At 41.5% G+C, this 60,948-nt stretch overlaps 4 protein-coding genes across 6 annotated transcripts in view; 2 read left to right on the top strand and 2 right to left on the bottom strand.

Moving 5' to 3' along the window:
* Window positions 1–545: 545 nt before the first annotated feature.
* arhgap25 (Rho GTPase activating protein 25) lies at window positions 546–12,212 on the top strand. The gene is made up of 11 exons (XM_048243539.1): window positions 546–931; window positions 3,146–3,339; window positions 3,878–3,959; window positions 4,070–4,183; window positions 5,248–5,452; window positions 8,650–8,782; window positions 9,383–9,456; window positions 9,608–9,729; window positions 9,919–10,073; window positions 10,473–11,050; window positions 11,631–12,212. The coding sequence occupies exons 1-11, from the start codon at window positions 868–870 to the stop codon at window positions 11,824–11,826; spliced, it is 1,917 nt and encodes a 638-aa protein (XP_048099496.1). The 5' UTR covers window positions 546–867; the 3' UTR covers window positions 11,827–12,212.
* Window positions 12,213–14,308: 2,096 nt separating this feature from the next.
* bmp10 (bone morphogenetic protein 10) lies at window positions 14,309–18,676 on the top strand. The gene is made up of 2 exons (XM_048243666.1): window positions 14,309–15,179; window positions 16,222–18,676. The coding sequence occupies exons 1-2, from the start codon at window positions 14,774–14,776 to the stop codon at window positions 17,370–17,372; spliced, it is 1,557 nt and encodes a 518-aa protein (XP_048099623.1). The 5' UTR covers window positions 14,309–14,773; the 3' UTR covers window positions 17,373–18,676.
* A 14,834-nt stretch (window positions 18,677–33,510) lies between these two features.
* ch25hl3 (cholesterol 25-hydroxylase like 3) lies at window positions 33,511–42,833 on the bottom strand. Its single transcript, XM_048243928.1, has 2 exons — window positions 42,233–42,833; window positions 33,511–34,378 (listed from the first exon to the last, which is right to left on the bottom strand). The coding sequence occupies exons 1-2, from the start codon at window positions 42,826–42,828 to the stop codon at window positions 33,928–33,930; spliced, it is 1,047 nt and encodes a 348-aa protein (XP_048099885.1). The 5' UTR covers window positions 42,829–42,833; the 3' UTR covers window positions 33,511–33,927.
* Window positions 42,834–47,673: 4,840 nt separating this feature from the next.
* The window catches only part of erlin2 (ER lipid raft associated 2), a 22,766-nt gene continuing 9,491 nt past the window's right edge, over window positions 47,674–60,948 (bottom strand). For all 3 annotated transcript variants that reach the window (XM_048243931.1, XM_048243932.1, XM_048243930.1), the window contains 5 exons: window positions 52,759–52,817; window positions 50,560–50,651; window positions 50,204–50,293; window positions 49,781–49,860; window positions 47,674–49,397 (listed from right to left, as the gene is read on the bottom strand). In XM_048243931.1, the coding sequence (XP_048099888.1) occupies window positions 49,221–49,397; window positions 49,781–49,860; window positions 50,204–50,293; window positions 50,560–50,651; window positions 52,759–52,817 (498 nt within the window). In that variant the 3' untranslated portion in view covers window positions 47,674–49,220. The remainder of the gene's footprint in view (window positions 49,398–49,780; window positions 49,861–50,203; window positions 50,294–50,559; window positions 50,652–52,758; window positions 52,818–60,948) is intronic.

Genomic DNA, 60,948 nt, shown 5'->3' with positions numbered 1-60,948 from the left:
AGTCGTTATTTGCCATTAAAAGGAAAGCTAAATATGTTTCTATGGCCATGTCATTTTTTCTTCCTCTTTCTCTATAGACTCTATTGACTTCCTTTTTCCCCCTGTTTGACAGGGCTTCTCTTTCTAATCTTGATGAAAAAGGCCTCATGATGTTGGTTCTGTGTAAATCTGATCTTCATGTAAAGATACTGTCTGGCACATGGGGAGACAAGTCTCAAAAAGCCTGTCCCTCTGACCCTCTAAAATGTTGTATGGTCATTTGCAGTAGCGCTGGCAGGGTTGAAGGTTTTTTGCTGAGTCTTTACCCCTGTGTTGAAATTCTGTGGCTGTACAGTTTGCAGCATCTCATTTCCATGTAGAGAAATGTGAAAGGGCGCCCTGAACGTCAGTCACTTCCTCGTTTTGAAAGACCGAATTACCGGGGGGGTGTTTGATTATATCATGACACCAGTGCACTTACAGAGTTTATACATGTTTATTGCTTCATGTCTGTAATCCTTGCCTGTTAAAGAGGCACTGTGTGAACTTCAGTGTTGTGTACAGCATGATAAATGAGTCAGACACAGTGAAGGCTCTTTCGAAAACAGACATCAGAGGAGTGGAGGTGCAAGAGAGAACATGTTTGAAAGAGTGAAAAAAAAGAATGATCAGTAAAGGAAGAAGGAAGTGCGGTACAGAGCGAGTGAGCGCGCAACAGAGAGAGAGAGAGACAGCACTTGGTGTGTCACTGGCTGGAAAGAACGAAAGAACATGCACATGCGAGTGCAACTGAGTGTGAGTGACTGTGTGTGTGTGTATGTGGGTTCTGTGAGCATGTGTGTTTGTGTGTGTGTGCAGTCGAGAGACTGACCTCTCCCATGAAGAAGAATGTCTCTCAAGCTGCCTCGAAACTGGGACTTCAGCACTCTCCGGGCTGAAACAGCAAAGATGGGTAAGGGCCATCGCTCAGGGCTATGTTTTGTACTGCCAGAGGAATTCGGCCTGCTGAGCCTATCCAAGGGGCCGGATTATTTGCAGTGTGTGTGTCTGTCTGTATCTGTGTGTGATTTTAAGTCAGAGTGTGTGTTGGCACTTTTTAAAAGACTGCCCAGCCTCCTGTGTGTATGGTTTTCAGCAGTGGCTTGTGGTGGCCAATGTATTTATACTCACTGGAGGAAACTTTTAACAGGTCTTTCTGGTCATTGTCACAGGACATTGGTCACAGGACAAGTACTGATACATTTCAATATGCAGAAGCTAGGTAACAGCTGTTGCAGACCTGTTCAGTAAAGTTTCAGAGTGAGCACCATATTTACTACAAAAATGTCCCACTTGTCCAGACGTGTACCTTAACTTGGCATTATAGAACTTATTCAGATCACAAAGTATTAGAGAGGGATTTCACTTTTGCACAATTTGCATTTTTACCAAGCTTCAACTTGCTACAGAGATCACTACAAACCCTAGAGATGTGGCATGTTGCTATGCAGCAGATAATGATAGGTAATGTTAAATATAATAGTAATTGAATCAATCATTCTATTACCTCTGATCAATAATGATGGGATACTATATGGATTAAACACTACATTGAGGTCTTAGATTGAGGGTGTGTATTGTTGGCACAGAGTGCCTGGCTTCCTCTGTCAAAGTCAACTGTGACTGTCGACAGGAAGCTGACGAAATTCTGTTGAAAAACAAGGGACAATATGATTTTTAAAAATGGGCATGAGAAAAAGTGTCATTGCTGACACTCAGTCAGTCTACTGTATGCGTGGCACTAAGATGATACAGCGGGTTAGGAAAGAACAAGATGGTGGTGGCTCCTGGAAACAGTCTTTCAGCCTGTTGAAAGGTTGTCAAAGGCCATGTGTAAGGTCAAGAACAAAAGCAGGATATACAAGACTAAAATAAGTGCTTACAGATTATGATGGATAATGTTAGGCTGCAAACACTTGAATTTTAATCCAGTTAAAATTGTATTATAGGCTTAAATGTTGTTCATGAATTGTGTATAGCTAACAAATGAGATTATGTATTTTCCAGATATCCCAGAGATCTTATATCCTTTTGTGGAAGTGTTGGTGTTCTATTATTTGGCTTGCTACGTAGTCTTGCTTAAATCTTCAACTTTTTAATAATAATAAAAAAATCTTATTCTTTAATTTGTTCCCTTGAATCTTCTCACTCCAGAGTGAGCGAGGGTTCTTCAAAGCTCTATGATGGTTAATGGGGTGCGATTGGGTGCGGTCGGGTACACCACTGTTCACACGAAGCCTCTTCTGAAAGCATCAAATGTTTGAATGCACCAGGGGAAGAGGGCCCTGAAAATAGACCAAAGCGAGCAGATTTTTGGTGGGGAACGTACAGGGCGATATCTCTCCCTCTTGCAAAGGCAGATGATGCAGCAGTTTCCTGTTTACACGAGTCTGGGGCTCCTTGTCGCTGGCCTCTCATCTACAGACAGCAGGTCACACACTGAGCTGACCGCCAACAGCCGAGCAAACACGGTCACTTCCAGTCCCACCTCACTGGCTACCACCCAACACATAGTGCGATCTGGCTTGCATTCTTACATTGACTTGGTCATCTACACTCAATTGTCTGTCCCTAATCCCAAACAGTATGACACTTTGTGTCAGTGTGTGTGTGTGTGTGTGTGTGTGTGTGTGTGTGTCTGTGTGGCTTTGTGTGTGGCCCAATACTAGGCCTTGGTCTCTATACAGTTCCACAGCAAATAATTCATTCATCTGTAATTTCTTTACTCAGGTTTAGTTTTACCAGAAAATACACCTGCACTTACACACACACACATCAGATGTATAGTAAAATTTCCCTTAGATCAGATCTACAACAACCAAAATGGTCAGCACAATAGCAATGAGGTCACTTTGCTCATGCTCCCTCAAAGCAAAGCAAAGCACAGTGAAACTCGCTCTCAATGCTGCAGGAAGCGCCTGAGGTGAAAAAGTGGGTAGTTACTTCCTGCCAAGCTAATACGTTTGCATTTGTCTACTATATGTGCTGTTGAATATTTATTTTCAGACACAACTCTGATTTGCACAAAGACACACTTGAGACTGTAAAACTTATTGTTGTGGATAGAGATCTCCAGAGCTTTCAACATGATATGGCACAGTTTTCACGCACCTGTTCTTTTCATCAGCACGATCTAAGAGTATCATGCCTGGGGAGGGTAGTCCTAAGTCGTTTAAGAGGTCACTGGAGAAGCCCGTGAAGACCGGATGGCTGAAGAAGCAGAGGTCCATCGTCAAGAACTGGCAGCTGCGCTACTTTGTCCTCAGGGGCAATATCCTGACCTACTATAAGGACGACCGGGAGGGTAGCAGTCCGGTAAGGGTGAGTAAGATGGTCAGTAGACAAGTGATGTTGTGTATGTAGCCTATAGTCTACTGTTAGTCTGCAAATGAGAATGGAGTTAAGCATTTGCTAGACATTAATTTAATTCAATTCCACCCAAGTACAAGTATTTGATTAGATCTTTGTCCAGTCCAGATATGCTGATGATACATGGGGCAACTTTTTTGAGCAATGTTGCTGGGCAATTACCCTTATTATTGTGATTCTGGTATGTTCCCATTGATATTGGGCAACCATTTCTTTCTGGAGAACTTAAATTATCAGTAGACAAATCATTATGGTCATCCAATCATAATACTGGTTATGTGGTTGCCCAGCAACATTGCTCAAAAAGTTGCCCTATGTAGGCATAGACAGTAAAAGATATGTATGTATCTAGTATGTAGTATGTAGTATGTAAGTAGGCCATGGATCCATAAAAGTAACCTTTATGGATTTATGGAGTGCTAATTTGAAAACATTTTTGAAATTATTTATGTTAGGTGCTAACATAAATAACTCAATATGATTTTCACAGGGAACCATCTCATTGTGGTCCAGTCAAGTTAATGAGCTTCCTTCAAATGGCGATGAAAAGTTCTTGTTTGAGATTATCCCACGTAAGGCCTCTATTTCCATCTCACTGTATGAAAATAGAATTGGACAATGTCCCAGGAAGACCAATGGACTTCAGTTTTTTTAGACTGGCTGACTGTTTTTGTTCCCACAGCGAGTTGTGGAGATCGCGAGCGCGACCCTTATGTTCTCAAGGCCCGTTCTCAGGCCGAGATGGATGAATGGGTGCGGAGCATCCGAAGGGTAATTGGAGCACCATCCGGTGGAGGTAAAGGCCTTCATTCCAGGAGGATGACATACAGTAAAGTTAGCATGCATATACATTATGCAATCACAAAATTGAGTAATAATATGGGGGTTGGCCTACTGTCTTTTGAGGATTTGAAAAGGCCATGCTGGCCATGCTGCTATACAGCAGTTTTGAGCAACATATCCCATAGCAAAAGTATTTCATTCTGCAGGTAATTGTAATGTTGGTATTATGTTTAATTTCCTTAATAAGTAAATTGATGTAGTGTATGTCACTACTTGAGCTAGGCCTACTCCTTAGAATGGCAGATTCTTGCTGCCTTTCTGAAGCAGATCAGCTATAAAGCAATGTTGGAACCACTAGGATGACACAGACACACACACACACACACACACACACACACACACACACACACACACACACACACACACACACACACACACACACACACACACACAGAGTAGTCTTTGTCACAATCATACAGTAGAACTTTGCTGAAAGAATCAGTTCTTTCTGAGCAGCATTGCTTTCATGTGATAATGTGTCATGCACACTCTGCTGTATACTGTATAAAAACATTGATCAGTGTCACCTACAGTAGATGCACTTCACACTTTCTTACGGTGTTATTAGTATTAGTATTAGTATTAGTATTATCAAGCAGTCAAGCTAACAAGTGCCATGGGCCTCTCAGCCAAAGCCGTCCGTCAATGTTTATGACTGCACATAGGTATTGTGTTCATTTTTCCTCTTTGTAATAAAAACCATAAGGTGAACAGAAAGTTTCCTGATGATAGTGTTAACTACGCCGTTGAATTTGTTGCCTTAATTAGCAACTATAGTGAAAAGGAACTTGCTCTGTGGCTGTTTGTGGTCAAAATGGCAGGTTCTGCAGCAAGACAGATATGCAACAGAGATGTATTGCAGATAGTATAATCTACGGGCAGCAAAGTCAAAATAAGACTAATATGCAAGTCATTTAGGTTTTGATGAAATGCACACAGTCAAGATGCATAAATGCTTTAGTTGAAAATGCCATTATATCTCTTGTTCCTCATATTCCTTCCTCTCTATCTTGTCAGTATTTGGCAAAAGCCTTGGGGATATCATGGTCTATGAGAAGAAGTTTGGACAGAGGGTGGTGCCCATTCTAGTGGAGAAGTGTGCCGATTTCATCCGGGAGCATGGGCTGAATGAGGAGGGCATCTTTCGCCTTCCTGGTCAAGAGAACCAGGTGAAGCAGTTCAGAGACGCCTTTGATGCTGGAGAGAGACCCTCTTTTCCCAGGTGACTACATAATAATTTGTTCCTCTCGGTTGCCAACAACGGTTCATGAGGTTTCAGCTGTGGTTTTATCAGGCATTAGCAGTTGCTACTAAATTGAGGTTAGTGGGTATTGATGTGGATTAAATAAAGTATATACACTAGCACTATTAGCCAAGGTTAACCAGACAAACCTGTTAGCAAATTTGAATTTGCTCTGCATGTCTATCTGGAAAGGAGCCCATTGAAGCCAGTGAGTAAGCTCCTGGCAAAATAGCATTGTCAACATACTAAGAAAATAAAGTTCACTTTCTCACCAGCTTCAGCTGAATAAGGTGCTCATAAGGCAGCCTAATGATTAACATTACTAATTAATCTTCAGTGCAATTGGTTTAAGATTAGATTAGATTAGATTCAACTTTACTGTCATTGTGCAGAGTACAAAGACAACGAAATGCAGTTTGCATCTAACCAGAAGTGCAAAAAAAGCAGAAACGTGCAATGTGATATACAAAGTATAGACAGGTGGTGCATAGACAGGACAATAAATATACTGCAGTGTAGACAGTAGTATACAGTTGATTTACAGAAGGTGGTTTAGAGTAGTATAAATTAAATATAAATGTGTGCAGTGTATTAGCAGTTACCTTAAGAGCAGAATAAATATGGCTATGCAATATGAACAATGTATGAACAACATGTACAGATATGTGCAATGTAGTAGCAGTAACATTATAATAGTAGTAATAATATAGATATATGCAGTGTATTAACAGAATATAAAATAAGAAAACAGAATAAATGTGGATATTCAGTATCAAAAATAAAGACAGATATGTACAGAATGTACAGCTATGTGCAGTGTGGTAACAGTACCATTGTAGTGCAGAAAGAGTAACATTACAAGAGTAGTAAGGATAATGTGTGCAGGATGAATAGTATGAAGAGCAGTAGAAAATGGCTATATGTAAGTGTAATTACAGTACATTTGTAAATAAATAGACACCTCAACAGGCACGGGCAAGGGCAAGGGCGGTGGGGGGCTTAGTTGGATGGTTGTCACCGGGGTGCAGAGCTAGAGTTCAGTAAGGTGACAGCCGCAGGACTGAAGCTTCCTCTGAACCTGCTGGTTCGGGTGCGGAGAGACCTGTAACACCTCCCGGAGGGGAGTGGAGTGAACAGTCTGTGATTGGGGTGAAACAGTCTTTGATGATGCTGTGCGCCTTACGCAAGCATCGCTTGCCCTGGATGGCCTCGATGGAGGGGAGTGAGGAACCGATGATGCGTTGGGCAGTTTTCACCACCCTCTGCAGTGCTTTTTGGTCGTAGGCAGAGCAGTTGCCATACCAAACTGTGACACAGTTGGTAAGGATGCTCTCGATTGTGCAGTGGTAGAAGTTCACCAGGATCTTAAGGTAGAAGGTATTCCCCAAATAGTAACCCACTCATTTGATATGAATATGATGGTCCACAATATGGACTAGGTGTTTATGCAACATATGATAAGAAAGATAAACACGCCTGAGTGTATCAGTAACAGGTTATTTTGGGAAAGATATACTCTTGTGTAAAATTCATCTTACTGTATGACACCACACCTAACCTTAGTATCTATTTTTGTTTAGTCAGAAAGTTAATTGTTTTGTCAAAATGTTTATGTTTATTAAGTTAATTCTTTCCTTTGTTTTAGAAACCATAAAATCTGAGCGCTACTCTCAGATTTAGATTTAGCTCAGGCCAATACCAGGGTGACTGAAAGACAATGTAAAGCAACATAGGAACAACCTACATTTATGCGTGACCACATCCTCTGCTGTTTCCTTTAGATACTGCAAACTGCTGGCTGATAAAAACTACTTTAAAAAAAAAAAAAAAGCAGTGGTACTCTGTATTGAATTATGTACAGTGTATGCAAAAATGTGGACAGTCCTGTGGCAATGACAGATTAAAGAGACACCAGGCAAGCCTGATGCTTTTTCTCTACGAAACTCCCCCTCGCTTGGTCTGAAGCTCTTTTCCTTTTCTTTGCATCTTCCGTCAAGGGTTTTCGCTGCTTCTTCACCGGCTCTGCCATTATACACATGTTTGCAACAATCACTAGCGTTTCGTTAGCCTGCATCTGTGCTGTAAACTGATCCTGCTTCGGTCGGCGGGTACGATACACTGAACTTGCAAGCGGGATATTCTTCCTACAGGCAGTAGGGGCGGGCGAGAGAGTCTTCATTCGCCCTGTAATGAGTCATTTAACCATATACCGACTTACGAAGATGAGTAATTAACACGAAAACGTTGCCTGGTGTCCCTTTAAGTTGATTAGATCGAACACCCTGCTTTCCCTCTTGCTGGTGGTTGGGTGCGTTTTCATATATGTTGCAGGATCCAAAAATGAGGAAACATCTGTTTGTAACCCTTGCTGCAAAAGAAACAGGTTCCAAGCCCTTGCTGCAAAAGAAACAGGTTCCAAACCCTTGTTGCAAAAAAAACAGGTTCCAAACCCTTGCTGCAAAAGAGTTGCAGATGTTCTGGCCACTTGGCCTCCCTCACTCTGCTGCAAAAGAAAAAAGACAATAAAAGACAACAAAATAACTTGGAGTATGACCTTCTTTTTGTGATTCTAAGTAAATAAAACTCCAGCAAAGAAACAACAACACTTTATCTAAATTTTAATGCTGTTGCTTTCTAAAGCTTTGAACTTAAAGATATCACAGATTGCAAATGACTTTTGTGAGCAAAGACTCTCTATTGTTGGTTTCTGAATATCTGGCATGTATAAAATGTGTGTATTGCATGTGCATCATGGTTAAGACTTATCAAAGGATTTTTAATCATGCTTTCACATTGGAGACTGCAGGGCATTTCAATGCTACGGTTTGCTTTTCTTGATGTACTTTGTTGTGTATTTTCAAGTATACTTTGAATTGTTGTCCTATTGAAGAGACCAACATCTTGTATATGTCAGTTTCTGGACTTGCATTTTCTGGATTTGCATCTAAGGATTTGCTGATGTAGAGGAGCCAATTCTTCCCTTTATTCATATGGTATTTTCTGTGCCAGAAAGGATCATCTTGCTGCAGGGGCCACATATATTTGTTTTCATAACAAAAAGCAACATGAACAAAACAGAGGTTTAGCCCTTGAGGCCCAAGCTTTTGCATAAAGCTGTGCATATGTGTATCATGAATATCTCACAAAAACCTCTTGAAATGTTTTGGTGCTTGCAGTGACACCGATGTCCACACGGTGGGGTCCTTACTCAAGCTGTACTTGCGGGAGCTCCCACAGCCGGTGGTGCCCTGGAGCCAGTACCAAGACTTTCTGGACTGCAGCAGCCAGGTGGACGCCAGCACCGGTCTGGTAAGCCATCCTGAGCATTCCAGTGTCATTCAGATTTGGCAAGTGGTGGCAAAGGGTTTGAGTCGCCTACTGTAAAACATTGCAATGCTTCAGAATCTGCTCTGTGGAACACTAAGATGATAGATTACCAAAGACAAGTGTAGGCCTACATGGTTTGTGCTACTAAACAGTGAGTCAGACTTTATCCATTTTCCCGCATCTTACCGTTGATAATTTGGAACAGATTTCCTCACACCATGGCACAGCTCTGTGGCCTACTGGTGCTCATCAGAGTCTTAAAACCCCAACAGTCTGAGTCAGCCCAAGTGTCTGAGCCAGTCGTTGATTATCGTGATTTACTGGGCCCAGTAAATACAGTGGGTACAGAAATACCGATGGGACTAATATTTTAGCGTGGGACTGACTAAGGCTAGTCATGAAAAACTAAACATATCCATCAAATCAAGAGGGGATTGCTGGTGCAGACTTATGAACTTCTGTTCCAAGAGGTGTTTGAACTTTGTGTGTTTCATTTGGTTTGTTTGTTCTATTCATGATCATGGCTCAGTTTCTATCATTGATTTATTTATTTTTGTTTGTTTGGTTTGGCACATGATACAGGGTAAAGAGTGTTTGGAGAAACAGATAGCTCTCCTTCCAAGAGTAAACTACAATCTCCTCAGTTATATTTGCAGGTAAGACCAATTTAAACATGTATATTATTCCGTTTTTTTTGGTCTGTCTAGTCTTGTTGTATTTTTGGTCAGAGCTGTGTTCAGAACCAACATTATACTGTATATATTTGTAAGAAATTGTCAGTTGAACACATCTGTTGCTGTTGTACAGGTTTCTCCATGAGGTTGGACAGAATTCCAAGGTGAACAAGATGAGTGTGGAGAATTTGGCCACAGTCATTGGTGTTAACCTATTCAAACCACAAATGGAGGATGCCATCAGTATGATGAAAGGTGGGTGTATCTGTCTGTATCTATCTGTGTGTATGTCTTGTATAACTTTGCCTTCAGTCCAGTCATCTTCTCTGTCAGGCAATTATGTTTTCTAATCCCTCTTCTCTGTGACTTGGCTCAGTATGTGATGGCTTGAATTATGCTTTCACCCCTGCTGACTGGAGAAGTTCTTTCGGTTTTGTTCCGCAGGGACCCCTCAGATCCAGAAGGTCATGACGGTGATGATCCGACACCATGCGATGCTCTTTCCCCCATCCAAGGATGCCAGCTCCTCCCCTTCCCCAACCAAAAGAAAAAGTAAAAAGTCCAGTGGAACATGCTTCGTGGGCTGGGAATCGGCTGAGGTAATAACAACCATCCTCAGTTGGGTTTTGTGTCACTGTTTTAGGCACGCAAGGATTATTCCATGATTGCCTAAGAACACATGTTACTCATTATACAAACTATGTGACAATAAAATGGTCATTAAAAAAGTAAATAGACTTTTATTGCGAAATGATTGGGAAACTAAGAAGACATATTCTTTTGTATTTGTCACAGAGTGGTCTGTTATAACTGTATAGTGGTAGAAGACAGTTATATAGCTGTATTAGTGAAAAATATTACAATGTATGAAGCCCTAAATGGTCCAGAATTCTGTAGTGTATTTGTGTAGACGTTAATGCCTCTGGATGTCAGAATATGTATTTGATCCTCACTGAGTAAGTCACACTTCAGTAATGTAACGTTACTGTCCATTCCAGCAAGCAGACAACTCGTCTTTGTCAGAGTCTCCTGAAGAGGAAGATGTGGAGGCTGACCGAAACGATGGCTGGGGACCGGAGGACCAGTCTGGCATCGGTCCCACGTCCCCCACGTCCCCCACCTCAGACGACTGGGGGGGACAAAGCCCCCGTAAACGCACCCAGACGCTCCCCAACCTGATGAAAGGCGCGGCGTCGGTCCGCATGGCCCGCGATGACGCCACGTTCAGGTGGAGTCGCATCCAGGAGAGTTGTGACGAGCGCGACGAGAAAACACTGTCCGAGGACATCTTCAAGATCCTGGACCTCCAGGGGGTGTCCCAGTTCACATCGCCGCAGGAAAAGGAGGAGGAAGAGGATGCAGCAGAGGACCTCACTGCCAAGGACATCGAAGGTTCCCCAAAGACAACCAACGTCTCTGCATCCAACGTGACGCCCACATCCAAGGCCCAGTCGGCGCGGCTGGGTGATTTATATCCTGTCAAAGAGGAGCCAGTAGGATCAGCCACAGCCTCTCCACATCACGCTCCAGACACCCAAGGAGAAGGCACTGGAACCCCTCACAACACCATTAGCAGGTTTGTGCCATGCCAGCAAAAGCACCAAGTGTCAAAAGTCCAAAGCTAGATTGTTACATTTCCATGGTATTTAAAATGACATACCATTGGTGAATTCCTTTTGGTAATATTTGATGGGGGTCACTCACAAAGAGCCATTTCATTCTAAGTCATGCTCTTGGCCAATGCTTTGTTGAAAATACAGGAAATACGAAGCCCTCAGGGTTTGGATCTGGTCAAAGAATAGCAATCCCTTATCTGCTTTGTCAAATGTCAATTCTAAAATAGTTTCAATAGTTCCCGAAAACAGCAGTTACTTGTTCACTAGGTTTTTTTTTTAATCACAGTGGACAATAGTCACATTGGCTCTGTTTTTGTCCCTCTTGCTTGCACTTTTTATGTCTTATGTGTGTCTTTGTGTTTTGGACATGTGTATCCATACATACACATGCATGAATTAATGTGTGTTACTGTATGCTTGCATGTTTGTGTGCACTATATGCACCATGTGTGCTGGTGCATGTCCATGTTGGTGCAAATCTGTGTGTGTGTGTGTGTGTGTGTGTGTGTGTGTGTGTTTGTGTGTGTGTGTGTATGGCAGCTTGCAGCAACAGAACAAAGAGCTGCTGGCCAAGGTGGCAGAACTGCAGTCGGCGCTGGACGCTGAGAAGCGGTGCGTCACCGCTCTGGAGATCCGCCTGCGCAACGCCGAGCGCAGCCGCGACGAGGCCCAGAGACGCAACCGGGAGCTGGACGAGGAGATCAAGGCCTTCCTCGCTCCAAGTGGCCCTCCGTAAAGCTGCCCATCCAGAGACACTGATAACAAATCATAATTTAATAGTCATGGATGCCGACAGGCCATTTGCCGGTGGCCAGTTGAGGGCTTTGGGTGTCCATATGGCCAGATGGAAGACACGTCCAGTAGAACACAGCACACGTCACACTCAGGGAATCCGTTCGTTATAAAGGTACTTACAGCTCTGAGCTGTAGTCTCCATTTCAAAGGTCCTGCTAAAGCCAACACTGTGATGTGTACTGAGAGAGGTGTACCCCCCTCACACACTCACAAATGTTGCCATGTCCTGTCATTTCACAATAAGAATGTTTTTTTTGTACAGGATTGCATTGTTTGACTAAATATTGGTACTGCACATGGATATAATAAATGTGATATATCAGATAATATTGTATTTTGGACATTCCAAGTCTTTTTAACTTCATCTCTACATGTGGGGAGATTCATTTGAGACTGTGTGATTCCTTGTAGTCCTGTGTTGTTGAGAGTAAGATGTGGTGTTGCCTGGATGTGTGGGATGTTCCAGGGCACCTAAGCCCATCAGGCTGAATGATGGCTTAGGGACATGGGGGAGTCTGAGCGCTGGTAATGGATGAGAGCTGACAAGCTGTGCCTTAAGGTGTTGAAGTAATGGTAGGAATGTCTGGTCAGAACGGAGTCTGGTTGTCAGAGTGTGTGTGTGTGCGCATGTGTGTGTGTGTGTGTGTGCATGTGTTTGCGTGTGTGTGTGTGTGTGTGTGTGTGTGTATGTGTGTGCATGTGTGTATTCTCTGAGTTTCAAGCAGCTTGAGTAGATCCCATGGGAAACATTCTCTTCATAGTGCAAGTCTTATTTATACCGGTAATGCAAGTTTATTTATAATCTATTTTTCATGCACAGAGTGCAACACAAGTCCTTTACACAGAGAACACCACAAGACAAACAAATAATGGGGTATTCCATTGAGGAACAGGTGGATAAAAGCCTATTACATCAAGCCTATTATTCTGTACTATCATCTTATGATTAATTAAAAAATGGCCCATATTAATCGGCTTAAAAAAATCCACTGCAAATAGGTACCTTGTATGGCACCATCTACAGTATATAACTCTTGACCTTTTGCAGTTTCCCCTATCAGCCACTCAGTAAGCCTCAGTGAAAACTTACCAAAGATCAATTCAAAGGTACGATATGTAGGCTAAATTTTTTCATGCTCAAATTGTAATTTACTGTTTAAAACTGTAAATTATGGCTTTTTAAAGCTTGGCTCAATGACTTGCTTGAGAAGTATTTCACATGTATTCTCTTTTGAGGTTTCTCAGTGAACCTCAGTACTTAATCTCCAGAAGCTCAGAAAAATTAAGAATAGGAGAATCGTTGACTGTCCATCTAAGATGTAAGATGAGAGAGAGAACGCTGTTAATAGACAATGGACAGAGGAAGGAAAGGAGCAGTCAGAGGGGTAACTGACTCACAAATCTGACCAGTGCTTATTTGATTAACAGATATTGACATATTCTAGCTCTAAATGGGAATGGATGTTGCATTGTTAATAAGCTTTCTTTCCTGCGTTCTGGACACACCAGGCCATGTTTGGGTGGTAGTACATACCCGTTCAGTGCCTCTGTGGAGATGTCTTGACTGGGCAGTCCACATAACTTGGCCTCTGAAACATGGAGATAACATATTTCCCAGCACTTCCGATATGTATGTTTGTTTGTGCCTGTGCATGTGGAAACACCCCTGGAGTTAAGAGCACTTCCTTATGTGGGATGCTCCATGGAGAGGCCAGAGCAGATAGGGTGAGGGGCAGCACAAGTGCGGGGCTGTGAACAGACACCCTGGAGTGGAAACTGAGTGAAGGAAAATTCTAGAATCTTTCTCTATTGTGTGTGGATTAGAAGGTGACACCTACTAAACTCGTGAAATTGAGAGAATCAAGCAATAATTATTGATATTGCTCAATTGTGATGAGTCACATACTGTTTGACTGAATAAGTTAGCTATCGGGTCCAGATCGTCGGGTCTAACACACCTCATTTCATACCAAATTTCATTTCCACAAGACGTATCCTGCCGTATTCATGGGGATCGGAAAGTTAGGGCGAAGTAGTCAATTGAGCAAAGTTCCATCTTGCAAACCACACCGTTAAAAAAAACTAAAAAACAAACAAACAACTGACCAAGATCTGCCCTGGCTCTCCCACCCAAACAAGAAATCAGCCTAACAAGGATGGGCCTACTGCAAGGACAATGTTTATAAAATCCTCATTAAGGAAGAGGGCAGATAACACCCACCACACACACACACACACACGCTCACACATGACAGCACACACACACACACACACACACACACACACACACACACACACACACACACACACACACACACACACACACACACACACACACACACACACACACACACAGACACACACATACTTATAGATAAGGAACAGAAAGAAAGAGATAGAGAAACACACACACTCAGAGAGAGGGAGAGAGAGAAAGACGGACAGAGAGAGAGAGAGAGGAGACACAAAGCAGAAATAACATAAGAAAAGAGATGCCACAGTGGAGCGCCGCAAAACCACCCTCCAGACGAAGTCCAAAGTCTCCTGATATCAAACAGACATCAAAAGGTGTGCAAAGGGATAAATGCCCCAACATTAGGAATAAAGCCAGATTGTCACTGTAGCAAAAGGAACTTGGGGAAAGCCAAAGGAGGAAGCCACAGCAGAAACTCAACCAAGGGTGGATACTGCTCCCTGCCTCTGGACAACTGATAGCAGATACCACTGAAGTTCCTTTGACACCCAAGTGGAACACAGACAGAAAAGACCTTTAGGGGGGTTTAGAGGTTGTTGCAGGGTGCAGAAACCTCTATCTTTCCACCGTGTCCTAGCCCGCCACAAATAGTGCCTGAGGCTGACTGGAGCTGAGCCGCTTCCTTGGCAACGTGATGGTGGGTATGGGGCTCTTGCAATCAAGGAGACTGTCGTTCATCATGTCACCCGTCCTGCTAACCTCGCTGGCTCTGCTCCTGTGCCCCCCATTTGGAGGTGGCAGCCCCATCACGGCCCCTGAGAGGCATCGGCCGGCGCCTGGGCTGGATGATGGGCGCGGGGGTGTGGTGGACCCCTCGCTCCTGGAGCAGGACAGCGAGGTGGACGTGCAGAAGCTGCTGGAGACCCTGAAGGGGCAGTTCCTCCGCACGTTCAACCTCTCAGGGCTGGGCCCTCGGCCGCAGCCAGGCACCGTGGAGCGTGTGGATCCTCCCGAGTACATGATGGAGCTGTACAACCGCTTCGCCAACGACCGCACATCCATGCCAACTGCCAACATCATCCGCAGCTTCAAAAATGAAGGTATGTGGGTCTCTTATTACTAAGAGAGAAATTAATTAAATATTATCAAGTAGATTCTTGTATTCTAACTGCATATTTGGTTCCCAAGAAAGCCTCACTTCATGAAAACACCAACCACTTGCCTGTTTTCATGTGCTATTGACTCTTGTAGGGGCTTGGAAAACTACAACTTTCATTCACATTTTCATTCAGTTTTCACTCACATTAACAATATTCTTTGCTGTATGTTGTATGTATCAAGACAAAACATAACAAGGGGGGAGAACCAGAGGGGCGTAAGTGACATTTTTGGCAAAATTAAAATATATATATATCAAATGAAAGCTCTCGATCAGCTCTTTCTACTGTCAAAAGGACAAAATAATTTTAAAAGTAATTTTAGAGTTATTAGTAAAAGGACTTAACATTGAACACACTGAACCAGTTGGTATTGTTTATTAACATTGCATCCACAGAACATAGATGTTAAAAAGGAGACATTGTTTCAACATGCCTAATTAAGGTTTAACATGAGTAAAAAAAATCAGCATGACATAGCGCAGAGCATGTTATGCAAACATGACAACACATGGTGTGTAATGCTTTACAGGGGAGTTGTATTGTGTTGGGGTTTTCTTAGGGAAGTTACAGTAAATATAATATGTCAGCATTCCTGAGCATTACATGTATCATGGTCCTTTCATTGAGATGTTTTCCATGCATTTACTTGTAAGTTTCAGGCCCAGAATGATAATATAAAATGAGGCAGCATAATTGCGTAATTGGTTAATTGCATAATTGTTTCATTATTTAAGGCTTAAGTCTTTATATGTCTGAACGAATGTAATCTGCATTCGGTTGCACTCAGTCTAATGCATTGATTATAATGACCTGAATACTTAAAGTGTCTAATTATAAACAGCTTAAGCCCTTGTAAAGTATAGTGTGTATACAGAATGTGATAAAGCAGTAAACAAAAGGAGAGGAACATATGGGTGTAAATCAGAGCTGTGCACCAATCTAAAAATGTGTTTGTGTGTGTGTGTGTGTGTTTTGACTCCAGACTCCTCCCCTTGTATTGTGGGTCCACGAGGCGTGAGAATCCACCCACTGCTGTTCAACGTGTCCCTCCCCCACCACGAACGAGTCACAGCAGCCGAGCTTCGCCTCTACACCCTCGTCCAGACCGACCGCCACCTCTACGCCGGCGTCGACCGCAAGGTGACCGTGTACGAGGTGGAGCAGCGCTACCCTGGCAACAGCAATGGAGGTGGTGTTGATGGCGGTGGGGGGGAGGCCAACGGTGACGCCATGGAAAACGGGTCAGATGGCGGGTCAGATGGCGGGTCTGAAGAGCGGACGGCGCTGGTGGAGCTGGCATCGCGGCAGGTATACGGCATGGACGACGGCTGGGAGTCCTTTGACATGACTGCCGCTGTGCACCGCTGGCGCAAATCGGGCTCCGCCACCACCCATAGGCTGGAGGTGCACATTGCCAGCCTGGACGGGGATAAAGACGGAGAGGAAGAGCCTGGGCAGACAGGAGGCGAGCGGAGTGACCGACCGGCAGCCGGCACGGGAAACATGGAGATCGAGACGAGCCAGGAGGACCGGCACCGGCCGCTGATGATCGTCTTCTCCGACGACCAGACCGGAGACCACCGTGGCGACCGGCGCGAGCTAAACGAGATGATCGGTCACGAGGCGGGCGGGGGCAACGGCCTCCAGGACGGTGGCCTGAACAGTCTGCTTGAGGAGCTGGGCGAGATGGGCCTGGGGTCGGATGCGGACCCAGGCAACGGCGACGGCAACGAACCCGATGAGGAAGCCCTCATGCAGATGCGGTCCAACCTCATCTACGACACCTCCTCGCGCATCCGCCGCAATGCCAAGGGCAACCACTGCAAGAAGAACTCCCTCTACGTGGAGTTCAAAGACATTGGCTGGGACAGCTGGATCCTGGCGCCCAACGGCTACGAGGCCTACGAGTGCACGGGCGTCTGCTCCTTCCCACTTACCCCGCACGTCAAGCCCACCAAGCACGCCCTGGTTCAAACGCTGGTCAACCTCAAGAGCCCACAGAAGGTGGCACCCGCATGCTGTGTGCCCACCAAGCTCGACCCTATCTCCCTTCTCTATCTGGACGATGCAGGGGTGGTCACCTACAAATACAAGTTTGAGGGTATGGTGGTGGCAGAGTGTGGTTGTCGATAGCAAGAACAGAACTTTTCAAATGTCTTAGTGCCCATAAGAAACCCAACAGATGACCTAAGCTGTACATAACCACTTCACCAGTCAAACAAACAAAGCATGAAACGTGCGGATTTGAGATAGAGTAGACAAGAACACTTAAATGAAAGACATTAGTCAATATTTATATTTGTGTACAGCTCAATCAAATGTTTAGAATGTGTACAATGTGTATATTTGGTATTTCAAGACAGAGATTATTTTATTATGTCATGTACAGAATGTTTTCTTATCATCTGCTTAATGTGAATGAAACAGCAAACTGTAAAAAAAGGAAGGTAGTTTATTCTCTGACACAATCTCTATCATAATGTTTATGGTTGGTTTATGGAGTGATGTTGGCGAGCCTAAAGAATCATTCAGAAACCAGAAGTAAGCCGAAGTGAATGGGAAGTGGTTAAGGCTGTAAAAACACCAAATCCCCCTCCAACATGAATCAGAGATCCTATCTGGGAGGCATGCAACATTCTTTTCTGCGTCATTGACGTCAGCGGCAGGCAGAAAGTGTATTGCGTTCCGTGTCTCTGTAAGTGGGTGTTCCACTGACATGCCAGCACACTGGAGCGGGCTCACAAACTCCATCACCTAGGGGTCATACATTTGACCTCTAGGGTGACAAGACATGTGAAGAGGCTACAAGCATGTGAAACTGATTGCTCTCCTTCAGGAGATCAGGGTGGATTAAAATGCAAGGGGAGAGAACAAGAGCAGGACATTGTGAAACATTGTGTTTCTCTTCTAGCCCCCTGTGGACAGTTTGGATAACAGCTGATACCTACAATAGTTTGTTTCATCACAGAGAGACTGTCTATGGAGCACACAAGGCCAACCCAGTCCAAAAAGGAACTATAATGGCCTCCCTAGGGTCAACCGGTCAAATCTGAAGACAAAGCAGAGGAGAAGCAGCTGCACTACCTACCATGGCTGTCCGTGACTCAATCATAATGTGGAGGTGGGATTAACAGAGGAATGTTGTGGTGTGTGTGTGTGTTTTGTGTGTGTGTGTGTGTGTGGGGGGAGATGAATGAAATCTTGGGACATTCCACCACTCCTATTTAAGGCTTAGGACTGGGGTACAGGACAGAGGGCGTGCAGGGAGGGGGAGAATGGACATCTTCCTGGACCGATCCTTCTCCTCCCCTGTGTTGTTGCAAAGCAGTGCTTTGGGGGTGGGGGGCGGTGGGGCTGTAGGTTATCACCCCTCACCAACCTTCACGGACTACAAGGAGTCACATGTACACGATCCCTACCCCTGTTCCTTTACCACCCCCCCCCCATCCTTCCCCCATCCCCCTTGCGTGGCTGCCGATAAGGAGGTGTCGGCACTGTGAAGCATGTGTGCTGGCAGCCAGGGTGGTGGAGCGGAGCGCCGGACTCCGTTTGTTTCAGCGCCGCTGGGGAGGTGAGCTGGTGGTGGGTGGTGGGATAGAGGTGGGCAGTGTGGGTTGAAGGTGGTGGTGGTGGTGGTGGGGGTAGCGAGTGGGAGTAGCAAGTGTGGCTGATGAGGCCTGAGTGAGAGCTATCGAGATTCCAGGCGGCGAGATCGCAGGCGGATGGGCCATGGCAACCTCCACCGTCGCCCGGAGCAAATCGCTGACCCCGAGTCACCCCTGGCGTGACCTCAGGGCCTCTCCTCATCACCCTCGCTTTCTTTCTGGTTTCTCTGCCCAGCCCCTCACCCTAGCACACACACACACACACACACACACACACACACACACACACACACACACACACACACACACACACACACACCGTTATGGAAAAGATCTGTGTTTGGGCTCTTATCAGCCTGAGGCTGAGAGGATGAGTGGAAACTGTGGCCTGTGAGGCTGTCCTCCCACTTCTCTCCATCTCAGACACTCCTGTCATGTCAAACCACAGACTGCTGGGCCCATCCTAGAGCTCACAACCCACAGGAACTCTGGGCTCACAACATATTGAAGGCCTTGTTCTCCAACCATCGCACCAATCATCTGGGCTCTCAAAAGTCAAACACCTCCCTGTTTTTTTGCTGCTTGGATACCAAAAGATGCCTATTTATTGATTAATTTATTAACTTTTACTGTCATATTTGTATAGCAGTATATGGTATGTGGACATTTCAATACTATGGATTATACCCAGTTGTATTGTAAAGAGCTTAATCAGAAAGACGTATTTAATTTAATGTGTTTAAATGTGTTTAATTTTGTAAGAATTGTTCTCGTTTTGAAATAAACCCCCTTGTAACACCCTGGTGACAATGTCTTAGTAGGTTTCACACAAGACTTCATATCTCCTGCTTATTTATGTTAAATGTTTAAAATAGTGACTGTGAGAGGAAAGACCGACGGGTCCCTATCGCCTCCAACTGCCCTCTGAACTGGAGGATAATTTTAGACACAGAATGTCCATATCTGAAGCTTTGGGAAAAAAGGAGTTGGGGCCTCCATTGAGAAATCTAAGTGAACGCTGAGAAGTGTCAGCTGCCAGGCCATAGTTTACATGTGTCCGACAAATGGCAAGTCATGGAAAGCCAACTGGAAGCCTGGCTAATGAACACAATGAATGGCCTGCTTCTTGTCTGGCGGACTCCACACGAGGACAGCTTCTCCAAACAACCTGTTCAACTTCTCTGTTTTCCTCTGTGTTTGCTAAAATAGGGATAAGTTAGGGCTAGAGGTATGTACAGAATGTATACATTTGGCAGTGCAGTGTCATGACCAACTATTGTCATTTAAAAAACAAAAAAAACAGGGTGCTTCTTAGTTACACATGTGAATATCAAAAAGCTAATCTTACTAACTACATGCATAATTACAGTTTTTCCGTTTTTGTTGCACTGGGAGACAGAAACTATTTACCTGTCATGCTAATTCATCAACAACACTCATGTCCAGTTGTCTCCATGGTCGCAGGGCAACAAAACAGCACAACAGGGTATAGACTGGCATTGGCTCTCTCTTGACACAATCCTTCATCTCTAACACACTCTCTTGTCACCTGTCAACAGTCCACACAGTGTGAAGAGGAGGAAACAGGCTGAGAGTGTTTTCCCTAAGCCTTTGGCATCAAGAAGAACATCACAGTCCACAATTGTTAAAGCTTAGTCATACACATAACAAGGACAGTCAACCAGCAGTTTCTCTGGGCATAACAAGGACAATGACTGTTTTCTTGTGGTCTGACTTCCAGTAAAACATGGCATTGTTGATGAGCAAAGCACTCGCTGTAGCAGAATTTACAGTTACATAACGATTGGAGTCATTCCATGTCAGACCCTTTCATTTCATCAAAAAGAACTTCGCCAAAAGACTAACTTCTGAAGTCAGACTTTCATGTTGACCCAGTTACAGGAGGCGCTGCCAAACCATCCACCTACCCATCTCCCATTGCCATTTAAAGAGGAACACAGTCTATTGCTCAGGGGTGGGTGTTGCAATAAGGGGCAGAAACATCGGTGGGAATTTTCAAATGTTCTTGCCCATTGGCTACTAATCAGTCCACATAAATACTTGCATGTCAGAGGTTAGCCACTCGATCCAATTACCACGGACCAGTGGACGGGCTCACAGGCTCGAAGCCGGTGCTCGTTAACGAAGTATTTACAAAAGCTGCTGAAATGTCTGTCTGGCCTCTGTCTTCTTGCGCCTTGTCTCCCATGGAGATGTTGAAAGGGGAAGTTATTATTATGAGCTGGAGATAACATGCACGCACACTGTTTTTTTATCCGTAGTCTTCAATGATGTTTTCATCATGAAATGATAGAAACAGACAAAGTAAGCATTGCTGTGAAATACACAATGCAGTCATTATGAACACAAGGAAATGTGTTCATTGTGTTACTGGCAGGGAAAGTGGTGTTCTCTCTCCCTGCACAGTCAGTGCATCGAATTAAACAGATTAAGTCTTTAAGTGATTCAGTCAAATGCTTGCGTCTTCACATTTTCTGCACGTTCAGTTTTAACATCAGTTGCAAATCTTAATTGCAGGCGAGCCCGTGTTGCTGTCGTAATGCAGCTCTGTGTGACGTGAGTCTAATGAAGCCTGTCGTCTGTCCCTGCGGCATCACGCCCTCACCACCCCCATATCTAGCCATCTCTCCACAACACCTCCACCCAGCCCAGGGCTCTCATCTTCCCTCTCTCCCCCCCACTCCGGTCATGCCTTGCCCAAGCTGGCATGGCTTGCCCTGCCTGAGGCGAGACCACACAAAGCTGGCTCCAAAGCCAGGGCCAGGAACTTCGCAGAGTTAAAATATCAATCGCCAGAATAATTGTTATAGCCTAGTTGAAACGTCTGAGTGATCTCAAGTCTACTGCAAAGCAATGTTAGGTAAAAACTCTGACAAGAAAACAAGCAGATTTACTAGTGAGGCTTTGACAAAAAAACAAACAACTGTTGTGATATTTGCTGAGGAAGTAAACAAGGAGTGTGTCAGGGTAGAGCGGGATAGAAAGATGGACAGACCTACAGTAGAGCATGCAGGGAGGGGGAGCAACAGATAGAGAGAGAGAGGGAGTGAAAGAGAGAGAGTGAGAGAAAGAGAGAGTCGAACGTGGTTATTTACATGAGAGGAAGTGGCCTAATTGCCTGTAATAGAGACAGGGATGGTCCGGCGGAGGGCTGAGGATGCGTCCCCCCATTCAGGCAGATTCTCTGCTCCAGCTCTGATCAGGCCGATAACAGCCCTTGGCCTCAGAGGGGACCTGGGACCATAATGCTGGGGGCCCGCATGACCCGGGCTAGGGCTACGTGTGGCTCTGCAGCCGTCCACGTCCTCCATCGGTTCTTCCTTACCATAACCCACCTTGTGTGGCCACACCTCCGCGAGGACCGACGCAAACACTCCAAACTGCGGGCACATTTTCAGCACGATCACAATGTCTTATCTGGGTGCCGCATTCACAGTCGAGTAATTCTCGGAGTGCTTGCTACTGGTAGGACAAACAAACAACACTAATGACATGAATGACCTGGAGTGTTGTTCTTACACAGAGGAAAACAACAAGTAATCGTTTCAACGTAACACGTGATAACTTGCCAACATGTGTACATTCTGGAGAACAGAATGAAACAACGCTCACCAGTCAACTCCCAGAGTGAAGCAATCATGGTCATAAACATGATCTGTCTGATGAGTTCAACAACGTATTAAATGTGATTAAATCGGTTGCAACCCAGTGGTGTTGAGTCACTATCAGACAAACAAGGACAAATCCTGCAGCTGTGGGGCAGTGGTCCATTAAAACAAACGTACATGCCTTGTCATTGGCTATCTAGCCAGAGCTAGCCAACGAGTCCAGGGCTGCATGTCTTGTTTAGTAGCCTACATCCCTGTTGATCAACTGATCATCATTATTGTGACTATATCCTAAACAAATGATACTGGGTTGTGGTGTCACACTGGGTTTTGAGCGTGGCACAGTGAGGCCACCCTGTGGCCTGAGTATGAAAGAGCCCACACCACACCACAGTCCAGTCCATCCCATGAATCATGTGTGACTTCAGTCAAAGTAAATCCAACTGTCTACAGTCTAATGCCCCATTATGAAAAGCAGCTTGGTAATGGAACCAACCTGCAGTGAATCAAAGACCTGTGATTATAGACAGATGTAGGCAACGTATTGACTGCCAAGAGTGCTTAGAGTTGGGAGCTAGGGCCTCAGATGACTCAATAATAAAAATAATGACCAATCTCATTTCCTGAGAAAGTCCAGCCAGAATGAAGGAGTGTGCCAGAAGGCCACTCGGCTTGGAACCAGTATCTGTCTATCTATGCTATTGTAATTGAAAGCTAATTGGCAGCTGATTTAGCCTTTTTCTCACACCTTATAGAACGGGTTCATGTTTTGCATCAAAAAAATATGTTTCTGATTTCTAATCTCAGCACAAAAGTAAATAAATAATAAAAAAAAGAATATAATAACATACAGGAATGTTTTGAGAAGTAACTAAACCCAGGAGCTGTGGCACAACTGGCTATAGTGCTCATACCACATTTGGGTCCATCTGCCCACAAGAACCCGGGTTTGGGTCACTCCCACTCATTTCCTGTCAATCACTTCACTGTCCGATCAAATTAAAGACACCCCCCCCACACACACACACACACACAAAACTAATTTTCTAAAAACAAATTTCATTATGTATGAAATTATCCTCCTACCATACTTAGATTCCTATCCTCTAGTACTAGTATTGACAGATGCAGTGGTAATTCCTAGCTATAGTCTCCTCTGAGTCTGCACTGTACTGTACATTAAATGATATTATATTGCTGTAGCTGTAGCTTAAATGTTTAAATGCTTAAATGTTATTGTATTGCTGTGAGTCGCTTTGGAGAAATGTATCTGCCTAATGAATAAATGTAACCTGAGCTCCTGAAGCTGGATCTGCAACTGACAGAAAGACACAGCTTTTGCAGATATAAAATAAGCCTGCCTGCCTGCATGTGTTTGCTGCATTTCTATTGTTATACATCATGATGCACATCTGGCTTCACTTAGACAGGACACAATCCCTGAAGTGTACTAAGCCATAACTGTGAGACAAGGGGCCTCATTTATAAAGCGTTCTTACGCACAGATTTGATCTTAAACCGTGCGTACGCTCAAATCCATGCCAACGCTCAGATTTATAAAAACCGTCTTTGACGTGGAAAAGTGCTTATCTCCGCGTCAGGTTCAAACATGACGTACGACAATTTCCTTGTGGTAATGCCGCGGTACTGCAAGTAATCTGAGGTCCAAGTGCGATGCATTTTCAAAATTCCAAGACCAACGATCTCATGTCTTTCTTTGCCATATGCATGATCAATATCAGAAGATTTTTAAAGACGTTTTTGGACGCAGCTTAATGTTTCATGGTTTGGCATAAAACTGCTAATGAGAACTTTAGCCCACTTAAGAAAGTGAAAAGACGTATAGCTTACTTATTTCACAATATCTAAAAAAAAAACCACCATAGAATAATTGAAACATTCTTACAGGTGATATAGTATATTTAGTATTCTCACCAATCTAATATTGACCATCAAATGTCCAATTGCCCTCGTTTAGGAGAAGAAGGCATTCAAAAAGGCATTCGAACAGTTTGATAATGTTGGAGGTTATTGTGCAGTATTGGGAATATAGGTATTTGATCATACCGTTTTGAATGTTAAAAGTGAATAAACTTTTTTGAGAGGTGGATAAACTCTAATAAGAGGTGGGTAGGCCTAAACTCTATTCCTGAAATTTCAGAGGTGGATAAACTCCGTTTACTCGCGTTTAGCCTCCACTACATCCTAATTTGCGCTCATAGGCCTATTCCCAGCTTCGTAACAGAAAGGTAATATTTGACTGTAAGCTATACAATGTAGGTAGGCTATAGATATTTTATATCATACATAGCGTACACAACCAAGGGACGGAAGTCATCCTCTGAAAGCAGGGCATCTTCATATTTAGTGTTGCGTCGGAGTTGCAGAGCGCGCACCTGTTTGCTTTTTTTGACTGGCAGTGCCCAAGATCAGATGACAATACGTGAGTTGAATAATGTAGGATAAAAATATAAAGGTAAGCCTAAAGCAAACAATAAAGGACAATGTTTAAGGCATTGAACATTATTGAAAGAAAATGATAGCAAAGATATGCAGAATGAATGAAAAATGACCGGCGAACTAGGCTACTTTTTCAGCAAAAACATAGCCTACCCTAAAAGAAACGTTAAGCCTACATGACATATCACGCTTATAATTTTCGCTCTGCTTTGTAGGCTAAATCAGCATATTACCCTGGGTCATATTGGAAACGTACAGTAGCCTACTGTACCATAACGTACAGGATTATAGGCCTAGAGGTCTTTCCTTCATAAGCTAGGCCTACCCATTTTTTCTACAAAGTAGGCCTAAACATACGAAATGTTGATTATTCACATTACTGCAAGCAAAAGGAATGAAAGCGAGCAGAGGACAATGGACATGGATGCATACGATCTCTTTCCAGAAAGCTTTGCTGGAAAAAACATAATTAGTTAAGCTACAGTGTATTCCAACTGACGCATATAGGCTAGTTAACATCAGATGGCATAGGCTAGACCTATACAATGTTTTCAATATATAATTGTACATAAGCTACAGATTTTAGGCCATTGATTTCATTTAAACATATGCTAATGATATTGATGAGGGGGTGTTTACAAGGCGGAGACCTAAAACCATCCGGCTGCGCACAAGTAGACGTTCGTTTGTGATTTATAATGGGCACATCTGGAAGGGTGGCGTACGCACGTTTTTTTGTGCGTACGTTCGTTTTCTCTGAATCACACGTACGATCATTTCAGAAATGATCTAAGATCAAATGAAGGATGGTTTCTACGCAACCCTTTTATAAATGAGGCCCAAGATACGATACAGCGTGTCTTCTCAATGGCACAAGGGAAGACTCTTAAACGTCTTGAGACAAACCTCATGATGGTCTTGTAACACTACAAAAACTCATGATGGTCTCGAGACTTAGATTAGGTTAGTTAATATATCACACTTTAACTCAAAGGGAGATAATAGGATTATTAATTTGGAGTCCATTTCCTTTACTACTTTCTATTATCTCTCTTTGAGTTAAAGTGTGATATAGTAACTAACCTAATAACCACCAACCACAAGAGACACTCACTCAGCCATATTCAGCTAAATTCAGCACAGAGGAAGCGGTTCTGAAGAGCCCCATGTGAAATAAAATAAAATACTAGGGGCTGAAAGGCCCCTCACTATTTTACAGTAGCATGTGGCTCTTGTAACTCTATACAAGTGCTCTACAGGGAAACACCTAATCAAGTTGCACATTGTACAGTAAATACATGTCCAGGAGTCAAACCAGAGGTGTTCTTATTGGGATAAGTTAGTGATCTTAGCATTGTTACCCATTGTCCAAAACATATGAAATCAATCAGAAAGTCTCCAACAACAGCTGACCTTACCTTAGCATGAATGATTCTCATTCATTTACATGAAAGTGGAAAAATGTCACTTGTATATACACAAATATACTTTTATGTTTAAAACCTTATAGATACCTTTAGCTGTGGAGATGTTAACCCTTAGAACCCGATTGACGCAAAGTGCGTCAAAAAACACACCCTTTCTTCTCTGTTACATTGCTCCGCAACTGTTCATCACAACGAGATAACTTGTCTGTACGATCAAGTATGAAAATAAAAAATCATGAAATTAAATACAATTGTATCATATTTAAAGTCTATACTTCTCGGCGTTCACCTGTGCACCCATTACTTTCGTTTGAATTACTCGCTAACCCGTGATCGCATAGATATGGCAAGCATATCAGATGAAAGAGGAGAAACAGGGATATCCATTGGTACCATGGATATCGATCTTTCTGGCTTATAAAAACAGACGAAGTGATTGCAAAATATTAACGTCATGTACACAAACCAACGCTGCACACCCATTACTCTCGGAGTAATTACTCGCGGACCCGTGATCGGATATATATGCCACGTATGTTAGATGAAAGAGGAGACACAGAGCTATCATTTGATAACAAATACATCCTTCTGGGTTATAAAACAGATGAAGTGCAGCAAAATAATAACTTCATATAGCTGGACTTACCCCACGTTTTTGTCTGTTTTTGTGGCAAAGCATGTTTATAACCCAACGCTATCGTGTGTTTCTCTATGGCAAAAGATGTTCATAATCCGGTTTTGAGATCCTAGCAAACTCCTGCATGGCATCCAATTCTAGGCTCACATTGCATCCCAATTTGTTCAACAAAGAAATACCTTTTTTGCCTTTACTTTGTTCATGGCAATGCAGTAAAAAGTTGAGAATCATCCTGAGTGCATACACCATAGTCACACATGCTAACAGGCAAACTTGGGTCAAGTCAGGTCAGATCAGTTTGTGTCACAGATATGGAGCGCAGAATGGTCATTTTTCATCGCTAAATAAAAATGGCATTTATTTCCGTAAAATCACACACCACATATTTCTGTAAATTGCTCAGCCCCAGAGTATCCCTCCAACATGGCAATTATATTGCCCATTTCAGGACAGTCTGCCCTACACACACATGAAATGCATGTAGAGCTATGAGCTTGCTGTGGTGAGATACAGGTCAAAATATAAGAATTTTTATAATATGATTTTTATATTTTAATTCTTTAAAAATCAAAATAAAATCAATGCTAGTACTAATACATGAAATGATCTGGATAGCCTAGACTCTGCTGAAAAAAACAATATATAATATGTGTGTGTGGCACTTACAATGACCAGAATAAATCCTTATGAATAAAGGTAGTGAAAATGCCCTAAAAACAGCTTAGGGTTCTAAGGGTTAAAGATTATAAGAGTGGTGGTGGTGTAACTGAAAGTGACCCAAGTGGTTTTACATAAAAAGAGTTTGTTTGTGCTAGTTCAGCCACAAACCCCATAGGATTATGTTACCCTTTAATGCATAACCTGGGTCAAAAGTGACCCGGATGACTTAAAATGTTGAATATTTTTGCGAAACATTTATTTCATCATCCAGTATTACATGAATTAACTTGTTTTTAACCGTTACATATCTTTATTTTCATTTTTCCTTTCTTTATTTTTTAGAAAAAGTCGTTTATGTATCACTACCCCTTTAATGCGCAACATGGGTCAAAAATGACCCGCATTAATTTCCTATGGTTATTCATGCATACATGTGTTTATATTTGCAATATTTTAGGAATTTATTTATTTCATCAGTCAATTTTCCAGATATACATGTAATATCTTGTTTTTGATTATTACAAATCATAATTTTTAACTTTTTCCTTTTTTACATTAACAACAACACAGTTTTTTCATTACTTCGTCCAGTTTTCAGACATGGGTCAAAAATGTATGTATTCCTTTGCTATATCTAGTGAAATAATGTATGTATCATTGAATATTGCAGTTCATTTTGCAGTTGTTCAGTAAAAATCTTTTTGATTACTTCAAATAATTACAAATATAGTTTTTTCAAGTTTATCAAGTTTACAGACATATGTCAAATGTTACACCTGTGTGCACTTTTGATTAGAAGTAAAAACAAGATATATTAAAACAATTACTTTGATAAAAGTATTAGGTTGTAATTGTTTTAAACAAAATAACAACACATACTATAGTTGAAATATGTGAAATATACATATTTCATCTATCATATCTCAATTTGTCACACATGACATCAATAATAACCAGTCACACATATTGAGATATACTATATCTGAAGTATAGTGAACTGTGGTGAATGTGTCCAAATAAACTGTAGCTGATTAAGTAAAACACCAATAAATGGCCGTTTCAGCACTACAGTACAAGACACTTGCAAATTACCATTACATGTTTGCCCTTGTACACAGCCATAGTGCATTGGAAACACAGCTTCCAACTTTTAGTATTCTTGGTTTCTGTGCAGCTCTAGCTCCTCTTCCACTTCACTTGTCCTTCCTCTCTGATGCCCTTTTGTGGCTCTGTTTGGTTTCCTTTTTCTACATATTTTAATTGTACGTAATGGGTGAATCTCAATATCCCTCCCTCAGCCCTGAACCCGTCCTGTCCTATCCTGTGTGGCATGACAAGCTCGTTGCTTATTATCAGGGTATTGTGCAGTTAGTATATGCATCAAGTGCATCCAGTACATTGGACACGAGCACTATGGACACATGGGTCATCTCTATCCCTGCTTTCATTAGTATGTCTACACATCTATGCAGATAACATAAATATTTCTCATGGTTCCCTGGTCCAGAGTGCTGCATGTTGTCACCCCTCAATACCAATAGCAGTTTAACTGATCAGCATCCTGATTGTATCCGTGGAGTTACTATGGATGTTTAAAATGGAACTAGGTGAAATATTCTCATGACACATATGAAGAAGCACATGCATGAAGGGCACGTCTGACCTCCAGAGCTATATGGATATGAAAAGATGTGGGACAAAGAAACCACAGTCACAATGTGATATCAGACATGATGGTCAAGAGAAAAGGAAGAGATCTGACCAGCTACCAATGACACTAAAAGTAATAAACTGACCTATGTGCAAGGAACAAAAACATGGCGGTCATTTGTGTGGGGCATGTAAGACATGAAATATCAGATGGTGGGGTGCCCATGTGATGGATAATTATTTCCTATTCCCAAGTGAATTAACTACACTTTTGGTGACGTTCACTTCAGTTCACAATACTATAGACATAGTACAGTCAAACATAAGTGCTATTAGTTATCTGTGTTTTTAACGTGTGACAAATTGAGAAATAAACGTGTGATATATTGCTATTTGGATTAAAACACTATAGTAAGTCTAAGAACATTATTCTAAGATTATTGTGTTAACAAAACATGTTGTTATAGTTTATTTTTATTAAAAACAAAACAAACTTGAATGCATGGGTCTTTTTGGCCCACACACATAAACTTGATGTAGTAATACAAAAGCTATGTTTGTTCAGAAAATTAGACAGGAAAAGTAAAAATAACTATATGTAGCAATCAAAAATCTTTAGCTTGATAAATACAAGCAATATTGAATGATAAAATAAATCGCTTTCAATAAATATAGCTAAGGAACATACACATATCTATGAAATACCATAGGAAATGAATGCGGGTCATTTTTGACCCATGTCTGAAAACTGGATGTAATGAAGCAAAAACCTTGTTTGTTCATAATGTTAAAGAGGAAAAATAAAAAATATGATTTGCAGTGATCACAGACAAGTTAGTTAATGGATAGCTGACCTATTGAAGTATAAAATACATATATTTGTTAAAATATTGCAAATAAAAAGACAACTATGCATGAGTTACGATAGGAAATGAGTGCGGGTCATTTTTGACCCATGTTACGCATTAGAAGGGGTAAGCCTAGCTTGCGCATTAAAGGTTTTAAAAAAACAACAGCATCCACACTTCTGGGACACAATCAACTCTCTGCTTTTTTAGCTGAAGATTAGAATCTGCCTTTGCAGATGATCTCTGGCCAAACTGGCAGTAGTCCAACAGCTGTATAACCAAATACAACCAACATATAGCATTTTTTTTTATAGTTTCTTTATTACTTCAATGCTACAGTACATTTTAAAGGGGTGAATTAACCAAACTATAACTTTTTCAGATACATTTATGGTACACTTATTTGTTACAAAAAAACAGGTTTCTTCAAAACCATTAAAAAACATTAGACATATAAACCAACCAGATATAAAAAATAAAAAAAGCCTATGTGTTAGCCTATAGTGTGGGCTAGTGTTTCAGATACACACAATGGGATGTGTAGGCTATTCCGCATTTCACTAAACTGCTTACTTGGACTGAAATCTAATTTACAGCATGTGTACACTTCTTACTGTATCATACTGTCAATCCTGACCATTTTGAGGAAAACTCTGAATCAAAGACGGCGATGTCCATCAACAAAAAACAGCATGGAGTTAAAGCGTAATTTACAGTCCCAAGACACAGGCCTACACCACAACTGAGTGATGAACGTGAAATGCTTTGAATGGCCTACAAAACACTGCATTTAGGACAACTGCGTACTGTATAAAACCACGCTAATGGTGAATTAAGTATATAGCACTTATATTCAATAGCCTAATGAAAGCTTCATCAGTCAGTTAAAGTGTTCTCATAAAAGGAAACAGCAGGCCTACAGAATATTCCAAATAGGCTAGTTTCCTTTCACAGTAACAGAAATGCCACTTCTACTGCAAAATGTACTGAGTTTCAATTCTAAAGCATCTAGCTAGTGAGGTGGTTTTAGGGGGGAAAAATAAACAAACTGTGTACCTGATTCCACAGTCAATGTTCAGTATTTTGCCTATAATTTAGCCTATTATTTAGTATTTTCGATGGAAATTAAGCAAAATCTATCATTTGGGGCAGCCGTGCCCTACTGGTTAGCGTTTCGGACTTGTAACCGGATGGTTTCTGGTTCGAACCCCGACCAGTAGGAAGCGGCTGAAGTGCCCTTGAGCAAGGCACCTAACCCCTCACTGCTCCCTGAGTGCAGCTGTTGTTGCAGGCAGCTCACTGCGCCGGGATTACTGTGTGCTGAGTGTGTTTCACTAATTCACGGATTGGGATAAATGCAGAGACCAAATTTCCCTTACGGGATCAAAAGAGTATATATACTATACTTATACATTTCCTATTAACAACAGACCCCAGTATGGAATTGCATTGCTACAATTTTTTAAATATTGAAAATAATCAAATTGTTGGCTTAAAGAATCGATATTGAAACGTGATATAGAATCTTGATGAAACTTAAACCCCTAAACGGTATCCTTATAATTATGACCGCTTCGCAGCGAAGTGGCGGTCATATAGGTTAAGTCAGAGTTTTTTCTTCCGGATTTTGTCCCAGTAATTTTGTATTGATTTCCGACACTGAGATTCAATTAAAAATTCAATTCATGGACATCTAAAACATGTTACCAGTGCAGGCAAGCAGACAGACAGACACACACACACACCTCATTCAATTTTACACATACACACACTTATTTACATACAAAAGTATTGATTTCAGGACACTGGACATTTTTTGTGCAGTACATCTAGTTACTGTTGTTTTGGGAAGTATTTCTCATGCAATCATGCTGAGTAATGCAATGAAATCATTGTAATAGTTTGCAATTTTACATTAGTAAAGCAGTCCACTGATATGTACAGTATGCTTTCACTGACTAGCCTGACGAGCCAGACCCACATTAAAATGTAGGGTTTGGGCACTCACCATTCGCAGTGCTCAGTCCGAGGGGCGGGATAATCGGTTGTCTTTCAAATTCCCTCTGCATGCAATAGGACAGCGCTGAGTCCCATGCGGAGCTTAACTCGTGTCACACTGTTGGCCAACTGCAACATCTTATTTGTTTTCAAGTAGCAGGGAATACAAGCCAAACCGTTGCAACTCTGCCATCAATCATTATGTTAAGCCCGCTTAACGACTCTATACACGATTTGATTGGCCTGATAGAAGTTTATTTTTTCGAGGTCAGAAAAAGAGGTCTCGGCTCAGAGTTGCTAGACTAGCCCTGGAAACAAATGTTATTTGCTGCCGCTAGGGTGCGTCTAGATTTCTAGGCTATTCACTGACTGATTTAATGTCAAATGTGCAACAACAATACCATAACAACAATAATGATAATGGTTTTATATATCCAGATACATTTTGTTAATAAACTGTTTGCATCCCTGCATATTGCAGTCCAGTCTGTGTGAGTCACTGTAACAAAAAGTCAGCTTAGCATAACGCTACTTCCTTGAATGGACCAGTGTGCCATTTAGGGGTGAAATATTCATTGATTTTTAATTGAAATCGTAACTTGATCTAACGCAACCAAATCGCAAAGGCCGCAGTTAATCGTTCGGCTTATGACTGATTATTTGGGAGTATTTTGCTACTTCTTCAGTCAAGATGATGAACATTAGCAACATTTTAAAAACCACCATAGGCAGCAGCATGATGAATACAGGAAGTTGTAGACTACTGTCATGTTTAAATGTATTACATGGTGAATAGGCTAACCTGAAGCTTGACTTTCAAAAATTATATCACAAATGAAATCACAATCATAATGTCTGTCAGAGAATGTACCATGTAGAATCGTAATTAGAAATTAACCCCCAAAACAGTGTTGCCAGAGTTACCTTGAAAAAGTAATCTGATTACTGATTACTCCTTTACCTAACTTAGTTACTTTACTGATTGCTTGATTTTAAAAGTAGCAGCTGCCGACAACACTCCCCACCGCCTTAACATAAAAATGACAACCGGTTTTGCCAATAGCCTATATCACTTTATTGGAAGTGCATTTTAACAGTAACATGAGACATTCCAACCTGCAAAAAGTAATTTCAGGGAGGTATCCCGAAGCCCCCCACAAACAATTTTGCCTACATAGATACTGAAATACAGATGAATATGTTTGTCTCTTAGATATTGAAATAATGTCTAGTCAGAACACCAAATAAAGAAGGCAGATAGAAATTGTGTTAATAAAATATGTAGACTTTGGTAGTTTGGGCTTTTCATGTAGCCTTGGCAACTAGCCATCTAATATAGGCCTGAATAATATGCAAATTAAATGACACTTGTTAAACTCAACTCAACAAGTCTTTTGCAATCATGTAACCCGCCATAGGCAATGCTAAAGTCATCTGATTGGTTAATTTAGCGAAACAGGTCAATCAGGATGCTCTCTGTCTTGGATGCGCTTCAGACACACACGCACCCTCCCTCTCTGTCGTGTGTGAGCTATATTCTCACTTCAGATGCACAGGCGATTGATGCTCGGGTCAGATTACAAAGTGGTCAGAAGTAACACGTCACTGCATCACTGGTGGTAAACACAGAAAGTTGTTCTTGTTGTTTGAGTGAACTTGGGACTCAGAAAAAGGCAGTCAGGTTCAGAGAACAATGCTCTTTCTTGGAGTCAGGATATGTCGTTGAGTACCAAACCTTTATCTCTATCACACAAGCTCAGGTTCTCGCCACATCTCATGGGTCCTTTCTTGGGAACAAGTGGGTCGTGAAACTGGGATGCAACTCTCCATCATGTTTGAGGACATTAGCCTCATATTCCTGTCTAGTAGTGTCTTCCGTCAATACTGTCCCAAAAATCCAGTCCCAGTGTCTGAAGTATGGGGCGTAGTTACCTTTGTACCGTTGGTGATGGGCCTGGTGATACCGTGCACCACTAAAACATGGGAGCAGGTGGTGGAGTGCCCATGGCAGGTCATAACCACAATGGTCATCAATGGCAAGATAGGTGTTGAGCAGGTGAAAGAGGGCCTCACTCAGTGGATGGCAGTGCACCAGTGCCGCACTGACCAGCGCCATGATCTGGAGGGAGACTAACTCGGTTATGCTAGCATCCTGAGCAGCCAGGGCGAACATGCTGTGGTTAAGGTGATGTGCACGGTGGACCTTCTGGAACAGCCAAGGAACCCTGCCATGTATAAACAAAGAGTGGAGTGAAACCTTGCGCGTCTGTTTCATTAAAGGTTGTATCAGCGATTTCAGGCCCAAAAAAGGCCCAAACATAAATGATCACATTCATCTAATCTTTCGATCCGCTAGCTGCCTGCCCCATAAGCAGCCGTCAAAAAACTAGGCAGCCTAGGCTCTGGGGGGGCTCTCTGTTTTTTTAAACATCAACAGAAGTGACGTACAGTATCCCCGCTATCGCTGATACAACCTTTAACCATAGCAACATTCATAAACATGCACAATTGATATCTTTGATAGTAGTGTATAATTGATATAAACATGCACTATTGATAATAGTTTAAATAAATTAAGTCTGTTAAGCCTTAATCAATTCAATTCAATTCAGTTTTATTTATACGCCTTTCGTGCCAACAGCAATACAAGGTGTTTAACAACAGCACTTACAATTAAGATAAAACAAAAAGAATAATAAAAACAATAAAATATGTGTAAAAATACAAATAAAAATCAAGGTGCAAAAGTCATAACATATGAAGTATGCATATGCATACAGAAAAGACATATCAAGACCTAAAATTCAAAACGGTCAGGGATTTAAAAGAAGGCAAGGCTAAAAAGGTATGTCTTAAGATGTTTATTAAAAGTTCAACTGATTGGACCATCCTTAGCGCAAGTGGCAGGCTGTTCCACAGGGAAGGACCATAGTGAGTGAAGGCTGTCTGAGGATCTGAGTGGCCGTGATGGAAGGTACAGTGAGAGCAAGTCAGATAGATAAACAGGCGCAAGGCCATTTAGGGCTTTAAAAACCAAAAGTAAAACCTTAAAATCAATTCTAAAACTGACAGGGAGCCAGTGAAGGGATTTTAAGATAGGGGTAATGCGTACTCTCTTTTTGGTCTTGGGCAGAACACGTGCTGTTGCATTCTGAATTATCTGCAGCTTGTTAAGATTTTTTTTTTGATAGGCCAGTGAAAAGGGTGTTCCAATAATCAAGCCTGCTAGTAATAAAAGCAATAAAAGGCCGCGCTTTGGATATATTTCTGAGATGGTAGAAAGCACAACTGGTGACATGATGTGACTCAAAGTTCAGATCTGGGTCAAGGAACACACCAAGATTTTTGGCAAGGGGTTTGATGTTCTGTGTCAGGGTGTTTAAATTGTTACTGATAAGTTCCCGCTGAGTCTTAGGGCCAATGACTAAAACTTCTGACTTGTCTTTGTTCAGTTGCATAAAATTATTAGACATCCATGTATTCATTTGTTCAATACACTGAATGAGACTGGCAATAGGGCTACTGTCGTTGGGGGAGATATAGATGTAAAGTTGGGTGTCGTCAGGATAGCTATGGAAGTCAATCCCATGTCTCCTGATAATGTTATATATGGAGTAAAACTGAACAAATGAAACTTGTACATCTTGTATGCTTCGTATTTTTCGTTTCTTACTGGGTAACGTTACACCTGCTGTCTGTCTGCTCGTCCCCTCTTCCTCAGACTCATTTTCCTCATCCACTCCACTATTGTCTGTACGTCTGGTTTTTTTGGGCCAAGCAGCGAAGCTGCGAGGACCTCATTGTATTTCTACGTTTTCCTATTATTATTGGGGGCCAAGCAGCAAAGCTGCAGGGCAACCCATAGTGATTCTATGTTTTCTTCCCTATTATTGGGGGCCAAGCAGCGAAGCTCTGGCTGCACCCATTAATGATTCTATGATTTCTTATTATTATACTTTCTTCCGCCATGGAAGTCAATGGCAGCCCATAGAACCGTCTGGTAAAAAGTTGTGAAGGCACACTTAAAAGTTGTGAAGGCACACTTATTAGGGACAGTACCATGATTAATGTCACCAAGTTTCATGATGGCAACTCAAGCACTCTAGCGCCACCAACAGGCCAAAGTTGGATGTGCTGCTCCACGCACGTAACTTTATTGACCCAGATGGCGATTGTCAAAAATGTGGTATCGTTGTAATCCTTGGACCAAGCCGAGTTCAACGCACCCTATGACGTCATTTTCCGCCATGATGGATTTTCCGCCATATTGGATTTTATCGAAAGTGAAACTAAAGTTTCACGCCTCACATAGTTTGTCGATTTTAAAAACTTAATACATATGATCTTCAGACCAATCCGCACAAAAGTTATCGATTTTTGTCTTCGAACTAAAACCGTTAGCCCGTAACAACCAATCGAAATATGCGGGCGAAGCACCAAACAGGAAGTGAGCTCATATCTCAGCAACCTTTCATCTGTCATAACCAAACTTAGTACATGGACTTATATCCCCATCTGTAGAGCACTCAAAAATCTGGTGACCTTTGACCTCTAGGGGGGCGCTGTAATTAGCAAAAATGCATTTTGGCCTGTAGCTGTTGATGTGTTTGGAATTAAAACATACTAGTGGTGTCTGGTAGTACTTTTGGATGTCCTTAGGCTGACCCAGGCCAACTTGTGATGTCAACATAATTGATTCGGCCGCCATATTGAATTTAATCAAAAAACGAAAAAGTTTTCACTGGTCAAGAAATTTTATCTGATTTTCACCAAAATTGGCTCAGACCATCCTCAGACCTTGCCTTATCAGTGTTTAATTTTTCTGGAACGATTGACAGAAGCGTTAAGCCTGTAACAGCCAATCGAAATTTAGCGCGAAGCCGCCAAACAGGAAGTGAGCTCATATCTCAGCAACGCTTTCATGTATCAAAACCAAACTTAGTACATGGTCCTCAGGGACCCACCAGGAGGACGCTCAAGAAATTTGGTGACCTTTGACCTCTAGGGGGCTCTGGAATTGGCAAAAATGTATTTTGGCCTGTAGTTGCTGTATTATTCTGCAATGGAGGTCAATGGCAGCCCATAGAACCGTCTAGTTCATCCTGATGATGCACAAATAATTTGGTGACCTTTGACCTCTATTAGGGCATTGAAATCACAGCAAGCATGATCATATCTCAATCGATCTTTTTATTTTGATGTGAAACTGTTGACAGCGAAGTTCCATCCAGTTAATTCTAATGTGTGCGTGCAAGGGTGGGGCGGGTGGGACGGGCAGGGGCGTTCGTGGCGGTGGGTTGGCTGGGTGAGGGGCGGCAACACTCAGCCCTGGTTCAGCCACACAAAATCAGTTATGTTTTGATGTGAAACTTGACCTTGTAACTCAGCCAATCTTGGGTTGTTTGACATGGAACTTGTTGTGACTGCTTAATGCTATATGCCTGATGCCACGGCATTGAGTTGCATGGCAAATCTGGACTTCTGGACTGCTGAACTGCCTGCTTGGCCCCCTCATTGCTGCTTGCAGCTATATTTATTATTACGCTTCGCCATGGGGAGTCTATGGCAGCCCATAGAACCGTATGGTAAAAGTTGTGAAATTTAGCACCGATTGGGGACAGGCCCATGATTAATTTCACCAAGTTTCATGTCGGCTCCTCGAGGGCTCTAGCGCCACCAACAGGGGCAAAGTTGGACGTGCGTTCCGCGCCGCGTAACTTTTGACCTGTTGATCCCCGATTTTGAAAAATGAGGTACCGTTGGAATCCTTGGACCAAGCCGAGTTCAACGCACCCTATGACGTCATTTTCCGCCATGATGGATTTTCCGCCATTTTGGATTTCATCAAAATCACTTAAAAACGTATCAGAGGTCACACATTTTGTCCGATCGAATTCAAACTTCATAGATATCATCTACAGACCATGCCTCATTAATGCATTGCTTTTTGTCTTCGGAACTAAAACCGTTCGCGCGTAACAGCCAATCAAAATTTCTGCTGCCCGCCAAACAGGAAGTGAGCTCATATCTCAGCAACCCATTCACCTATCATAACCAAACTTAGTCCATGGACTCAGGACCCAATCAGGGGACGCTCAAGAAAATCTGGTTACCTTTGACCTCTAGGGCGCTGTAATTAAGAAACATGCCTTTTTGGCCTGTAGCAGCAGTTGTGCTTAGAATTAAACGCGCTAGTGGTGTCTGGTAATACTGTTGGAGGTCCTTAGGCCGCCCAAATAACTTGTGATGTCATAAGTAATTGATTCAGCCGCCATATTGGATTTAATCAAAAACACGTCGCAATTTTTCGCAGGTCACAAATTTCAGCGGATCCTCCACCAAAATTGGCGAAGAACATCTTCAGACCATGCCTTATCAGTGCATAAGCTTTTTGGAGCGATTGACGGTAGCATTCGGCTGTAACAGCCAATGTCGAAACTTCGCGGCGAAGCCAAACAAGCAGAAGTGAGCTCATATCTCAGCAACCCTGCCATGTATCATAACCAAACTTACTACAAAGGTTCAGGACCCCATTAGGAGGGCTCAAAAAATGTGTTGACCTTTGACCTGTAGGGGTGCTGCAATTAGCAATATTGCATTTGATCTGTAGTTGCGATGTGTTTTATCGATCTTTTATTTTTGGATGTGAAACAGATGACAACATATTCCATCCAGTTCATTCTAATGCGTCGTGGTAGGGCCCCAGCGGGACCGGTTAAGGACGGGCAGGGGTGATTGATTAGGGGGCTGGCTGGCCGGAGGCGGTGGCAATACTCAGCCCTGTTTCAGCCCTACAAAATCAGTTATGTTTGATGTGACACTTGTTAAAAGTGTTGATCGCGGGTGTCTGCTGAGTTCTATCTTGTCGCCCGTGGCTACTCCGCCTATACTGCTTGGCCCCTCATTGCTGCTTGCAGCTATATTTTATATATGCAATGGAAGTCAATGGCAGCCCATAGAACCGTCTGGTAAAAGTTGGGAAATTTGGCACACTAATTGGGGACGGTCCCATGATTCATGTCACCAAGTTTCATGTCGGCAACTCGAACCCTCTAGCGCCACCAACAGGCCAAAGTTGGAAGTGTGTTCACTCACGTAACTTTTGACCCGTGGGTCCGATTTTCAAAAGTCAGGTATCATTGGAATCCTTGGACCAAGCCGAGTTCAACGCATCCTATGACGTCATTTTCCGCCATGATGGATTTTCCGCCATTTTGGATTTCATCAAAAACACTTAAAATGTATCAGGGTCACATACTTTCTCTGATTCCCACCAAATTTTACACAGATCATCTTCAGACCAAGCCTCACAAAAGTTATCACTTTTCGTCTTGAAAAGTATTACCGTTAAGCCCGTAACAGCCAATCAAAATTTAGTGAAGCCACCAAACAGGAAGTGAGCTCATATCTCAGCAACCCTTGCAGTCATCAAATCCAAACTTGGTATATGGACTCATGACCCCATCAGGAGACCTCTAGAAATTTGGTGACCTTTGACCTCTAGGGGCGCTGTAAATCAGTAACATGCCTTTTGGACTGTAGCTGCTGTTGTGCCTAGAATTACAATGTACTAGTGGTGTCTGGTAATACTGTGGAAGATCCTTATGTCGACAGATGGCAATTCATGACATCAACATAATTGATTTGGCCGCCATATTGGATTTAATCAAAACCACTATCAAATTTCCCTAGGTCACAAATTTCATCGGATCCTCACCAAAATTGGCACAGACCATCTTCAGACCATGCCTTATCAGTGCTTTGATTTCCATAACAATTGACGGAAGCGTTTGCCCGTAGCAGCCAATCGAAATTGGTGGCGAAGCCACCAAACAGGAAGTGAGCTCATATCTCAGCAACCCATTCACCTATCATAACCAAACTTAGTCCATGGACTCAGGACCCAATCAGGGGGATGCTCAAGAAATCTGGTGACCTTTGACCTCTAGGGGGCGCTGTAATTAAGAAACATGCCTTTTGGCCTGTAGCAGCAGTTGTGCTTAGAAATAAAACGCACTAGTGGTGTCTGGTAATACTGTTGGAGGTCCTTAGGCCGACCCAAGCCAACTTGTGATGTCATTGTAGTTGATTCGGCCGCCATATTGGATTTAATCAAAACATGTGTTTTTTCGAGGTCACAAATTTCAGCGGATCCTCACCAAAATTGGCAGAGAACATCTTCAGACCATGCCTTATCAATGCATGCCTTTTGGAAACGATTGACAGCAGTAACTTCGAATGATGTCATTCATAAAGTTAATTTTCTCGTGATTTGAAAAAAATGCCCAGATCCGTTTATTGGGTGCCACGGATGTCTATCAAATGCGTCTGTGCATAGCTCATCATCGTCTTGCTTTCCCCCTTGTTCTGTGATTGGTCCCCTATCTCAGGTGAAAAAATGGTCTCCAGGCTGCCTTAGCAGTCTCAAATAGGCAACATGGGAACACCCAGGCTAGTAGCATTCGGCTGTAACAGCCAATCGAAACTTTCTTGTGCCAAAACAGGAATTGAGCTCATATCTCAGCAACCCTGCCATGTATCATAACCAAACTTACTACATAGGTTCAGGACCCCATTAGGAGGACGCTCAAAAAATGTGTTGACCTTTGACCTGTAGGGGGTGCTGCAATTAGCAATATTGCATTTTGATCTGTAGTTGCGATGTGTTTTATCGATCTTTTATTTTTGGATGTGAAACTGATGACAACATGTTCCATCCAGTTCATTCTAATGCGTGCGTGGTAGGGCGGGGCGGGACGGGCAGGGGTGATTAGGTGGGGGGGCTGGCTGGCGGAGGCGGTGGCAATACTCAGCCCTGTTTCAGCCCTACAAAATCAGTTATGTTTGATGTGACACTTGTTGAAAGTGTTGATCGCGAGTGTCTGCTGAGTTCTATCTTGTCGCCGTGGCTACTCCTGCCTATTCTCCTTGGCCCCCTCATTGCTGCTTGCAGCTATATTTGAGCTTGTTTCTGTCCCTTTTTTTAAAAATTAAAAACAGGTCCATTTTGTGTTTCACCCTAGCGGAACTACTGTAACGCCGCCTGCCTGCAAACGTGCGCTGCGGTCAAGTTTTGCCATGCAGGCTGTGATTGCATTCAAAGGCGTTGCAAGTGAGATAGGCCTACTGTAAGCAGAACGAAACTAAAGATCACCTCGTTGAAGTCATACAGTAGACTAGGCTAAATCAGAGCCTACTTTTGTTTTTATCAAGCTTGGGCCAGAGATGATGGCCTTTGGCGAACAGTTTCACCAAATTTGGCGAAATCTCGCCAAAACTACCATGCGAGGCACCAATTATAGCTTGACGAGCCGCATGTGGCTCGCGAGCCGCGCAATGAGTAACACTGTAATATAGACAGGCTTGTGCAAAATTCCAGAATTGAATTGAAACTGGCTCTTAAATTCCAATTCAATTCTTGAATTTCACTGGCATTTCAATTGAGGTAGTAAACAGGAAGCAGAATTGCAATTCGAATTGTGCACAACCCTGGTTATAGACGGTCCCTAAGTAGGTCGACTGGAAGAGAGGAGACGAGCTGGAAGCAAGGAGACGGGCTATACTGCCTGCCAACACTGGGTGACCATTCCGTGAGTAACCTAGACTGTAAAAACCAAACTGGTCTCTGTTGGCAGCCCAGACTCGAAAAACTGGCAACAAACTGGGGGCTGTCGCCTAAACAAAACAGAAACCCTGCCTGGAATTTCTCTGGGAATACTGAAAGTAGGGATCTGGTGTGTTTTGTTTGGCCCTTGGTTATAATATAATGTAGGCTATACGTTTTAAATATATAACAATATAACACAAACAAACGCGATTCCTGAATAGCATACACATGTTTCATATCAATGTAGTTTCATGTCCAAGATAGGCTACTGCATGTCTGCAGTGAAGTGCAGTCATTTTCCATGTCCAAACTGCTGCTGCATATGAACAGCAAGAAAACTCACAAGAACACTTTTTGGGACAGGCTATAATGTAATTCCCTGTTGACAAACACACTTCAATGCATTAGCCTGTATAATTACTTACGAAGGAACCAACAGCTTAGCTCAAGGAATGGCTTGAAAGAGTCTTACCTGTGCATTAACAAATGCCATATGTAGAAAAATGTGTCAAACATAAGTAGGCACAGTAGTATTTCTGCAAGAGCGAGGAGGCAAGACGGCGCCTTCTCAGGTAAATCAGTTTCTCGGAGGCTTAGAAACAGTGCAATAGATGGCAGAACACCAGTCAGGTACTTGAAGACTATTCTTCCAAGGCAATCCAGCCATATCCATTGGTCAAATGGTTCGTAAATCTTACTCTTGATCCTGTAGTAATGAATCCATTGGAAACGGTCTCCGAGTAAATCAAACACCAAGTAAGGGACGCAAAAAAGAACATGGACAGAAAACGCGATGCATGCGGCCAACACAGGTGACTGGAATAATACCTGTCTCTCGCGCATGTGATCCCAAATCGGCTGCAGCAAAGGTTCTGAGTACCTGTCAGCTAACCAGCATGTATCATTCATCATAATGTAATATGCATAGAGCTGAATCTTAAATGGACTTTCACGGACCACGACTTCGCTAGTCATCAACAGAGAGAACTGAAAACGAAATGAAATTGGGAAAGGGGGGATCTCCCCAAAACTCACGGATCCAGAAAGTAGGCTATCCCTTTCCTTCATCTCCGTATCTCCAACAGTGGCCTAAGCTATTTATTTTCTTTAGACAGATATGTTTGCACTTCTTAAATGAGGATATGGTTATGCATATGAGCCTAGCCAAGGTTAGGTTATTCTCAGTGCGATATGCCCGTCCCAAAAATGAAATTTTGGGGAATTCTGGATAGTGATGACTCGAGCGTTAGTCCTTGAACCAGAGGGGGTGGTTGGTAGCCTACCATCTGAGGGAATAAGTCTCATACAGTGTTTTTTTTTTTTTTTTTCAAGGTATAGGCCTACTAACTACCCTTAGAAAATCACTGCTTTGGTAGCAGCTTATTGTGTGCTATCAACCTGTATGTCTATTACGCTGATGCAAAAATCGTAACTACTGTAATATATATCCACACAACACTTCCACCGCTGAGTATTGACATGTTAATATTTTTTTGTCTTGCAGGTTTTCTGAAATATTATATATGAATATGCAAATTATCCATTATCTTATGAAATATGCAATAATTTGCATACATTTTTAAGTACAGAAATCTTAACATTGGATAAAGTCTGGTTTGCATACAATTTCAGAAAGGTTGCAAAACAAAACATATGACATAATGTCAATAATCATCTGTGGAAGTTTTGTGGGGATATCTACAGTATTGGTTAAAATGTTTAGCTTATACACCTGTAGGATATCCCTCCTTAGACATAGCCTACAATGGACATAAATAGACTGATAAAACACAAAAAGCTATCCCAAATGCAATGCTATCACATACTGTCTAATTCTAGGGTGGTATACCTTCTCAAAAATCACTATTGAACGGTACTAATTGACCGGTAACACTTTATAATAACTACACATAATTCATCATTTATTAAGCCTTTGTTACTTATTAGTTAATGGTTTGTTCATCATTAGTCATTTATTTTTCATACATAATTTATCATCAGTAAAGCATTTGTTCACACAGTTATAAATGGTTTGTTCATAGTAAATAAGCCTATATCTGAAATATGTTAATATATTATTATGAATACTTAATAAATGATGCAATTGATGAAGTAATATTTCCATTTTTAACAGTTGTTACATACACATGCACTAATAATTAGGGTGAGGATACATATTTTATAAACCTCTTCCTAATACTATAATTCATGATTAACTCAGGAGTTACAAGTGGTTAGTTAATGATATTTTGTGAGCTCATCTAAAGTGAGGACGTTTTATGCCTTGCAGCACATTTACAAATGAGTTAAATAAAGTTTACATTTGCATTTATTCATTTAGCAGACAATTTCACTCAAAGCGACTTACACGTGTCAATGAAATTAAAGGGCAAAGCCACATTGGTGGACGCCGGGGCTTGAACCCCCAACTTTATGGGCTCCATATTCACTACACTACCTCTGTCCAGTGGTATTACAACAGTCAATTCAAAAATATAATAGAGATATGTGTGTTTACTGTGAACAAACCATTTTTAACTGTGTGTAAACATGATTTACAGATGAGAATTATTAATGCTTTACAAACAAAGAATACAGCATTTAATAATAGTTTACAGATGTTTAATACTACACTCTAAAAAATGATTCAGAGGTTAGTAGATAAAACTTAAAATGAAGAACATTTTCGACATAAAAAATTAAGTTTGCTACTTGTACATGTATGGGTGAGTTGACAATTTATTTTAAGGAGTTTGTAATACTGAAAAGAAAGAGAGCTGTCTCAACTTATTCATATATGGATTTTCAACACACAGTCTTGCTTTCACCTAACAATAGAAAGTATTAAGTTCCTGAAACTTGTAAATCTAGTGACCAAACTTATAAAGCTAATAACGATTGAACGTTCAGGACCTTCCAGACCACGCCTGAGAAGTAACAGAAATTATGGCACAGGATCCTGTAGCCTGCATCGAACATCACAGGTACGTGCAAAGTAGTCTAGCCTACTATTTTTGTGTTTGTTTTAAAAGCAACAGCTATCAAACAACGGCACACAGTGCATCAAAATCTTTGTCACGTGACACTCAAATGAAATTAACGCTACAGCTTGCCCTTTGCTAATTTGAATATTTGAAAAGATGGATTTTAGCTATCTCTACAGACAGTAGCTTCTCGTGTCTTCCAAGCTAGCTGCTGCTTGCACGGTAATTAAACCATTTGAAAAGATGACTTTGGTAGCTGGCGTCTTCAAAGTTACCTGCAGCCTGCCCTTTGAAGGTAAATTTAGCTGTCTGGTGTCTTCAAATTTCACCGTGGCAGCTGTATTCCGACTTAACATTTTTAGCATTGCTAGTTCTAGCACTGCACGTGTTTTGAGGATCATATTTGGTGCCCTAGTTAAGCCCTAACATTGTCACTATTTATGAAGGTTTGTGGGCCATTTGACATTCTTAGCTTAACCTGAACATAGGCCTAATAGGTAGGCCAACATTTATTTATTTTTGAAGTTTGAAATATTATGTGTCAATCCCTGCAAACCATGTAGATTTTGTTCATTTTGTTGTTTGTCTTGAGGTAAATTTTCTAACATTGTGCCTTTCTTTTTATACAGATAAATGACCAATTCAGGCGGAGCTCTACATTCATTCATTGCAATAACTGGACCAGTTGCCATTGCTTTAAAATAAACAATGCTTTCAGAAAATTTAAATTGCTGTGTGCTTTTATTCAGACAGAAGTGAAGTAAGTTACTATAACAAAAAAGATCCATGCAAATTGTTTACCTTAATTTTTTAAGTCATTTCAACTCAAGTTGTTTTTTTGAGTAAATATTGTGAGACTTTTATAGTGAGAAGAACTCAATTAGTTTAGCACAATCAACCTGATTTGTCCTCTAAAAGCTTAATGAAGTTGAACCAACTTAATTATATTAATTTGATCATATAATATAATTCAGTTGTTCTAACTATATAAGTCTCACAATATTTACTCAAAAACGGCTTGAGTTGAAATTACTTAAAAAGATCCATGCAAATTGTTACCTCAATTTTTTTAAGTTGAGTAAGTGTATTATTTTTTAGAGTGTACATGCTTAACAGTGTGTAGTAGAAGAAAACAGAAACTCTTGCATAGTTGTAGGTGTTTCTATCTGGGCCAAGGTACTTTGTAGTGTAGTGGATAAGGTGCTGGACTAGCATGCAGTAGCCTGAAAAGTTGGGGGTTCGATTCCTGGCTTTCAGTGTTGTGTCAATCGATTTAATTGACATTTGTAGCTTGTCTGCTAAATGAATGAGTGTGAATGTAATCTTTACAACTCATTTGAAAATGTGCAAGGCAGAGAAAGTCCTCACTTTAGATAAACTCACAAAATATCATTAACTAACCACTTGTAACTCCTGAGTTAATCATGAATTATAGTATTAAGAAGAGGTTTATAAAATATGTATCCTCACCCTAACTAATCATTAGTGCATGTGTATGTAACAACTGTTAAATAATGGAAATATTACTTCATCAACAAAATATTATTGCATACTTTATTAAGTATTAACAATAATTTATAAACATATTTTAGATACAGGCTTATTTACTATGAACAAACCATTTATAACTGTGTGTGCAAATACGTTATTTATGAGAATTAACATAGGAGCAATGCTTTACAAATGATGAACAAAGCATTTTGTAATAGTATGTCTCATAGCCCATCTCGGCTTGTCCCCTGCACTCCAAAATCTGACGCTAGTTAGCCGATGCTACCAACAGCTTTTTCAATGGTGGTGCTTCGGCATCGGGCTAGCCATGCAAATAAATCACTGTTTTACACTATTTACGAGGCAGGGCCCTCGGAAGTCTACCAATGAAGTGTGGCGATACATTCAGCCTCATAAATGGTGTAAAACAGTGATTTATTTGCATGGCTAGCCGGGATGCCAAGCACCACCATTGAAAAAAAAAGCTGTTGGTAGCATCGGCTAACTAGCCAGATTTTTTGAGGGCAGGGGACAAGCCGAGATGGGCTATGAGACATACGTTCACACTCGGTATCATGTTTCAACACACTTTAGGTCAATATCACACCGGAATTCTCCTTTAACAAATGATGAATTGTGTGTAGTTATTATAAAGTGTTACCAGCATTTTTTGCTAATCTTACTAATATTTTTTTACTACATGTTCCTATAGGTGTCTAGTAACCTGTCCCAATTTATCCACGGCCAAACGCCTGGAGAGCCAATCAAGTTTGGGGTGCCCAGAGTCTGGGTGAAAATAATGATTTTTTTTTTTTTTTTTACCAATATTAGCTTTTGCAATGTCTAACTAACTTGTGGCAGCCCAACGCAACCTACTGGTTAGTGCTTCGGACTTGTAACCGGAGAGTTGCCGGTTCGAACCCCGACCAGTAGGCCACGACTGAAGTGCCCTTGAGCAAGGCACCTAACCCCTCACTGCTCCCGTGAGTGCTGCTGTTGTTGCAGCTCAATGTGCCGGGATTAGTGTGTGCTTCACCTCACTGTGTGTGCAGTGTTTCACTAATTCACGGATTGGCATAAATGCAAAGACCAAATTTCCCTCACGGGATCAAAAGAGTATATATACTTATAACTAGGGATTTTTAGGGGTGCTGAATCTATCTATGCCCACTTGCATAACAACTGAAATGGCTTAAACGCCAAGTTTGGACATGACCAACCCACATCCGTCTTTTTCAAGATGACATGTCACATTTAAAACTATATGTTGCCCTTATGCTGGGAACCTTTTATGTGGATTGAAGTGTCCAGGGACAATGTGCTAACACATAATGTGCCAATTACCAGGGACAATGTGGCAACATATAGCCTAATCAGTCAGTCAGAGTAATGTATCTAAACTAAAGAATAGAACAGAAAAAAAATATTCTGACAATACTTCAATCATTATACATATTTATTGTATAAACAATAAAATACACTCATCATCCCCACCCCACAATATCATTTAAGAGTGCAAAAATAGTTCCATTCAAGTCATAGTCAAGTCATCCTGAGCTGGAAGTCACTCAATGGTTCATGTGGGGACAAACTACTGTATCAAACTAAGTATCAAAACAGTAGCCAGTGTGACCAACAGGTACTTTTGATGCAGCTGACCTTAAGAAACATTTTACATTCAGGTTCCTATTTCTGAATAACTAATAGTTTTCCACAGCTAAGCTGCAATTACCTTGGGAGAGGATTCAAGAAGTTCATTTATGTCATTAAAATATGAATGACTTGTTCGGTCAAAAGGGCCAAATCCCTTCACAACTTAATTCACACCAGTGTTATCAACTCTCATGCTGTGCACAGGTATGTTAAAGTAGAGCCATTAAAAAATAACACTAGATTAAAATAACCCAATGTTTCAAGTTAAAAAGATCAATATAAGACATGCTCTTTAGTGAATGAACGTGAAAAAAAAATGGTCAACTTTAGACGGTTTACAAAACTGAAAGCAAACATCAAACAGTGAGAACAACATGGACATGCTGCAGCCATTGTTAAATTATAAGAGGTATTGTCATTTGATAAATATTTTTGGGAGGACTGAAGCGGGGAGAGGCTGGCAGTGGACCAGGCATTTATTATAACAAACAAAACAAACAAACAAACAAACAAAATCAGTGTGCCCTTACCAAAAGCCAAAAGCCCTGCAATGGTGTCTGCCAATGCAGCCAAAGGCAGAGTTTTGTTCAGAACAGCATGGGCCACACAGAATGTGGTCGTCACAGCAACACTGCAGACAGGCTTCCCTGTCTGGTAGTGAGCCACTACTTCTCCCTTTCTTTCAGGTTTGTCAATAATCTGCCTGCTGATATCCGGAATGATCATAAAACAGCATTACAGTGCACTATACTCACACTGACTCAGCAGTTGCTTCCCCTTTAGAGATATATGCATTTTCCAGAGGTCTTGATACTATGGCCTGGCAATAAACATATGCGGTGGAATGAGCTGAATGAGGCCAGTAGTAATGACATACTAATCTCCCCTTTTAAGTACCCAGATGTGCTCTGGAAGAATGAAGATGGGTCTAGTTAATATTCTAGATCCAAAGGGAGAAACCCTGCTCCACATGATTGTAACACAAACAAACAAACAAACAAACAAACAAAGTGCATAACATAATTCTACATTTAAATGCCCTCTTTGCAAGGAGAGCCTATACAACAGAAGGAAAGAGTTATGTACAGTACAAGGCGTGAGTGGGCACCGTAATGACAGATGGTTACATTCCATTACTCTGAGGGATACACCAGCATCTGATCCTGCCACAAGCGGTCAGGTGACTAACTGTGAGTAGCTACCAGCTACACCAGCTGCCCAGCATATAAAAGGGGAGAGGGGGGTAGAGGAGGGGTGTTGTCTCTCCAGCCTAGAGGGGCTCCATCATTGCTGCAGGCCCAGGGAGTGGTGCTTGGTCTCACCCTGTGTCAGTCACTCAAAGTCCAGGACGCCCTCAGACAGCATGTCCATGGCCTTGGAAGACATGGGTGTTCCCGTGGGGCCCGAGTCCACAAACATGTGGGGGATGTCGCTGCCAAAGTAGATCTTGCTGTTGGTGGCGATGGCTTTGAACTTCATCATCTGCAAGTATTCCGGCGTGAGCTTCAGCTGTCAAGCAGGGAGGAGAGTGAGAGAAAGGAGGGAGAGAGATAAAGGAAAGGGAAAGAGGTTCAGTTTGTTTAATTTAAGGCCATTTCAGCATCTCAGGCTATTTAATGGCCAGAACATTGCATGTTAAAAAAGTTTAGAGGAGTTTTTTTTACAATCTATGCTAGCAAGAAATTCTAAAACTTTCAAAAGGTAGGACATTACTAAATAACATCAACAACAGACTTTTGACAATAAAATTCGTCGTCTTTTGGTTTTTAGAGCAGGGCAAGAGAAGTTCAGACTGTGCAGAGGACTAGAGATGTAAATGCAGAGGCTTCCAGCTACTTTCATGTTCCAAACATATGAAATCTCTTGACTGTAAACATCATGGGGGTCTGAACCTTGTTTGCGTCAGCCGTTTTCTGGGACGAGTAGAACTCTGCGTCAGCTTTTGCCTTCTGCCTGGCCAGGTAAGCGGAGTCTGTTGGCAGAGGAGTAGAGAAGAAGAGCCAGTCAAGACACACAGCATGAAGAAACAAGCATGAAATAATAAAACAGGTCAGGTCTGCTTCCTGGGCTCAAAAGAGCAAATGGAATATATTGGGAAACCACTGAAAGGCCTTGTGCACTCTGTCCAAATCTGACAGATTGGTTAGTATGGCTAGAATGGCAGTATCTCTTATTTAAAAGGTAAGGGTCAGGGGATTTAGTGTGCTTCTCTCTAACACATAGCCATTCCGCAGCTGTATTACATTCTCACAGGACATGCATCAAACTCTTATCTATGCTAACCCACACTCACACATGGGCACCCACACACACACCTTCGATTTCAGATATCCTCTTCTCCGTTTCCTTCTCCATCACTTTCTGGCTAAACTTGATCTCAGCCACCTGGGCAAGCTTCTCAGCCTCTGTTGACAAGAGGTGGAAGGGTTAAAAAAAACAAAAGGCTACAAATAGAGATGCTGTGAGAAACAGAGACCAAATATGTTTAGCTAAAAATAAGCACTTTTTTTTTCTCATCGTTTGTAGATTTAAATAGAAGACTATCTGGGATGCTTTCCCAAAGCGCTATTATGAAACAAGTCCGCAGGGACATTGCAAAATCTTAACAAACAATTGACTTTACTGAAGCAATAGTAAATCTGAAACAAATCAAACTACAATAGGCACTCACCAATCACTGCTTTAATCCGCTCTGTTTCAGCCTCCTTCTCCACAACCTTCTGAGTCTCAGCTGCAATGAGCAGTTTTGTTTTCTCACTCTCCCTGGGAAACACACACGCACACGAACAGATACACTTTCAGGAACATCTTCACTGCATTAAATTCAGTCCATTTGTAAATGATTTTGATATGTTTACATGCACACAAGTAACCTGGTCATAAGGCTTATCCTGGTTTTAATCAAATTCAGAATTTGTTATTTACATGAACATAGAAAACTGATTGTTCTTATCCCTATAGAAGATGTACATTAAAAATGTACATGCAATAGTAAACAGAGGCCTGTACAATCACCGTCATAACATATGCTGAACTCTGAACCTGCACAGTGCATGCAGGATGATCACCAACAGAGTGAGTGAAAATTAATTTTCTTCAAAAGTCTTGTTTATTTTTCTTCTTTTTCTTTCAATCTTTTTTTCTAAAAGCGTGTAAATATTTAGTGGCAAAATAAGCAACTGTGCACTATATGAGCATGTCATGGATTAGTCTGTGACAAGAAGCATTTTAATATGATGCTGATGGGAATATACACATCATAGGAATATACACGATATGGACACACTATTGGGATGCCTGCCATGCCTGCCGTTTCATGTCTTAAAAAGACATTTACTTGGGAGCGATTGTTGTGCGGACTTTTCTTTACAGTTACTACTTTTGTTTTGGCCCAGTTCAGACTGTTTGGGTGTGCGTGCTAACTGGACATTTTTCATGTCTGCCATTACATCCACAGGAACTCCAATGACATCCCATTGTAAGTCTATAGGCCATATTGACCTAAAGTGTGTTGAAACATGATACCAAGTGTGAACGTATGTCTCATAGCTCATCTCGGCTTGTCCCCTGCACTCCGAAATCTGGCGCTAATTAGCCGATGCTACAAACAGGTTTAAAAGGGGGTGCCTCGGGCATCGGCCTAGCCATGCAAATAAATCACTGTTTTACACCATTTACGAGGCTCAAAGTAGCTCCACACTTCATTGGTAGACTTCCGAGGGCCCTGACATTTAAAGGGATACCAGGCAAGCCTGATGCTTTTTCTCTATGAAGCTCCCCCTACCGTCTGTACGTGTCGATATGTGTGCGAGCCCTCGCTCGGTCTGAAGCTCTTTTCCTTTTTTTTGCATCTTCCGTCAAGGTTTTTCGCTGCTTATTCGCCAGCTCTGCCATTTTACACACGTTTGCAACAATCACTAGCGTTTTGTTAGCCTGCCTCTGTGCTGGGGATGCAGGATGTAAACAGATCCTGCTTCTCGTGATGTCTGAGACTTTGTGATACTGAAGGTCGGCGGGTAGGATACACCGAACTTGCAAGTGGGATATTATTCCTACGGGCAGTAGGGTCAGGCGAGAGAGCCTTCATTCGTCCCCTGAGTAATTTAACCATATACCAACTTACGAAGATGATTAATTAACACGAAAACATTGCCTGGTGTCCCTTTAAAACGAGACATTGAGAACTTTGAAAAAGCACTGGTAGTTTATTTACAAGACGATTTACACAGACAGTACCTTCAGGAAGTTTACCGTTACCACCATCTTGAATTTAGTCACGATAAGTCGAGCGACGAGTACAAATGAACTGGTATGATAAGGGATCAGATTCCAAAAATAATTCTGTGGAAATGCATGGATTCCAGTTGCTGCTATTGTGAAGCATTCATGGTAAAATATACATACAGTATACTGTATATGCATATGTAAACATTATATACATATGGAAGTTGCAATGATTGCAAAGAGGCTAACTGAATTCATCTGTTTTGTTCCATCTACTTCCCTTCACTACAGACAAGCATGCACAGCATACTGAGAAGACCTCATTCAAACTGTTTACACCTTGGCAACAGGCTGGAGTGACTGGCAGTGTTACCGAAAGTCTTTTCTAAACGACCCCCTCCTTCACCCCTAACCCTCACATCCAAGAAAAGTAACATTAAGAGCTGTTTTCCCTTCAAAATGTTCTTTTAACTTGGCATGGGAAGGAATATAGAATGGACTCTTTCACAAATTGATCCTGTTTTCTGTTCCTGTTGGAACATGATTAAACTTTCCGGGAGTTTTGCAGTAAATCACCTGGTCTGAAGCTCAACTCCTTGGCAAGAAATCATGGCCATACAGGTCAGCTCAAAGCATATATACTCACATGAGTTCATAGTTCCTGCGTATGGTCTCAGGAATATTGGGCTTGGTGACTCGAACTGCCTATGAATGAAGAAAAGATTGAATGAATAACAGCAGAAAAAAACGTCTTTCATGGAAATATTGATTCTGTATAACAGAGGCCCTGAAGAAAAGCAAAAATCTGTGCCTCCTCAACATGCTCAAAATCCCCTTGTTGACCTCCTGTATTTTGTTTCAAATAATTTATAACCACATGCTCTCATTGATTGCATGATTGCACTATTTGTGGTATGCAGGCATTGTACAACAGGGGCTCCATATCAAGTATTCACAGAATCACCACATATCCAGTTAATAACAACAATTAAATTAGATATAGTCATCTACAAATGAAACAGAGGGCGCTTGTTTTATTGAGCAGGTCTTGCATAGAAGCCATAATAAGGCCATATCTGTGTATTATTTGAAATTTTAGGCTATGGTATGTTTATTTTTTCTTCACACAGGATGTTAGTGTGCCGTGGGACATTTTAAGTGTCAAAAGTGCCGTGGCACAAAAAAGGTTGAAAAACACTGACCTAAGTAATAAATAACATCTGGTATTTTAGTGGAATTGTTGCCGTGTCATAGGCTAGTACACTAAGTTACAGGTTATGATGAACATGGGGTCAGGTAAGTGTTCTGACTAGCTGTAGTTACTAAATTGGAGAAACGAGAAAACTGTCTGTTGTCCTAAAGTATGTGCAATTACATCTGATATTTTGAGGGATTCTTCGAGTGTATCCCGTTAGTTAGGCTACGCATTTTTCGTACTTTATGATTTGTATTGCTGGCGGCAGGCATACGCGAGTGGAGGAAGAAACTAGGCCTACTGCACTATATTAGAGAAATGAGTGACTAACTTAAAGTAGCAGCATATGCATCTCAAACTGAATTCAGAACAAAAAGATCAAGGACAGGGCAAATGAAGCTGGAACGACGGAGAAGTTTAACTAGCTTTAACATTAGTGAGTTGAATTTGTGTGTCGTATAGGCTTACATAATAAGTTAGTCTCTCGTTTCTTATGTGCAGTAGTTTCTTCCTTCACTAGCTCAGCCTTTTACTGCACAAACGAGGGACTATAAATGAGGGACTACAAGAGATTGTGCAACACTTAAAGCTAATATTTTGTCACTAGCAACCTACATCTGTCCTCTGCCAAATACAGTTGCATTTTCAGCTCTGAACAACACGTTCAGGAATTATTTCAGCAGAAGTGGTGGGACGTGCGTATTTAATTTTGCGGTCGGGACGAATGAAACAGGCATGATGGACGAATGAAGCAAGCAGTTTAAGCCATAAACTTCCTACAACTTCAATATTTTACATCATGAATCATGAATGGTACTTTCAAAATTTATTTGAGGCAGATTACTGCTATATGTCTTAGTGAGTCTGATAACAACTCTTTGCCATTATTCTTAAGCGTCATGTCATCATGCGTCAAGCGTCATCATGTTTCTACCGTGCAAAATGTTATTTCACTATGCTTATACATGGGTTAGGCCACTGCAGATCCAAATAAGTGCCCTTTACGATCCATAGCCCTTCAGTCTTCATAGGTTAAACATGGCAAAACTCAATCTCCTAACATATTTCTTAATAAACTGCTTTTCCATGTCCCAGTCCCTTAAATGATGGAAATTATTTAACAGAGATGGAGCGATGGAGTTAGCGAGTTAGAGTAGTAAGTTCATGTGTAGTATAGGCTCGCATTCAGGCAAATTGCAACAGAAAGTGATGTATCGTTTCCGTAGCAGACGTTATGGTTAGGTCATTGCACAAGGCTGTTCACCATCCATTTGGGTCCGGACTGGAGCAGAGTGCATTCTGCGTGCCGTCCATTCTTGTTAATAAAGTCTCTGACAGCAGCCTGCTATACTTCCGTATTTTGCTTACACAGGCAGCATGGCTTTTAAAGACGGCACGGTTTGACAGTGGGTTTGGTTTATAAGTTAGACCAATCACTAAGGGTTCCTATGCAAGAAAAGGGAAAAAACCCTGCCCTGAGGTAGGAGCTGAAAGAGTTATAGCAACTGCGGTCAGAGGAACTTAATAATCCCCAAATTGGTCCAGTCGGAACACAAGGGAAAAAAGGGTTCTAGGGACGTTATGCTCTAGAAACTGCAAAAATCCTTCCGGTGGGAAAGAGCCTTATGCTTAAAGTGTAATTTCAGCGAAATTTGACCCAAGGGTGTTTTTCTGCATTAAAACACATTAAATAAGCCGTGGAGACAGTACTTTTCCTTCATCAACCACTACAGATCTTGCTACAGTATACGCTATAGTCCCAAATCGCAAACAGTGGATTAGCTAAGGGCCATGAGCGAAACACTTCCAAAATAGCATTTTTTTTAACCAGTAATATTGTTCAAAACAGCATCAAACCTTGTCAGTAGCTTGCTCAGATTCCCAAGAGTCAAAGCTTTCAAATGGTGTATAACATTACTATGCTACATAGCAATATGGTGCATACAATTGATTTAGACTGTTGGGGGGAGGTGGGGGAGGGGGTAACCGTCCCGCCGGCAAGACACTGAAGATTAACGGGTTTTAAACAGTATTATGGAACACTTTGAGTAACATTGCCAGATATTGGCATTAGCAAAAGTCTACGCTCTCCAAGTAGCTTACCCTTTAGTTTAGGTTATAAACAGGGAGGCTACTATGAAAAGTTACGTTAACCACCTGCATTAGCTTACATGGACAATGTAACTTCCTTTGTCAGCTTATGAACAACCAAACTAGCTTGCAAATACATACATAACGTTAACTTAAAGTGTAAGTTCAGTGTGAATAGAAAGCTGTTGAGCCTATTACTGGATATCATCCAAATATCACCCCCCCCCCAAGAAAAAAACAAACAATATCCACTCAGCATGTAAGCCCACTGAAATTACCAAAGGATCTTTCCAGTAAGCATTTCTGGGAAGTGTCTCTGATTCGCTCCATGCTGAGAGGAATAAAAACCCAGAGAGCACACATCAGAAATACTAGAGGTTGAAGGTGGGGGCATGACTTGCTCCCCCCTTCATTTCCCAACTCTTGCTTTTTAATTAAATGCTTTTCTGGGTGGGCGACCGACCACATGTTTTGCTCTACTACAGCCGTACAAAACAGACACTGAGAGGGCAAGCGAACATTCCAGCCCTGTGCTCCAGGCCCTGTAGTATTGCTGACAGTACACAGTCCGCCCCCATCGTGCCACTCCTCCTTGATAGCACTATTTTGGAGATGCATGGATTTTTCATTAAACCTGAAATTCAAGTAGTTTCACTGGAAAAATGACATGTCGATAATGACTTTCGCCACTAAGGCGCGGCCATGTTTTAAAAATGCAGGCGCTACGTCATCAGAATGATTAGCATTTGTTTGTGGATGTTCTAGCCATTAGCGGACGTTCACTTTATTTCAATATGCCTACGCAAATTCTGTTAATGTTTGTTTTTGTGTTTGTACAAGAACAAGGGCCGCTGTAATCTAGCCTGTAGGCCTATCAGAGACAGTAATTTATTAGATTTAACTTCCTGTTCAGTCGCAATAACGCGTTTGGATGTTCTCACACAACTTGTGGATAACCGCGACCTGAAAATGCAGTTCCTTCGTTGATGAATAAACTCTGTGAGTAAGAGGTTTCTTTTTGTGATGAAGTAGTATCGATGATTGCATTTGTTTCGCTCAAGTAGTAGTGGAAACTATTAGCCGAGACTTGCGAACCTGGTGAGAACCTGTGGTGGGTACGCCTACATCCGTCTGACTTGTGCAGGCTACTCTGTAGTAGCCTAGAAATGCTAGGTCTGTGATTGTGACAGGCATGGTTTTGTGGGTAGACGTTGTTGACTGTAGGCTTGGCGTCTGAGTTTTGATTTGTTTATGTAAGCTGACAAAAAAATAACATGCTGTTCACTTTAAGTAAATAAATGCACGGATGTGCCGCTGTTATAATGAACGTTTATCAGTATGTAAAAGCCCTTTATATAATAAATATTCCAGTATATATTTTCCTTTGATATCTTAAAGGGGCCTTTAAAATGCCCATTGTAGTGAGTGACCACGTTGCTTAATCAGTTTCAGAGCAGTGTTTACCTTTTTTCCTCTACAGTCTCCCGAGTTCATCCAATCACCTAGATGGGTTAAACTTACACAGAAATAGCGAAGAATGGCAAATTATAACTGACTATTATTGTATTGTTAGTTGGCTATTATCATTATTATTAACATACTGTACATCGATAAACCCTTCCTATAATGTAAGACGTCATGTTATTCTGATGATCTGATCGCTAGTTATAGGACCTAAAGCAGTGTTAGAACTTGGTATACAGCATGGTATACATTAATGATGGTATTACTATATTTTCCATTATTTCTTTCATAAGTCGAAGAGAGAACTTGACATTTACCTCACACAATATTGAGTAATTATTAGCCCTTCCAGTTTTGTCTTTGCGCAACAGTTATGGCATTTAAAAAAAAAAAAGAAGAATTATATGTTTTAATAATTCAGATATATGTTCCTCTATTCACTGAGCTATGTTAATGGGAATCTGATAAATGTTGGTATGGAACATGGCGTCCACGAACCACGCATAACAGGATAGCTCAGAGCATTCGATTCCCTAGTTGGCCAAACTCTCGATATACAACTCTGCTCTTAGTAAGCTTGTAGTGCCATCTACAGACATCCAGCAGCACGGCGCCTGACTCCAGGATGACAGGACGGGCTGAAGCAGGACTGGGACACAACTCGCCTCTTTTGATGAAAGTGCTGTGAGAAATCCAAAGATCTTGAACCATATCTTCCAGTCCTGAACAGTTCAAACTGTGCAAAAAACAATGCCTATGCAAATACACCTATCCTATATCCTTCTTTCACAATTTTGTCCCCAAGAAAGCATGAGCCTTGACACTGTTAACTATACAGTACCCTCCAGAATTATTGGCACCTCTGCTAAAGTTGACTAAAAACCTGTATCATAAATAATCTGTTGATGATTTATTGTAATCTCACAATGAAAAAAATAGAAAAAAATCCAACCTTGAAGGGAAGCAAATTTATTCTCAGGCATGACAACGGGTCAGGGGTGAAAAAGGCGCGCGAAGATGGAAATGGCCGTTTCATAGCAAAACAAGCGCGAGTGACATTGTTGCCAATAGTGCATAGCTTCCATGGAGTATGAAGTTGCCTTAAACCAGAGATTTATAAAGAAAACAAACTACAAAATGACTAATTTTTACAAAAAAATACCTTTATTTCTTCTTTTTGGCTTGGACCTAAGTGTGAAGGGGCCCACTTGTGCTGTTTGGCAACATGCTTCAGCCTGGCCCTCCTCTCCTCCTCAGTAATCTACATGAGTTTTCTTTCTTTCTTTCTTTCTTTCTTTATTTGTGCCTGAAGTTATCAGACATTTCTTAAGATTTTATAATATAGGCTACTTACAGATTGTGGCATTGTGCTAGTGTGTTTAACCAACCAATAAAAGTTGTGTGAACAGTGTTCACATTACATGTTAAACCCTACAGACACAGACTAGGCCTACTGATCAGGCCACTGAACGTTTCTTAAAAGACAGCATTACCATGTCAAACACTGCTTTTGTCTCTGAACTCGACAAAACGAACCAGCCCAGTTTAGGAGCATTTAATTCAACTATTTAGTTATTCACATTAGCCTTTGCTATACTGATAAAGTATGCCAATTTGCTTCACCTTTTGCCGATCTAGATGGCTCAAACTGCACGTATTCTTCATCAAATGAACTCGTTATGTCTATATTTCTGTCCAATATCGCTAACTTTAACAGCCTATGCTACGTTGCTACACCAATCTCAAAGTCTTTTTCTGACAGAAGTTGAAAGTTTCAACTAGCCCACCTGTGACATCAATAAAGCATCTCTCCCTCACCGGCTCCACATTCCAGCTGACATTTCAGGCGATATATCTGTAGTCACACAGACAGGGAGGCTATTCCAGCGCTAGCGTTCTGTTCGCGATTGCATCCATTGGCAAAAATGATCTTCCACTGTTTAATAGGCTAAATGCATAGGGGCTGCATTCACATAATCGTTGCTGGATCAGACAAGTTTTTTAATTGGGCTCTTGTTCTAGCATGAAGATGCGTTGGCGTTTGTAAACTCAGTTGTAACCCCCCCCCCCCCCACACACACACACACTATTTTCTCATCGGATCTGAAGTCCCCATTTTGGATTCAAAACTCAAAGGTGAGGAGTTGTCATGCCTGTATTCGGAGAAAAAGGGAAATCTCATAAATAATTTTTTAACAAAATCACATCGCTCACAATTATTGGCACCCCTGCTTGTAATACCTTCTTAAGCCTCCCTTTGCCAATAAAACAGCTTGTAATATTCTCCCATGACACCCCATAAATTTGGAGAATAATAATGCCGGGATTAGTGTACTTCACCTCACTGTGTGTTCACGGTGTGCTGAGTGTGTTTCATTAACTTACGGATTGGGATAAATACAGAGACCAAATTTCCCTCAGGGGATCAAATATACTATATACTTATATTTAGATTCCTAGGTCCACACTTCTGCATTCTCCTTTTTGACCCACTGTTTTTCTACGGCGTTTAAATCAGGGGACTGAGATGGTAATGGCCGAAGCTTGATTTTGTGTTCAGTAAACCATATTTGTTTTGATCTGGACGTTTGCTTTGGTTCATTGACCTAATGAATGATCCAATCATGACCAACTTTTAATGTCTTGGCAGAGATTGATAGATTTCCTTTGAAAATGTTCAGGTTTTTCTTGGTGTTCATGATACCATGCACCGTAATTAGGTTCCTAAGGCCTTTGGGAATAAAAACAGCCCCACAATAGCACAGCCCCTCCACCATAACTCTCATTGAGGTATGGGGATTTTTTCAGTATAGTCGTTCTTCTATGTACGCCAAACACACCTAAAGTGTTTCCAGCTAAAGAGCACCATTTTCATTTTGATCTGACAATAGACCACACTTCCAGACAAAGTCACTGTATCATTCAGTAACTCCTGCCGTTTACTTTGGTAATTAAAAAAACTGAACAGGCATTTACCTGGTATGTCCTTTAAATAACCTATTAGCAGTGAGGTCACTTTTGAAGATTTTTTGGGGTGACCAAGATGATACCATTTTCTGTAACTTTCAAACAGTGGTTCTTATGGAATCTTACCATCCTCCATAATGTGTGTGGGGGCAAGATAACCATTGGTCTTTGTCCAAGCATGTTTGTCACATTTCCAGTTGATTACAACCTGTTAATCATTGTTTTAACTGTAAATATAGGCATTTTCAACAAAGTACCTAGTTTTTATAGACATCCCCTGACTTACAAATGTTAACATGCTTTGTTTTTATTTAGATTTAGTGTATTCTCGTCTTTCCAATGTTGAAAAATGACTAGAGGATTTAGCCTCTGTGTCACTTTATTTTCATACCTTAGTGAAAAAGAAAGTCATGAAGTACTTCTTAAAGTTCAAAGACACTCTGATTAACTTAAATACCGTATTTTCCGGACTATAAGTCGCACTTTTTTTCATAGTTTGGCTGGTCCTGCGACTTATAGTCAGGTGCAACTTATATATGAAAAAATATATAATTGAACATGTTTTTAAATGTTAATTTATATTAACTGACATGAACCCTCATTGAAACATTACGCCTACAGCCCGCCGAGAGTGCTCTTAAATGCACAAGTCCTGTGCACTTTCAGTCAGAGATTAGTGCTTGCACTAACACACGTGCATACCTAAATCGTCAAATTATGGCAGGGATTCTATTTATAGCCTCAGATTTGGACAAATAAAAGCCAGTATAATTTTGTTTCAATTTAACTCATAAAAGAGCTCTTCTTAATATTTTATATTGTTGGTTGGTATTGTTGCCAATGAAAAGTCATTGTCCTACACCATGAGTCTCCAACATGTTGCTCTCATTGCTCTCAAGCTAGTCGCATGCCGCCCCTCTGAGCTAGAGGCTGAAGCAGTAACCTACATTTAAACACAATTGTTGCTGCCAGGCATCAGCCTATGAATTTTATAAAAAAGTAAATCATGCATAATTTAAAAATAACTAAATTTAGGCCATCTTAGACCTCTTTGGCTATCTGAATAAGGTTTCCCTTGCAGCACAGCACCGCTAATGAATGAAAGTCACGAATACCTTA

Source organism: Alosa alosa, chromosome 5 (assembly GCF_017589495.1).
Source record: "Alosa alosa isolate M-15738 ecotype Scorff River chromosome 5, AALO_Geno_1.1, whole genome shotgun sequence".
Lineage (NCBI taxonomy): Eukaryota > Metazoa > Chordata > Actinopteri > Clupeiformes > Clupeidae > Alosa > Alosa alosa.
Note: the sequence above shows the minus strand (reverse complement) of the source record. Positions and strands in the feature narration are given on the sequence as shown.

Coding starts and splice junctions, on each gene's coding strand:
- arhgap25 (XM_048243539.1), top strand. CDS start 868: ATGTCTCTCAAGCTGCCTCGAAACTGGGACTTCAGCACTCTCCGGGCT. Junction 5,453..8,649: donor GAGAGACCCTCTTTTCCCAG/GTGACTACATAA, acceptor TGGTGCTTGCAG/TGACACCGATGTCCACACGG. Junction 9,730..9,918: donor TGCCATCAGTATGATGAAAG/GTGGGTGTATCT, acceptor TTTGTTCCGCAG/GGACCCCTCAGATCCAGAAG.
- bmp10 (XM_048243666.1), top strand. CDS start 14,774: ATGGTGGGTATGGGGCTCTTGCAATCAAGGAGACTGTCGTTCATCATG. Junction 15,180..16,221: donor CCGCAGCTTCAAAAATGAAG/GTATGTGGGTCT, acceptor TTTTGACTCCAG/ACTCCTCCCCTTGTATTGTG.
- ch25hl3 (XM_048243928.1), bottom strand. CDS start 42,828: ATGAAGGAAAGGGATAGCCTACTTTCTGGATCCGTGAGTTTTGGGGAG. Junction 34,379..42,232: donor TGGCATTTGTTAATGCACAG/GTAAGACTCTTT, acceptor TATACATGGCAG/GGTTCCTTGGCTGTTCCAGA.